This window comes from Lagenorhynchus albirostris, chromosome X (assembly GCF_949774975.1).
Source record: "Lagenorhynchus albirostris chromosome X, mLagAlb1.1, whole genome shotgun sequence".
NCBI classification, from domain to species: domain Eukaryota; kingdom Metazoa; phylum Chordata; class Mammalia; order Artiodactyla; family Delphinidae; genus Lagenorhynchus; species Lagenorhynchus albirostris.
Window position 1 is genome coordinate 96,081,020 of NC_083116.1, and position 72,089 is coordinate 96,153,108.

The window sequence follows — 72,089 nt, forward strand, 5'->3', positions numbered from 1 at the left end:
CTGACAACCTCCCATAAGTGGCCCCACCGCCCGCCCCCAGCATCTTCCTTTGTCTTTAGCTGGAGATGGGATTTAAGGTGATGGCTTGGGCCATTTTGGGGAGTAACCCAGTTTTCCTGAGTCTCTCTCATGTATACAAGAGGTATGCATGTTATTAAAGTTCATTTTTCTCCGGTCAATCTGTTTTTTTATTACGGGGGGTAGGGGGTGTCTTGTCCAAGAACCTAGAAGGGTAGAGGGAAAATTGTTTCCTCCCCTACAGAAGCTAAGATGACTGGAGAGTAGTGAGAGCAGGTGAAAGGAATGTGAGATGAAAGCAGAGGGGTGCAGAAGCTCTCAGTGCCCTGCACTCTGGGGCATGCTGGGGTAAGGGCTTTAGATTTCACTCATAGAGCAATGGGAACTCTTCCAAGGGCTTCAAGCCAGTAAATGACATGGCCTGACTGTAGGGTGGGCAAGAGCGGAGCCCTAGTCTCCGTAGATCAGTTAGTGTTACTGAACCAGGATCATTTTGCCCAGGTTTGCAGCGAAGAGAGGGTTTATTCTCAAGGCAGCCAAGCGAGGAGACGGGAGAACAAGGAACAAGGGCCTCAGGGTATTTATGGGATAAAGAATAAAGCAGCAGGGCATGGCTGAGGTGTGGGGAAAGGTGATTGGAAAAAGGTGCTGTAATCTTAGATCTGCGCCTGTGCAACTAAGCTACAGGCCTCTGCTTGTTCAAAAATGGAGTCTCTTAACATGATCTGGGGGTGGAGTTTTCGGCCCTCTGCTGTCAAAAGGTCACCGAGCGGGACATTTCTGCATGCCCAGTTGGAGGGTCTCAGTGGTCCTAATAAAGTCTTTTTTTATTTTTAACAGGAAGAAAATCCAGCAAACATTTAATAATAGATACATGGGAGGGACTCAGGAAAACTAAGTAACTCTGGCCCTGTTCGGTCTTAAGGAGCCCTGCTCAAACTAGACACAGCTGATTCCAAGTTCCTGGAAAACAACTCTGGCGAACACCTTATTGTTTAGCCTACTTGCTACTTGGAGGATTTGCAAGTCTTAAAACGACCTTAATTAGTGAAGGCAGGTGAAATGAATTTGACTAATGATTACCCAGGGGTTTCATTAGGAGGCTTTATAGGAGTCCAGGCAGGAGATGATGGCGGCAGCAAGGAGAGAGAAGGCGAGCTGCTGGACAGTTATTTGGAGGGTCAACAGAACTTGCTGATGAATTGTATGGGAGCGTGGTCTCCACCTACTGTAGTGCTGCTGCATCCTTGCAGCCCAGGCCTCCTAACCTGGGATCCGTGTGTCCCAGGAGATCCATGAATGCACTTCAGGAGTCCACAGCCCCTCTGAAAATGTACGAACGACTGTGTGAGCATTTTCTCGGCAGAGGTGGTGGCCCATGGTTTTCATCAGGTTCTCAAAGCTCATAGAAACACCGACAAATGTTAAAGGCAAGTGAAGCTGGGTGAGGGGCACCTCGGGGTTTGTCATGCTCTTTATTTTTGCGTTTGCTTGGAAATTTTCATAATAAACTGTTCAAAATATTGGTGTGCCGACTGTGCAGTAAAAGCAAAGAATGATTGTTGTGGCAGACCTCTTGAAAGCCACGTTGCTACCTTTTGTGCCTCGTGGTCGGTCTGTTGTCACTTAAGATCCTGAGGTGTTCTTGCCAGATTGGTACAGCACCTGCCCTCCCCTACGTGGCTTTAGTGGCCACTGTGTTTCTTCTCCAAGTGGACCGCCCTCCACTGAGTTTCATGTTCTGAATTTCACAAATACAGAGTATATTAAGGTCACTTGAAACAAAGAGCACAGGTGCTGGGGTCTGAGGGTCCTGCCTTGGAAACTCAGCTTCCTCAGTAACTGTGTGACCTTGCGAAACAACCTGAACTCTGAGCCTCGAATTCTTCTGTGTAAAAGAGGATTTGTATTTTCTCATCAGGTGACTGGTGTTTAAATAAGAAGATGTGTGTAAAACACATATCCCAGCCCTGCGGAAATAAACATGAGCCTGGCACTGCTCCCCTTTTCAAGTTGTGGGAAAATCAACACAAAATTGGCGAGCACGGTTTTCGCTTCCATCATCCAACTGGTTGAGGTAGGATTTTATTTTTTATTTTATCTTTAAAAAATTACTATTGAAATGTCGATTTACAATGTTGTGTTATTTTCAAGTGTATAGCAAAGTGATTCAGTTATATATACATCTATTCTTTTTCAGATTCTTTTCCATTATAGGTTATTATAAGATATTGAGTAGAGTTCCCTGTGCTCTACAGTAGGTGCTTGTTGGTTATCTGTTTTATATATAGTAGTGTGTATATTTTAATCCCAAACTTTTAATTTGTCCCTCCCCCACCTGTCCCCTTTAGTAAGCATAAGTTTGTTCTCCATGTCTGTGAGTCAAAGTAGGATTTTAATGTCAGCTTAATGAGAGGACTGTGGAAAGCCATTTGTTACATTGAATCTCTCTCACCCCCAACTGGCAATAAGCTCTTCCAAGGTCAAGCAGCTCTGTCGAGTTGGGCTGACACCCCGCATCCCCTGACTCTGCTAAAATAACTGCAGCGTGTCTTTGAGGTAATAGTTATCTCACTTATTCAGTTCTGCTTTTGACGAAATCAGAGGTGTTCCCCTCCTGGCCCCGTGGGCAGCTTGCAGAGTCCGCACCTTGGCTGGCCTCCCCACCTCCGCCCTCTTCCCTCTGGTGACATCACAGGCTACTCCTGGGGAATCCCCCTGCCTCTTCTCTGCTGCTCCAGACAGGTCAGCCTCCGATACCTGGTTCTTCCCTTGTTCTCCGCTTAGCTTCTCTTTCCTCTCCTGCAGCTGCTCCCCCACCAAAGCCAAAAGATTAACTAAATAAATAAATAAAATTTAAAAACCCAGAAACATTTCTCTCCACTATGCAAGTGAGATCAGGGTTTCTACAGTCTCCTCTCTCTCTCTCTCTTTAAAATAAATAAATTTATTTATTTATGGCTGCGTTGGGTCTGTTGCTGCGCACGGGCTTTTCTCTAGTTGCGGCGAGCGGGGCCTACTCTTCGTTGTGGTGCGTGGACTTCTCATTGCGGTGGCTTCTCTTGTTGCGGAGCACGGGCTCTAGGCGCACGGGTTTCAGTAGTTGCGGCTCGCGGGCTCTAGAACACAGGCTTAGTAGTTGTGGCGCTCGGGCTTAGTTGCTCGGCGGCATGTGGGATCTTCCCAGACCAGGGCTCGAACCCGTGTCCCCTGCACTGGCAGGCAGATTCTTAACCACTGTGCAACCAGGGCAGCCCACCACATTGGATTTTGATTTGGGTCAAGTCAGATGGGAAGTCATTAGAAAGCTTTGGATTGGAGTATGACTTTTGCTGGCTTAAATATTGAAGGGATATTAATGCAGAATAAATTATAGATGGGCAAGAGTGGAAACAGATCATGTATGATCTGTTGCAGTGGTCCATAAAGGAAGGAGGCTATCAGGAGACTGGGATCAGGGCAGGTTAGTGGTGGAGGTGAGAGGTAGTCAGAGCCAGCATACACTTTGAAGAAGGAGCTGACAGGATTTACTACCAGGTCAAATGTGAGGTGTTGATAGAAATACAAGGGTCAAGGGTGACTCCAGAGTTTTGGCCCGAGCAAGTGGATACATGGAGCTGCCATTTCCTGAGTTGGGGCTACCAGGTGAGGAACAAGTTTGGAAGTAATGCAAAATTGAGCTTTGCAAAGATTAAGTTTGAGATGCATATTAACCATCCAATGAGTTGGGCACATGGGTCTGGAGGTCAGGGCAGAAGACATAAATGTGAGCGTCATTAGTGTAGAGATGATACTTAAAGCCTTTAGAGTGGATGAGATCACCTAGGAGTATAAAGGTAGAAAGATAGGAAATAGGTCTAAAGTCTGGGTCCTGGGACACCTCAATGTTTAGAAGTCAGGAAGAGGACAGTGAACCAGTTATGGGGATGAGGAGTGACCACTGAGGATGGAAGAAGGCCAGGAGAATGTAGTGTCCTGGAAGCCAAATGAAGGAAATGTCTTGAGGAGGAAGTGGTTGCCTATGGTGTGGGAGGAATTCAATAATAAAGTAAAAAGCACTGGAAATTTTCAGGGCTACTGGAGTGAGGAGGTGAGGAGTTTAGGTACAGAGAAAGAGAAGACATGAAGTCAATGGAGACAGCTGAAGGTCCCAGGAACATGGCAGGACATCAAGGTCCATGAAGGAACATCATCAATGAGAAGTCCCATGTGGTGGAGAATGGCCAGCACCTTCCTAGGGACAGTAATATCTGGTGTAAATTTGAAGTTACTTCCTGCTGTGGTGTGATTGGCTTTCATTTCCTCTAAACATCAGTATAAGTCCGCTCTACGTGGCTGCCACGCATTAGTGGCACTTTGCACAGATGAAGGAACAGAGACAGTCATGTTGAAAGGCTGCAGCTGGCCAAGAAGATGAAATGCTTAGAGAGATAAACAGGAAAACAGAGTGAGAGGTGACCAAGAGAAATGGAACCTCCCTGAGGCCCCTTGGAGACCTTGGGGGGAGGCGCTGGACTTCCCTTCGTTTGTGGGATGGAGTCATTAGCATTCTACTTAGATATTAAAGGAAAAGATGAACTGTGCATGCTGGAGGACGTGGGGTCACCTGAGTAGCAAATATAAACTGAAAAGTGTGTAAGGGTATATGTGCGGGCATGTCCTTAGCAGCATTTTTTTGTACTAACAAAGATTGGGAGACAGCTTGGATGTCTGACAGTGAGAGACTGACTAAGTGGATTAATAATGCTTCTTTTTAATGCAGCCATTAGAAATGATGACAAGGGCACATATTTGTTGAATGAGAGAAGCAGGTTTCAAAATAGCATGTTTAGTGGGATCCTAGTTTTGTAGGTAATATGTGCATATCTATGTGTGTGCAAGGAGAAACGTTAAAACCATATTAATGGGTTTCCCTGGCGGCACAGTGGTTAAGAATCTGCCCGTCAATGCAGGGGACACGGGTTCGTGCCCCGGTCTGGGAAGATCCCATGTGCTGCGAAGCGGCTGGGCCCGTGAGCCATGGCCGCTGAGCCTGCGCGTCCGGAGCCTGTGCTCCGCAACGGGAGAGGCCACAACAGTGAGAGGCCCGCGTACCGCAAAAAAAAAAACAAAATAAAAACCATATTAACCAATATATTTGAAATGGTCCCTGAGTGGTGGAATTATGGGTGACTTTTTTTCTCCTTTGTACTTTTCTGTATTTTCTAAGATTTTTTTTTACAGTGAATATTACTTTTATGATTAGAGAAAGTAATAAACGTTTAAGGAAGAATTCATTGATTTATGACTTAGCTATTCATGAGCACTCTCCCTACTTCTCTTGATTATACATTAGTTAACAGCAAAGAGATTAAAAAAGCTTCTAGGGGGCTTCCCCAGTGGCGCAGTGGTTAAGAATCCATCTGCCAATGCAGGGGACACGGGTTCAAGCTGTGGTCTGGGAAGATCCCACATGCCACGGAGCAACTAAGCCCATGTGCCACAACTCCTGAGCCTGCGTGATACAACTACTGAGGCCCACGTGCCTAGAGCCCACGCTTCACAAGAGAAAACACTGCAATGAGAAGTCCGCGCACTGCAACTAGAGAAAGCCCACGCGCAGCAACGAAGACCCAATGCAGCCAAAAAACCCCAAAAATAAATAAAATAAATTAAAAGCTTCTAGGTTCAAAATTTACCTGTGGATAATACAGACATGTGTAACTGAGATGATTCTGGGACAGTTGGATGTGTTCCGAGCTCTTGTGGTAGATCTGTTCTAGGAGAAAAACTGATTGCCAAGGCAGAGATATTAGTCTCCAGGTTGCCATTTACTATTCTCTGGTCTCGATCTAAGATCAAAAGACTGTAGGAGACTTGCTGGCTTCACTATGGAGCTTGGAGAAGGCAGATGCACAGTCGTCTTGATGGTAGATGGCATGCTTCAGAGATGGACATTCCTGCTTCCTTCATCTCCTCACAGAGCCCAGCTGGACAGCTGTTTCCCTTTAGGTGCATATCATCAATCCTGATGTTTGTGCAAAGCAATCCTGACAAGCTGGTACAGCATGGTTCATTGCTCCAGGTGTACACAACGAAATCATCAATCATTAACATATAAAACCTACGTTCCCAGGTGCTGGGCAATGCTTGATCATGGTTTTAGGTTCCCTTGGAGACATGCAAGGAGTGAGCAACCAGACATACTGTGTTAATCCTTTTATTTAAAAATTTATTTATTTTTGGCTACGTTGGGTCTTCGTTGCTATGCGTAGGCTTCCTCTAGTTGTGGCGAGCAGGGGCTACTCTTCCTTGCGGTGCACGGGCTTCTCATTGCAGTGGCTTTTCTTGTTGTGGAGCATGGGCTCTAGGCATGCTGGCTTCAGTAGTTGTGGCACAGGGGCTCAGTAGTTGTGGCTTGCAGGCTCTAGAGTGCAGGCTCAGTAGTTGTGGTGCATGGGATTAGTTGCTCCACAGCATGTGGAATCTTCCTGGACCAGGACTCAAACCTGTGTCCCCTGCATTGGCAGGCAGATTCTTAACCACTGAGCCACCAGGGAAGTCCCTGTGTTACTCTTTCCTACCCTATTTTCCAGGTTTGCACCAGAGAAGGGCAGCAACTTAGTCTCTTAGATTCCCAAGTTCAGTACTCCCAGGGAAAGGCTCTGATTCATCCATCTTGTGTTGGGTGCTCACTTCTGGGCCAATCAAGTGATAGTATGTGTGCATGTGTGAATCTCTGAGGAGTTGAAATGAAAGCTGCCTGTTGGAGGTTGGCTCCAGGGAGCTGATTCTGAGATGGAGTTTAGTGTGTAGGATGTTAATTAAGAAGTGCTCTTGGCAATTAGGCAAGCAAAAGAAATAAAAGGTATCCAAAACAAAAAGGAAGATATAAAGTTGTCTTTGTGTGCAGATGATATTATCTTATATATAGAAAATCCTAAAGACTCCACAAAAACCTGCTGGCACTAATCAACAGATTCAGGAAAGTTGACACACAGAAAACAGTTGGGTTTTTATATACTAACAACAAAACATCTGAAAACGAAAAAAAAATCCTGTTCATAATAGCATCAAAAACTGTAAAATACTTAGGAATAAATTTAACCAAGGGGTTGAAATATCTGTATACTGAAATCTATAAGACTTTGATGAAAGAAATTGAAGAAGACACAAATAAATAGAAAGATTCTGTGCTCATGGATTGGAAGAATTACTATTGTTAAAATGTCCATACTACCCAAAGCAATCTATAGATTCAGAGCAATCTCTATCAAAATTCCAATGGCATTTTTCACAGAAATAGAAAAAACAATCCTGGGACTTCCCTGGCAGTCCAGTGGTGAAGACTGTATGCTTTCAATGCAGGGGGTGTGGGTTTGATCCCTGGTGGGGGAACTAAGATCGCACATGCCGTGTGGCATGGCCAAAAAAAAAAAAAAAAAAAAAAGTCCTAAAATTTGTATGAAAGATGGAGCCACAAAAGATCCCCAATAGCCAAAGCAATTCTGAGAGAGAAGAACAAAGTTGGAGGCATCGTATTCCCTGATTTCAAACTATACTATAAAGCTATAGTAATCAAAACAGTATTGTACTGCTGTAAAAATAGACACATAGACCAATGCAACAGAATTGAGAGCCTGGAAATAAACTCACACATGTATGGTCAACTAATACTTGACAAGGGAGCCAAGAGTACTCTATGGGGAAAGAATAGTTTTTCAACAAATGGTATTGGGAAAACTGGATAACCACATGTAGGAGAATGAAATTGGATCCCCGTCTTACACCACTAACAAAAATTAACTCAAAATGGACTAAAGACTTAAACGTAAGACCTAAAACTGTAAAACTCCTGGAGGAAAACGTAGGGAAAAAGCTCCTTGACATTGGTCTTGGCAGTGATTTCCTGGATATGATACCAAAAGCTCAAGCAACAAAATAAAAAGTAAACAAGTGGGACTACAGCAACCTAAAAAGCTTCTACACAGCCAAGAAACAATCAACAAAAGGAAAAGGCAACCTACGGAATGGAAGAAAATATTTGCAAATCATAGATCTGATAGGGGTTAATATCAAAAATATATAAAGAACTCACACAACTCAGTAGCAAAAACCAAAGAAGTCCAATTAAAAAATGGGCAGAGGGGCTCCCCTGGTGGCGCAGTGGTTGAGAGTCCGCCTGCCGATGCAGGGGACACGAGTTCCTGCCCCGGTCCGGGAAGATCCCACATGCCGCGGAGCGGCTGGGCCCGTGAGCCATGGCCGCTGAGGCTGCGTGTCCGGAGCCTGTGCTCCACAACAGGAGAGGCCACAACAGTGAGAGGCCCGCGTACCGCAAAGAAAAAAAAAAAAAATGGGCAAAGGACCTGAATAGACATTTTTTGAAAGAAGACATAAAAAAGGCCAACAGACATATGAAAAGGTGCTTGACATCATTAATTATCAGGGAAATGTAAATCAAAATCACAGTGAGATAATCCCCTCATACGCATTAGAATGGCTTTTATCAAGAAAACAAGAGATAATGGACACTTAGGTTGTTTCCATCTCCTGGCTATTGTAAATAGAGCTGCAGTGAACATTTTGGGAGATAAGAGTTGGTGGGAACGTAAATTGGTATAGCCATTTTGAAAAGCAGTATGGAGGTTCTTCAAAAAACTAAAAATAGAACTACCATATGAACCAGCAATCCTACTTCTGCGTATATCCCCTAAGGAGATGAAATCCGTATCTCAAAAAGATATCTGCACTCCTATGTTCATTGCAGCGTTATTCACATTAGCCAAGATATGGAAACAACCAAAGTATCCCTTAATGGATGAATGGATAAAGATGTGATACATGCACATATTCTTCAGCCATGAGAAAGAAGGAAATCCTGTCATTTGTGAAACTTGGATTAACCTTGAGGGCATTATGCTAAGTGAAATAAGTCAGACAGAGAAAGACAAATACTGTGTGATATCACTTATCTGTGGAATCTAAGAAAGCTGAAGAGACGCAAGAGGGAAGAGATGTGGGGACATATGTATATGTATAACTGATTCACTTTGTTATAAAGCAGAAACTAACACACCATTGTAAAGCAATTATACTCCAATAAAGATGTTTAAAAAAAAAAAAAAGCTGAACTCAGAGAGACAGAGAGTAGAATGGTGGTTACCAGGGGCTGAGGATGGGAGAAATGGGGAGGTGTTAGTCAAAGGGTATAAACTTCCAGTTATAAGATTAACAAGTTCTGGGGATCTAATGTATAGCATGATGATTAGAGCTAATAATACTGTATTATATATTTGAATGTTGCTAGGAGAGTAGATCTTAAATGTTTTCACCACAACAAAGAAGTAGTAATTATGTGATAGATTGGAGGTGTTGGCTAATGCTAAAATGCTAAAATATGCATTTTTCAATATTCAAATATATCAAGTCAACATATTGTACACCTTCAATTACACAATGTTGTATGTCAGTTATATCTCAGTAAAGCTGGGAAAAGTGCTCTTGAAATCAACACTTGTGGAGGGGAGGGGAAGAAAGCAGGACTGGGAAGAGGGAAAAGTTAAGCTTTGATGCAAGCCTGGTGACAGACTTGGCTGACCCTACAGGGAGTGCTGGAGTTAGAATAGCCCTGCAGAGTTGTCCAGAGCTGGGTGGATATGGCCAGATCTTTATACCCCTGCATTGATCAGTCATTGGATGTGGGCTGCCCTGGTGGTTCTCTGCAGCTGAGGCAGACCCTGGAGGGCTGATATATAAGGGCTGTCTGCTGACCACACTCTTGAAGTTGGACAAGAAGAAGAAAGATCTAGGTGGTGCATCACAGTATCCACCACGATGCCCACTTGGAGGGATAAATAAAAATAAAGTTCTAGGGCATTTGGAACATAATACCATATTGTACTCTAGAAAGGTAGTTATTATATTCAATGTCAACCCAGAATAAAGAACTCTTACAACTCAATTTTTTTAATAAGTTTATTTATTTACTTATTTATTTTTAGCTGCGTTGAGTCTTTGCTGCTGCGCGTGGGCTTGTCTAGTTGCAGTGAGCGGGGGCTACTCTTCGTTGTGGTGCGCGGGCTTCTCATTGTGGCGGCTTCTCTTGTTGTGGAGCACAGGCTCTAGGTGCGTGGGCTTCAGTAGTTGTGGCATGTGGGCTTAGTTGCTCCACAGCATGTGGGATCTTCCTGGACCAGGGCTCGAACCCATGTCCCCTGCATTGGCAGGCGGATTCTTAACCACTGCACCACCAGGGAAGCCCACAACTCAGTTTTAAAAAGACAAACAACCCAATTAAAAACGAGCAAAGGATTTGAATAGATATTTCACCAAAGACAATGTACAAATGGCTAATTAAGCACATGAAAAGATGCTTAACATCATTGTTATGACGGAAATGCGAATCAAAACCATGAGATACAATTTCACGCCCACTAGGATGGCTAGAATAAAAATGACAGATGGTAACAAATGCTAGCAAGAATGTGGTGGAGAAATAGGAACCCTACTGTGGGTAGGTAAGAAAAAATGGTACAATGACTTTGGAAAATTGTTTGGTAGTTTCTTAAAAAGTTAAATATAAATTTACCATATGACCCAGCCATTCCACTCTTAGGTATCTACACAAGAGAAATGAAAGCTTATGTCCACACAAAGACTTGCATGTAGATATTCACAGCAGTATTATTCATAATAGCTCAAAGGTGGAAACAACCCAAACGTCCATCCACTGATGAATAGATAAACAAAATGTGGTATATCCATACAGTAGAATATTATTCTGCTATAAAAAATAATGAAGTATCGATGCATGCTATAACATGTGTGAACCTTGACAGCGTCATGCTAAGTGAAAGAAGCCGGACTCAAAAGAACATATATTGTGTAATTCCATTTATATGAAAAGTCCAGAAAAGGGAAATCTGTAGAGGCAGTGGTTGCCTGGGGCTGGGATGATACAAATATTCTAAAACTGTAGGTAGATGGCTGCACAACTCAGTAAATTTACTACAGATCACTGCATTGCACATTTAAAAATAGGGTGAACTTTATGGTAGTAAGTTATGACTCAATAAAGTTATTTAAAAAATTTCAACTGGATCGAGAATACTTAATAAAATCCAATAAAACTACAATCAAAGGGAAATCTAAAATTAATTTAAAAGATAGGTAATTCAACCAAGTTCTACTTATTTTTTATATATACATGTAACATCTTTATTGGAGTATAATTGCTTTACAATGTTGTTAATTTCTGCCGTACAACAAAGTGAATCAGCTATATGTATACATATATCCCCATATCCCCTCCCTTTTGCGTCTCCCTCCCTCCCACCCTCCCTATCCCACCCCTCTAGGTGGTCACAGAGCACTGAGCTGATCTCCCTGTGCTATGTGGCCGCTTCCCACTAGCCATCCATTTTACATTCAACCAAGTTCTACTTTTAAAACATGTTAGACATTTCATACTCTAACTCAGAACGCTTTCTGAGCACAGGAGAGGTACACACAGTAGATAATTTTCTTTCAGGGCAATGAAGTAGGATCTAAAATTAATCAGTGTCAGTAGATAAAAATGGTGCTGAATTTAAAAATTCAGTAGGTAATATGCAGAAATGTTTGCTTTCATTAGCCATTTAATAATTCTTATGTGAAGAATTAATTTCCTGTTACCAACACAAAATTAATACAGTGCATCATTATACGGAGTGAGAACAGCTATGTGAATCCAGTCATTCTCAGATTTGTGAGCAAAATATTTTATTGGTTTTAGGTCACCATTTTTGGGTGGTTTGTTACACATCAATTGATAACCTGAACATGCCCCCAGCTCCTCAACCAGAGGAGCCCCCAGGGAGACAGTCATCTTCTCTCTCCCAATCGCTTCATTTCTCTCAGTGGCTTCACCATCCTCCTGGATGCCTAGGTTTAAAACTACAGAGTCATTCTCTGCATACTTTCCCTCATCCCCAGGACCGGTCACTTGCCAAGTCTTGTCAGTTCCATATTGCTTGCCTCTGTTTCTTCCCTTCAGGCTCACTGTCATTATCCTGTTTTCCCTCTTGCCTAAATGGTCACAGTAGTCTCCTAAGTTCTCTCTCTGCCTCTAGGCTCTCTCATTCCAGTCCTCTGGCCTCTAAACCTTTAGAAGTTCCCACAGCCTAAACTCTGGCAGTCAAGGTCTTTCCTCAGCTGGCCCATACCTTCCTGTGATGGTTCACTGTACATGTCAACTTGGCTGGTCCATGGGGTGCCAAGATCTTTGGTCAAACTATCCTGAGTGTTTCTGTAAGGATGTTTTTGGATAAGGTTAACATTTAAATTGGTAGACTTTGAGTAAAGCAGATTGCCCTCTCTAATTTGGTGGGCCTCATCTAATCACTAGAAGGCATGAATAGAACAACAAAACCAGCCTCCCCCAAGCAACAGGATTCTCTAGTAGACTGCTTTCAGACTTCACCTGCAACATTGGTCTTCCTGGCTCTACAGTAGCTGGTCTTGAGACTAGAACTGCACTACCAGCTCTCCTGGGTCTCTAGCCTACTGGCCTTTGGACTTGAACTGCAGCATCAGCTCTCCTGGGTCTCCAGCCTGCCAGCCCACCCTGTAGATTTTGGACTTGCCAGCCTCCATAATCATGTGAGCCAACTCCTTGTACCAAATCTCTTTCAATACATATACATATCCTATTGGTTCTGTTTCTCAGGAGAACCCTGGTTAATACACTTCCTAACCTTGTGTCCTTCTAAGCCCCTTTGTGCACCTGACCTCCATTCAAACTGAACTGCCCACTGCTCCCTGTGTTTGCTCTGAGTGTTTTATCTTCAGGCCTAGCTCACGTTGCTCTGCCTCTGCTCCCATCTTCACTGATCACATTAAAAAAATGTCACCTTTGCCAGGAAATCTCTCCTGACCATCTCTGAACCCCTCTAGTACGTCATCTGTAATCTTATGTAATATAATATCTCATATTACGGATTTTTTTGGAGCACGTGTCTTCTTGATTATATCGTGAACAGCTTGAGGGAAAAAATCTATTCTTTTTCTCATATATACAACTGCCTGCTTGACATTTCTTAGATATGGCAAAGTTGCTTCAAAGGGAACATGTCCAAATCTGAACTCATGACTCTTCCCCAGTACCCGAGCCTGCCTTGTTCTCTGTTTCAGGGAATGACAGTGTCACAGTTCGGGTACGGCAGGAAACAGACTTTTGAGACTATGATTCACATGCAGGTAACTTACTGGGAAGTTCTGTAGAAATCAATACCTTTGGAGAGTGAGTGAAGCCTGATTGGGCAGAGGGAAAAGTTGGGTTTGGATGTGGTTGTAACAAAGGCCTCAGTGGATCCCATGGGGAGCTGTGGAGTGGGGATAAGCCTATCGTGATGCCCTGAACTGGGGCAAGTGGGCTGGGTCTTTATACTCCCCACAAAGACTACTCACTGGATGTGGAGCTTACATTCTAGCGAGGGGACGAGGTAGTAAGCCAAAAATATAATAAGTAAATTCTAGAGTATTTTAGAAGGTAAAAGGTAAAATAGAAAAAGTGAGAAAGTATGGTACAAAGGATCAGGAGTTGAGGGTTGTGGATTGCAATTTATAATAGGGTGGTCAGGATAGGCCTTGCTGACTCGGTGACATTTGAACGAAGACTTAAAGGTGAGAAGTTAGTTTTGCAGATACATGGGGGAAGAGAGGCCCTGGCAGCACTGTTTGTGTTTTACAATGAGCGTTTATTGCTTTTGTTAATAACACCACATCCAAGAGGTAATCATTATTTTGACTTCTATCACAATCCCTTAGTTTTGCCTGTTCTTGAACCTCATATAGATGGAATCATACAGTATGTACTGTTTTGTGTCTGGCTTCTTTCATTCATCATGATATCTGTGATATTCACCCATGTTATTGTGTATCTTAGTCATTGTTCTTTTTCGTGGCTGTGTATTATTCTATTGTATGAATATACCACCAATGTATTTATCCATTCCCCTGTTGATGGACGTTTTCGTTGTTGCCAATGTTGACTAGTATGAATAGTGCTGCTATGAATGTTCTTATACATGTATTTTGGTGAACATATGCACTCATTTCTCTTGGGTATATACTCAGGAGTGGAATTGCTGGTAAGAATATGTTTAACTTTAGTACATATTGTAAGACTATTTTCCAGAGTGGTTGTATCAATTTATATTCCCACCAATTATATATATATAAATTTATTTATTGAGATATATTTGACATATAACATTGTGTAAGTTCAAGGTGTACAATATATAGATTGATATATTTATATTGTGGTATGATTGCCATTGTAGCATTAGTTAACACCTCTAACATGTCACATAAGTATCATTTCTTCTAGTGCTGGGAACAATTAAGATCTAGTCTCTTAGCAAGTTTAATGTTTATAATACAATTTTGGTATCTATAATCACTGTACTGTGTATAGTGTCCAGGACTTATTTATCTACTAGCTGCAAGTTTGTACCCTTAAACAACATCTCTCCCATTCCTCCACCCCCAGCTCCTGGTGAGCGCCATTCTACCCTCTACAAGTTTTTTTTTTTTCAGATTCCACATATAAGTGAAAATCAACTTTAGGACTAGTGTACTTTATATACTTTATGTATGCTATACCTCAATTTAAAAAGTTCAGAAAAGTGGGGTTCTGAATGTGAAGAAGCCTCAGGAATACCTTCAATTTATTTTGTAATATAATTTTCCTTTTTATGTATATCCAAAGTGATAGATGATAAAAACAAACATCTAAGTCCAAAAGAACTCTTTCAATATATTTGAAATAAAAATTCTCAGTGCTCAAAAACACATATTTGTGTCCACACATATTCAAATTCAGGGGGACTGCCCATGATCCTTCATTTCCCAATAAGACAGAAGAATGCCCAACCAACTCATTGAAATCCATCCCAGAGAGTATAATGCTGAAGCTTCATCTGTGGGGCCTTTAAGGCACTGCCCAGAGAGTGGCTGGCAGGTAGATGGCTGGGCCTATAAAGGCTGACCAAGGTCACTGACAAGTGTTTGGTGAAGGTCAGCGGTCAAGTTACCTTGCCAGTTCCTAACCTAGTTTATTTCTAGGCTTCAGGCTCCTGGCTCCACCCTGGAAGAGCTTCTGTTGTGACTTTATGACAATGTCCAGCTTGACCTTACCCCCTGCCAGTGCCCCACCCCCAGGATCTGGGGTAGCCCAGTGCTCTGTCTCACCTCACCACCAACCAAGACCAGCCCCCCGTATCTCTTTCTGCCGTGTTCTTTCTTCAAGAATCAGATACCTCAGCAAACTCTCAAAAACCCCTAAAGCATTGACCATATTGCACAAACTCAGGGCCCAGTGTGTAAAGTCACTATTTGGTCAGAATCTGATAAGGGAGTCTTACCTCAAAGTCTTACCCAGAGACAGGGCATTGGATGTGGAGTTCAATCACAGTTGGTGCCACAATCCTATGACTGGATTGTGGAGATTTAAGCTTAATTTGATCAGCCATTCTTTGTATGTTTAAAAAATCAAGAATAATATTCATTTAGTTTTACATAAGCACTAGGGGCCTTTCCTGAATTTTAATCCAATTCTCAGAACTGTCATTAGGATTTAAATTGGATTCACAGATACGATGTTTGGAGAATTTTTTTCTCCCTGAGATTTAGTATATTATTTATTCCTGACCCATGTGATTCCCAGGTATTTAAAATGTATAAATTATTTATGGTCCAGATGGTGATCTGATCCTGCTCTGCATCTCAAAATGTTCTGAGCTTTTGCTGCATGCACAGGCATTCCATTACAAAATTCAGGTTGGTCTTTAGGTACCAGTGTGATAGTCCAGGTCATTTTTGGTTACAAATAAATACTCCAGTTTTCAGCAACCTTTTTCCCCTTGGTTTTCATTGCTTAGAATTAAAAACTATTCTGTGGGAGCTACCAAGTTAAGGAAGAGAAAAGGGAGGAAAATTCCACTTTCGTCTCTTGTCAGAGAGGGAAATTTTTTTTAAGCCCAATTAAAAATTTCCAAGTTTCAGAATGGGAGACTGCTAATTTTTCCTTAATAGTCTTTTTGTCTTTTTTTTTTTTTTTGGTAGTAATGGCAACCTGACTTTAATAAGGTAAAATGGCTTCCCAGAATAGAGACTACATTACTTAGCTTCCTTTATAGCTAAGTATGGTCATGTGACTGCATTCTGGCCAACGATATGTGAGGAGAAGTGATATATGCAATTTGCGGGTCATGTCCTTAAAAGGGCAGAGTTTGCTACTCCCTATCTTTTCCCTCTTCTTTTTGGCCGGAAGACGGAAGAGGGATGTGCTAATGAGCCATCTTGGACCATGTGGAAAAGCTCCACTAGGGCATGGCAATTCCATAAGACAGAGGAGCCTGGGAAACACCATGGTACCGAGAGGGCACTCCTGGACCACATGTGCCCAGATGTTAACACGAAGGAGAAATGAACTGCTTTCTATTGTGTAAGACATTATTATTTTGGCTCTCCAAGACAACAGCTAAAACTATATTCTAATGAAAAACACTGACACAAACAAATTTGTAGAAAATTTTTATTAAAAGACTAGGAAAATGACCAACAAAAGTCTCTATTTTCCATTTGCAATTGAGGGTTGGAAAAAGTATTGATGAGTTTTTCTTGATATATGGTCATAGACATTTCTTGACTAGATGCTTAAAGAAAGGTTCTTTCAGGTCTGAGGCTAACGGTCTTTTTGCCTCTTCTTAAGACTGCACCAGGGATTGATTCAGCACTCAGGAAGGGTCTCAATATCATCAGAAAGAAAGGGCCTTAAAGATGTCAGGCAGGGGAGGAGATTCAAGATGTCGGAAGAGTAAGACGTGGAGATCACCTTCCTCCCCACAAATACATCAGAAATACATCTACATGTGGAACAACTCCTACAGAACACCTAGTGAATGCTGGCAGAAGACCTCAGACCTCCCAAAAGGCAAGAAACTCCCCACGTACCTGGGTAGGGCAAAAGAAAAAAGAAAAAAAACAGAGACAAAAGAATAGGGACGGGACCTGCACCAGTGGGAGGGAGCCGTGAAGGAGGAAAGGTTTCCACACACTAGGAAGCCCCTTCGCGGGCAGAGACTGTGGGTGGCGGAGGGGGGAAGCTTCGGAGCCGTGGAGGAGAGCGGAGGAGACCGCAGCCACAGGGGTGTGGAGGGCAAAGCAGAGAGATTCCCACACAGAGGGTCGGTGCAGACCAGCACTCCATCAGCCCGAGTGGCTTGTCTGCTCGCCCGCCGGGGTGGGCCGGGCTGGGAGCTGAGGCTCAGGCTTCAGTCGGATCCCAGGGAGAGGACTGGGGTTGGCGGCGTGAACACAGCCTGAAGAGGCTAGTGCGCCATGGCTAGCCAGGAGGGAGTCTGGGAAGAAGGCTGGAGCTGCTGAAGAGGCAAGAGACTATTGTTTCAGTGTGCACGAGGAGAGGGGACTCAGAGCACCGCCTAAATGAGCTCCAGAGATGGGTGCGAGCCACGGCTATCAGCTTGGACCCCAGAGACAGGCATGAAATGCTAATGCTGGGAGTTGGGAGCTGAGGCTCCAGCTTTGGTCGGATCGCAGGGAGAGGACTGGGGTTGGCTGCGTGAACACAGCCTTAAGGGGGCTAGTGCGCCACCACTAGCTGGGAGGGAGTCCGGGAAAAACTATGATAGTGGACTCATCTACTTCTCTTTGCAATTTTATTAGTTTTGGCCTTACATAGTTTGACACTCTGTTGTTAGGCACATACACATTTGGGATTGTTATGTCTTTTTGGAGAATTGACCCCTTTATCATTGTGTAATACCCTTCTTTATCCTCGATAATGTTCCTTGGTTTGAAGTTTGCTCTGTCTGAAATTAAAGTAATGATTCCTACTTTCTTTTGATTAGTGTTAGTATGGTATATTTTCTTCCATCCATTTACTTTTAATCTATATGTGTCTTTATAGTTAAAGTGGGTTTCATGTAGACAACATATAGTTGGGTCTTGGTTTTTGATCCACTCTGACATTCTTTGTCTTTTAATTGGTGCATTTAGACCATTGACATTCAAAGTGATTATTGATGTAGTTGGATTAACATCTACCATATTCATTACTATTTTCTATTTGTGGCTCTTGTTCTTTGTTCCTATTTTTGTCTTCCACTTTTTTCTTCCCTTTTCGGTTTTAATTGAGCATTTTTTATAATTTCATTTTCTTTCCTTTCACAACATATCAGTCACAATTCTTTTTAAACTTTTTTAGTGGTTGCCCTAGAGTTTGCAATATACAATTATAGTTAAACCAAGTCCTTTCAAATAGCACTGTACCATTTCATGGGTAGTGTGAGGTTATAGTAACAAAATAATAGTAATTCCTTCCTCCCATCCCTTGTATCATTGCTGTCATTCATTTCACTAATATCTAAGCATACATAAGCATATATCTATATATATGATATATACATTAAGCATATATAATCAAATACATTGGTATTATTTTGAACAAACTGTTGTCAGATCAATTAAGTATAAGAAAAAGAAAAGTTTTAATTTTACCTTCACTTATTCCTTCTTTGATATTTTTCCTTACTTTATGTAGATTGAGTTTCTGCCCTATATTATTTTCCTTCTCTCAAAAGAACATCCTTTAACATTTCTTGCAAGGCAGGTCTATGGGCAACAAATTCTCTCAATTTTTGTTTGTCTGAGAAAGTCTATTTCTCCTTCACCTTTCAAGGTTAATTTTGCAGGATACAGAATTCTAGGTTGATGTTTTTTTCCTCTCAACACTTTAAATGTTTCATTTCATTCTCTTCTTGTTTGCATGGTTTCTGAGGAGTAGTTAGATGTAATTCTTATCTTTGCTCCTCTATAGGTAAGGTGTTGTGGGTTTTTGTTGTTTTTCTTTGTTTTTTTTTAACCTCTGACTTCTTTCAGGTTTTTTCTTTATCTTTGATTTTCTGTAGTTTGAAAATGATACGCCTAGGTGTAGTTTTATTGTAATTTATCCTGCTTTGCATTCCCTGAGCTTCCTGTATCTCTGGTTTGGTGTTTGACATTGATTTGGGGGAAATTCTCAGTCATTATTGTTTGAAATATTTCTTCTATTCCTTTTTCTCTTTCTTCTCCTTATGGTGTTCTCATTATGCCTATGTTATACTTTTTTTTAGTTGCCCCACAGACCTTGGATATTCTTTTCTTTCTTTCTTTCTTTTTTTTTTTTTTTGGACTTTGTTCTCTTTGCTTTCAGTTTTTGAGGATTCTATTGATGTATCCTCTAGCTCAGAGATTCTTTACTCAGCCATGTCCAGTATGCTAATAAGCCCATCAAAGGCATTCTTCATTTCTGTTACAGTGTTTTTAATCTCTAGAATTTCTTCATGGCTCTTTCTTAGGATTCTTATCTCTGCTTACATTGCCCATCTGTTTTTACATGCTGTCTACTTTATCTATTGGTGCACTTAGTATTTTAATCATAGTTGTTTTCAATTCCTGGTCTGATAATTCCAACATTCCTTCCATGTCTGGTTCTGAGGCTTACTCTCACTTCAAAGTGTGTTTTTTGCCTTTTGATATGCCTTGTAATTTTTTCTTAATAGCCAGACATGGTGTACTGGGTAAAAGAAACTGCTGTAAACAGGCCTTAGTATTGTGGTGGTGAGGTGTCGGGGGAAGGGAAGCACTGTACTGTCCTGTGATTAGATCTCAGTCTTTTAGTGACACTGTGCCTCTGGACTGTGAACTTCATAAGAGTTTCTGGTTTTTTCTTCTCCCATAGTTGGGGCAGGATGGCTAGAATGGGCTGTAGTTTGTTATTTCCCTTCCCCCTAGGTCAGCTAGGCTCTGATAATACCATAGCAGGTTAGGCTCTGGTTAACTAGTTTCTCATGAGGGCAGACCTTGTTAAGAAGAATGGAGTGTGGTAGTGTATTTCAAAATGCTTCCTTTCCTCTCCCCCTCCCCACAAGCATGAAGGGATTTTTCTCTGATATTAACTGTGGGAAATTGATTGAGTCCTGGAGGTAAATCTCACAATATCTTGGAGGCCCCCTTAATTGGGTCCCCCTGGAGTTTTTAGCTTTCAGAGTTGCACACTGAGCCTCCAGCAATTTGTCAATTATAGTTCAGGTTTTTCTACCCTTGCAGTGGTTCCTATGGTTGTTTCCACTTGTGAGTCTCTGTTCAAGTAAGCTGTGACTCCCTGTGTTCACTTGTCTATCTCGTCAATCTCTGGGGCAGTGATTTGCTCTATGTTCTCCCCTCTTACAGATCCAAGAAGAGCTGTTGCTTTTTCAGTCTGTTCAGCTTTTCACTTGCTTTTAGGACAGAGTGGCAACGTCCAAACTTCTTACATGTAGAACCAGAAACCGAAAGTCTCAGTTATTGTATTTCCAACTCCAGAATTTGCATTTTACTATTTTTTAATATATAACTTCTATCTCTTTATTGCTATTCCCTACTTGATAAGACATGGTTATTCTCTTAGTTGATTAGGGCTGCTATAACAAAAATACCACAGACTGGGTGGCTTAAACAACAAACATTTATTTCTCACAGTTCTGGAGGCTGGGAAGTCCAAGATCAAGGTGGTGGCATATTTGGTAAGGGCCTGCTTCCTTGTTCATAGACAGCTATGTTTTCATTGTTTCCTCACAAGGCAGAAGGGGCAAGGGATCTGGGGTCTCTCTCTCTTTTTTTTTTTTTAAAAAAAAACATCTTTATTGGAGTATAATTGCTTTACAATCGTGTGTTAGTTTCTGCTTTATAACTGGGGTCTCTTTTATAAGGACAGTAATCCCATTCTTTTTTTTTTTTTTGCGGTACGCGGGCCTCTCACTGTTGTGGCCTCTCCCGTTGCGGAGCACAGGCTCCGGACACGCAGGCTCAGCGGCCATGGCTCACGGGCCCAGCCGCTCCGTGGCATGTGGGATCTTCCCGGACCGGGGCACGAACCCGTGTCCCCTGCATCGGCAGGCGGACTCTCAACCACTGCGCCACCAGGGAAGCCCACTAATCCCATTCTTAAGGGCTCCACCCTCATGATCTAATTATCTCCCAAAGGCTCTGCCTCCAAATACCATAACATCGGGGATTAGATTTCAATATATGATTTTTGAGGGGAACCAAACATTCAGTCTGTCACAGTCATCATACCTTCCTTTCCTTCTTTAAGCAAGATTTCCTTTAGTTCTTTGAATATATTTATAATGGCTACTTTGATGTCTTGGTTCTATTAAATCTGACATCTGATTGCTCTAACGGGCAGTTTCTGTTGCCTGATTTTTTCCCTGTGTATGAATCATACGTTCCTGTTTATTTTCATGTCTTGTAATTTTTTGTTGAAAACTGGACATTTTATATAATGTGTTATAGCAACTCTGGACACTGATTCCCTTGCCCCAGGGGCTAGTTATTGTTGTTTGTTTGTTTATTTGCTTAGTGAGTGGCTGGATTATTTTAGTGAAGTCGATTTCCCCTTCAGTGTTAAACCTCTGATATTGCTCCTCAGAGGGCAAAGTCTTGGGCATGAGCAATCAGCCTGGGATGAAAGTGGTTTTAGCGGGGCTCTCTTGACTCTCTTTCCCTGATCACACCCAGCTGTTAAACTCCACTAATTGCTGGCTGATTGCTCTATTGCTTTCAACAATGCCCTGGGGCATAAATTGCCCCACAGAATGAACTCTTTAAATTCAGACTACTTTGGAGGGGTAGTGTTTGAGGTCAGTGTTTGAGGGTTTTTCTGACCCTAAGAGGGCTATTCTAGCTGTCACGTTCCCTGGTTCTCCCTGTAAACTAGCTGGCCTGTGATTTCAGTTTATATCTCTAATGAAAGATCAGTCTCCTCCTAATTGCTTTCCATCTTTCCTCCATTGTTTTTGATAGTATCCTTAGGCTTGACCTTCCCTACATTATGTTGCAAATAAAGTTCCTTTGGAAAGAGCTCCAGAGCACTGTTTTATGCCCTGCCTCTCCCTTTGGGCAAAATTTCTAAGCCATGGCTCATAGCTGGGGCAGGAACAGTGGCAGCTGCCTTCTAAGTGATACACCTGCTTTAGGAGCTGGGCACTGAGGAGGGGGTGGTAGCCTCTGGTCTTCTCAGTTTGCCTCTTCCTTCATGAAACCTCTGCCCCATGAACAAGCTGGGAAAAGAGTGAACAATGCCCCAGTATTCTCAGTGTACTGCACCTGAAGTAGATCTTCCACCCAAGGAATGGGGACTGTGTGGAAGACAGGAGCCATGCTCACCTGGAACTTAGCCTCTGCAACAGGTACCTAGAGGGTGGAATGATAAATACTGAAGTTCTGTCCCTCCTGGGAAAATTCACAAGTATGTGGAAATTAAACAACACACTCTTGAACAACCAGTGAGTCAAAGAAGAAATCAAAAGGGAAATTTAAAAAAATCTTGAAACAAACAAAAATGGAAGCACAACATGCCAAATCTCATGGGATGCAACAAAAGAAATTCGAAGCGGGAAGTTTATAAAGACCTACATTAAGGAAACAGAAAGATCTCACATAAACAACCCAATTTTACACCTCAACTAGAAGAAGAAGAGCAAGCTAGCCCAAAGTTAGCAGAAGGAAGGAAAAAACAAAGACCAGAAAAGGAACAAGTGAAATAGAGACCAGAAAAAAAATAGAAAAGATCAACAAAACTAAGAGCTGTTTTTTAAAATTAATTATTTTTTTGGCTGCTTTGGGTCTTTGTTGCTTTCTCTAGTTGTGGAGAGCAGGGGCTACTCTTCATTGCGGTGTACGTGCTTCTCATTGTGATGGCTTCTCTTGTTGCGAAGCATGGGTTCTAGGTGCCCGGCCTTCAGTAGTTGTGGCACACAGGCCCAGTAGTTGTGGCTCGTGGGCTCTAGAGTGCAGGCTCAGTAGTTGTGGTACACGGGCTTAGTTTCTCCGTGGCATGTGGGATCTTCCCAGACCAGGGCATGAACCCGTGTCCCCTGCGTTGGCAGGCAGATTCTTAACCACTGCACCACCAGGGAAATCCCTAAGAGCTGGTTTTTTGAAAAGATAAACAAAATTGACAAACCTTTAGCTAGACTAACCAAGCAAAAATGAAGACTCAAATAAGTAAAGTCAGAAATAGAAGATTATACAACTAATATCACAAAAATACAAAGGAAAATAAGGACTATTATGAACAATTATACAGTAAAAAATTGGATGACCTAGAAGAAATGGAAAAATTCCTAGAAACATAGAACCTATCAAGACCGGGTAATGAAGAAATATAAAATATGAACAGACCAATAATGAGCAAGGAGATTGAATCAGTAATCAAAAACCACCCAACCTTGTGACCACCTGGAGGGGTGGGATAGGGAGGGTGGGAGGGAGAGAGACGCAAGAGGGAAGAGATATGGGAGCATATGTATATGTATAACTGATTCACTTTGTTATAAAGCAGAAACGAACACACCATTGTAAAGCAATTATACTCCAATAAAGATGTGAAAAAAAAACCCCACCCAACCAAGAAAAGCCCAGGACCAGATGGTTTCATTGGTGAATTCTATCAAATATTTAAAGAAGAATTGATACCAATCCTTCTTAAACTCTTCCAAAAAATTGAAGAGGAGCAAACATCTCCAAACTCATTTTATGAGGCCAGCATTACCCTCATACCAAGCCAGATAAGGATACTACAAGAAAAGAAAACTACAGGCAAATATCCGTGGTGAATATAGATGCAAAAGTTCTCAACAAAGTACTAGCAAACTGAATTCAGCAGCACAGGAAAATTATCATACATCATGGTCAAGTGGGATTTATCCCTGGGATGCAAGTATGGTTTAACGTACACAAATCAATTAATATGATATACCACGTTGATAGAATGAAGGATAAAAATCATATGAACATCTCAGTAGATGCAGAAAAAGCATTTGATAACAATTCAACATCCTTTCATGATAAAACTCTCAATAAATTATGTATAGAAGGAATGTACTTCAACATAATAAAGGACATACATGACAAGCCCACAGCTAACATCATAATCAGTGGTGAGAGGTTGAAAACTTTCCTTTTATGATCAGGAACAAGACAAGAGTGCCCACTCTTGCCACTTTTATTCAACATAGTATTGGAAATCCTAGCCACAGCAATTAGGCAGGAAGAAATAAAAGGCATCCAAATCAAAAAGGAAGAATTAAAACTGTTACTATTTGTAGGTGACAGGATACTATATATAGAAAAACCCTAAAGACTACCAAAAAACTGTTAGAACTAAGGAGTGAATTAAGCAAAGTCACAGGTTACAAAACATACAGAAATCTATGGCATTTCTATCAGAAAGAGGAATTAAGAAAACAATCACATTTACAATTGCAACAAAAAGAATAAAATACCTAGGGATATATTTACCAAGGTGAAAGACCGGTACACTGAAAACTATAAGACACTGATGAAAGAAATTGAAGAAGACAGAAATAAATGGAAATATATTCTGTGCTCATGTATTGGAAGAATGACTATCATTAAAAGGTCAGTATTACCCAAAACAATCTACAGATTTAGTGCAATCCCTATCAAAATTCCAGTGGCATATTTCACAGAACTAGAACAAATAATTCTAAAATTTGTATGGAATCACGAAAGATTGTGAATAGCTAAAACAACCGTGAGAAAGAAGAACGAAGCTGGAGGTATCATGGCCCCTGATTTCAAACTATACTATAAAGCTATAGTAATCAAAACAGTATGGTACTGGCACAAAAGCAGACACACAGATCAATGGAACAGAATTGAAAGCCCAGAAATAAACCCACACATGTATGGACAATTAGTTTATGTCAAAAGAGCAAAGAACATATGGTGGAGAAAGGAAAGTCTCTTCAATAAATGGTGCTGGGGGACTTCCCTGGTGGTGCAGTGGATAGGACTCTGTGCTCCCAATGCAGGGGGCCCAGGTTTGATCCCTGGTCAGGGAACTAGATCCCACATGCATGCCACAACTAAGAGTTTGCGTTCGCATGCTGCAACTAAGGAGCCCACATGCTGCAACTGTGGGGCTGGTGAGCCACAACTAAGGAGCCCACCTGCCGCAACTAAGACCTGGCACAAACAAATAAATATTTTTTAAAAAATGGTGCTGGGAAAACTGAACAGCCACATGTAAAAGAATGAATCTAGCCCACTTTCCTACACAATACACAAATGTGAACACAAAGTGGATTAAAGACATGCATGTAGGACCTGAAACCATAAAATTCCTAGAAGAAAACATAGGCAATAACCTCACTGACATTGGTCTTAGTGATGTTTTTGTGGATTTGACTCCAAAGGCAAAGGAAACAAATACAAAAATAAACAAATGGGACTATGTCAAACTACAAACCTTTTGCACAGTGAAGGAAACTATTATCAAAACAAAAAGGCAACCTACTGAATGGGAGACGATATTTGCAAATCCAATAAGGGGTTACTAGCAATATATAAATAACTCAAACAACTGAACAGCAAAAAATAATTCAATTAAAAAATGGGCAGATATATGAATAGACATTTTTCTATAGAAGATATACAGATGGCCAACAGGCACATGAAAAGATGTTCAGCATCACTAATTAGTAGGGAAATGCACATCAAAACCACAATAAGATATCACCCCTCACCTATTAGAATGGTTATTATCAATAAGACAAGAAATAACAAGTGTTGGAGAGCATGTGGAGAAAAGGGAACCCTTGTACACTGTTGAGGGGGGATTGTAACTTGGTGCAGCCAATATGGAAAACTGTGTGGAGAGTTTTCAAAAAATTAAGAATAGAACTATGGAACTACCATATGATCCAGCTATTCCACTTCTGGGTACTTATCTCAAGAATATGAAAACACTAATTTGAAAAGATATAGGCACCCCTGTGTTCATTGCAGCATTATTTACAATAGCCAAGATATGGAAACAACATAAGTGTCCATTGACAGAAGAATGGATAAAGAAGATGGGGTGTGTATATACAATAGAATACTACTCAGCCATAAAAAAGAATATGTTGCCATTTGTGACAACATGGATGGACCTTGATGGTATTATGCTAAGTGAAATAAGTCAGAAGGAAAAAGACCAATACATATGATTTCACTTATATGTGGAATCTAAACAAAACAAAACAAAGGCAAGCTCACAGATACAGAGAACAGGTTGGTGGTTACCACAAAGGAAGGATGTTGGGGGTGGGTGAAAAGGTTGAAGGGAGTCAATTACATGGGGATGGATAGTTACTAGACTTTTGGGGTTGATCACTTTGTAGTGTATATTATAATATACACCTGAAACTTACATATAAACAAAAAGAAATAAAATTGTTTTTGTTTGCAGATGATATGATCTTATACGTAGAAAATCCTAAAGACTCCACCAAAAAACTGCTGGAACTAATCAATAGATTCAGAAAACTTGTAGTATACAAAATCAACATACAAAAATCAGTTGCGTTTCTATACGCTAACAATGAAATATCTGAAAAAGAAAACAATCCCATTAATAATAGCATTAAAAATAATAGAAAAAATTAGGCAGAATTTTAGCCAAGGAAGTGAAAGATGTGTATAGTGAAAATTATAGGACTTTGATGAAAGAAATTGAAAAGACACAAATAAGTGGAAAGATATCCTGTGTTCATGGATTGGAAGAATTAATATTATTAAAATGTCCACACTACCCAAAGCCATCTATATATTCAGTGCAATCCCTATCAAAATTCCAATGGCATTTTTCACAGAAATAGGAAAACAATCCTATAATTCATGTGGAAGTACAAAAGGCTGTGAATAGCCAAAGCACTTTTGAGAAAGAAGCACAAAGCTGGAGGCATCACACTTCCTGATTTCAAAGTATATTACAAAGCTATAGTTATAAAAACAGTATACTAGTGGCATCAAAACAGACACACAGACCAATGGAACAGAACTGAGAGCCCAGAAATAAAACCATGCACATACTGTCAACTAATATTTGTCAAGGGGGCCAAGAATACTCAATGGGGAAAGGATAGTTTTTTCAATAAATAGTATTGGGAAAACTGGATATTCACATGTGAGATAATGGAATGGATCCCTATGTTACATCACTCACAAAAATTAACTTGAAATTGATTAAAGACTTAAATATAAGACCTGAACCTGTAAAATCCCCAGAGGAAAACATAGGGGAAAAACTCCTTAACATTAGTGTTGGCAATGATTTTTTTATATAACACCAAAAGCACACACCACAAAAGCAAAAATAAATGAGTGGGACTACAGCAACTAAAAAGCTTCTACACAGCAAAAGAAACAATAAACAAAATGAAAAGACAACCTATGGAATGAGAGAAAATATTTGCAGACCTTATATCTGATGATAGGCTAATATCCAAAATATATAAGGTACTCATACAACTCAATACCAAAAAGTCCCCCAAATATTCCAATTAAAAATGGTTAAAGGGCCTGAAAAGGCATTTTCCCAAAGAAGACATACAAATGGCCAACAGGTCATGAAAAGGTGCTCAATATCACTAATCATCAGGGAAATGCAGATCAAAACCACAGTGAGCTATCACCTCATACTTGTTAGAGTGGCCATAATTAAAGAGATAAGCAATAACAAGTGTTGGGACTTCCCTGGTGGTGCAGTGGATAAGGCTCTGTGCTCCCAATGCAGGGGGCCCTGGGTTGATCCCTGGTCAGGGAACTAGATCCCATGCATGCCGCAACTAAGAGTTCACATGCCGCAACTAAGGAGCCTGTGTGCTGCAACAAAGGAGCCCATGAGCCACAACTAAGGAGCCCATGTGCTGCAGCTAAGGAGCCCACCTGCTGCAATTAAGACCCCATGCAACCAAATAAAAATAAATAAATATTTTTTTAAAAAGAGATAAGTGTTGGCAAGGATGTAGAAAAAAGAGCACTGTTACATTGTTTGGGATGTAAATTGGTACAGCCATTTGGAAAACAAAAAATTAAAAATTTTAAGTAAAATCAAAAAATTAAAAATAGAATTATCATATGATCTAGCAATCCCATTTCTGAGTATATATCCAAAGGAAATGAAATCAGGATCTGAAATAGATATCTGCATCTCCATGTTCAATGCAACATTATTAACAACAGCCAATACATGGAAATAACCTAAATGCCCATTGGCTGATGAATGGGTGAAGAAAATGTGATGCATACACACACACACAGGAATATTATTCAGCCATAAAAAGGCAGGAAATCCTCCCATTTGTGACAACCTGGATGGACCTTGAGGGCATTATGCTAAGTGAAATAAGTCAAATAAAGACAAATGCTGAATGATCTCACTTATATATGGACTCTAACAAGGCTGAACTCATAGAAACAGAGTAGAATGGTGGTTGCCAGGGGCTGCTGTGGAGGGGATGGTGATGGTGTTGGAAGAAATGGGATATGTTGGTCAAAGGGTATAAGCGTACAAGTTATAAGATGAATAAGTTCTGGGGATCTAATGTATAGCATGGTGAGTATGTTTAAGAACAGTTTACTATATACTTGAAAGTTGCTGTGAGAGTAAGTCTTGAATGTTCTCACCACACACCGAGAAAACGTAATTATGTCAGGTAATGGAGGTGTTAACTAACCTTATTGTGGTAATCATTTCACAATATACATGTGTATCAAATAATCACATAGTACACCTTAAAGTTACACAATGTTATATGTCAAGTATATCTCAATAAAGCTGGAGAAAAATAAAACCATGTATAATCTTAAAAAAAAAACCACATCAGGAAAGGTCTCCATGTCTTCATGTCTCAAACATGTTCTTAAAGGTCTTAAAAAGTCAGAACAGGTCTTAAATACATCAAGAATTATCTCAAAATTGAAGGTCATCAGGAAGAGAGTTTTTTGTTTTTGTAACAGAGTTTCTTGTTGATATATAATTCACATACAGTAAAATTCACCATGTTGAAGTATATAATTTAGTGGCTTTTAGTGTGTATACAAGGTTGTGCAACCATCACCACTGTCTAATTCCAGAATTTTCATCACTCTAAAAACAAACCCTATACCCATTAGCAGTCCCTCACTGTTCCTCCCTACCCCCAGCCGGTGACAATGACAAATCTACTTTCTGTCTCTATGTATTTTCCTATTTTGACATTTCATATAAATGGAATCATATAACATGTGACCTTTTTTTCTGTTTTCTTTCCCTTAGTGTAATATTTTCAAGATCCGTCTGTGCTGTAGTATGTATCAGTACTTCATTCCCTTTTATGGCTGAATAATATTCCACTGTATGGATATATCACATTTTATTTATTCATCAGTTGATAGATATTTGGGTTGTTTCTCCTTTTTGGCTATTATGAATAATGATCCTATGAACATTTGAGTACAAGTTTTGTATGAACATCAGTTCTTATTCTGCAGGGAATGTATACCTAGGAGTGGAATTGCTGGGTCATATGGTAAGGAAGAGTTTTAATTGCCTCAGGAAGGGTCATAGACAAGAGAAGAAGGGTCTCAATCATATAGGAACAGTTTAAATACATCAGGAAGTGCGGCAAATGTATCATAAATGCTCTCAGAGAGAGAGGAGGTGTCTCAAATACATCAGAAATCATCTCAAACAAGTCAGTAATGGTCTCAACGTAGTCAGGAAGATTTCAAAATATGTCAGTAAGGGCTTCAAACTGAGACAAACATCTTAAATACATCACAAAAGGTCTCAAACCCGAAGGAAAGGTGTCATATAATCAAGAAAGGTATCAAATCTGTTAAGAAGGTTCTCAAAAAGTGAGTAAGGATCTTAAGATTTTATGAGAAAGGTCTCAAGTAGTTAGGAAAGGTAACAATAAGTTAGGGAGGATCTCAAATATATCAGGAGTCATCTTACCCAGGCAGGAAGAGACTCAAATAGTCAAGAGGAATATCTAACACAGTAGTCAACTCAAACAAGTCAGGAAGGGTCTGACACTGGTAAGGAAGGGTCTCAAATTTGTCAGGCAGAGTGTAAAATATGTCTCTAATGGTCCTAAACAGGCCAGCAAATTAGGAAGTGTCTCAAATCTGTCAGGAAGAGTCTCAAACACGTCAGAAAGGGTCACATTAGAGAGACAATCTCTCAACCATTACAAATCATCTCAAACAAGTAAAGAACACTTTCAAAGTCATTAGGAAGAGTTTCAGTAAGTGTCTCAAACTGAGAGCAACAGTCTCCAATAGTTGGGAAAGGTCACAGTATGTCAAGAAGTCTCAAACTTGTCAGGAAGAGTCTCAAATAAATAAATATAGGTCTCAAACATGTCGTGAAGAGTCTCAGGAAAGTCAGGAAGAGTCTCGGGAAAGTCAGAAAGAGTCTCAAACAGTCAGGAAGAGCCTCAACTTTGTAAGGGTTTCAAACATAGCAGGCACATCTCAAATGGTCAGGAAGAGTCTCATCATATCAAGATGTGTTTCAAACATGACAAGAAGTGTCACAAAGAGAGGAAGGATCTGAAATATATCACAAATCCTCTTAAACCAGACTGGAAGCTTCTCCAAGTAGTAAGGAAGTGTTATGAATAAGTCAGTAAGAGTCTCAAACAGAAATGGAGTGTCTCTGATACAACCCAGAGAATCAACATATCAGGAAGTGTCTCAAATGAATTAGGAAGAATCTCAAATACATCAGGAAGAGTAGCACACATGTCAGGAAGTTTCTCAAACATATTAGGAGTGTCGCAAGCAGAGAGGAAAGGTCTCACATGCATCAGGAATCTTCTCAAACAAGTCAAACAAGTAAATAAAGGTCTCAGACAGAGAGAAAGATCTAAATACCTCCAGAAGGGTCTCAAACTTGTCAGGAAAGGTTTCAAGCAAGTAGAAAAAATGTTCCTAATAAATCAGGAAGAGTCTCGAAGAAATCATGGATGCTCTAAAACATGTCAGGAAGGGATTTAAATATGTCAGGAAGGTTTTCAAATATGTGAGGAAGAGCCTCACACATGACAGGAAGAGTCTTAAACTTCTCAGAAACAGTCCAGAACAGAGAGGAAAAGTCTCAAATACATAAGGAAACATCTCAAATAAGTGAGGAGTGTTCTCAAGGTGGTAAGGATGGACTGTAAATAAGCCAGTAATGTTTACTGAACCGAAGGAAGTGTCTCAAATTCATTTGTGAGTCTTAAGCATGTCAGGAAGATTCTCAAACAAGTTGGGAAGAGTCTCAAGCAAGATAGAAAAGATTTCATAAATGTCAGGAAGAGTTTCAAAAATGTTATGAAGAATCTCAAATACATCAGGAAGAATCTCAAATAGGGAAGGAACGTTCTCAGATCTGTCAGCAATGATTACAAAAGGACAGGAAGAGTCTCAAATATGTCATGAATGGTCTCAAACAGTCAGGAAATGTCTCAAAGACAGCAAGAAGATTTTCAAATATATCAGAAAGAATAGCAAGTGTGTCAGGAACAGTCTCCAACATATGAGGAAGAGTCTCAAACAAGTCCGGAAATCTCAGACATCTCAGGAAGCATCTCCAACAAGCCAGGATGTGTCTCAGAGAGGAAGAGTCTCAAATACTTCACATACCTGTTAGGAAGGGAGGGTCCCAAGTACATGAAAAGGAGTCATGCATGTCAGAAAGGGTTTCAAATACATCAGGGGGCGGGGGACGCTCACTATCATCAGGAAGAGTCTCAAACATGACAAGATGTGTCTCGAACATGACAGGAAGTGTCAAGAGAGAGGAAGGAGCTGAAATGCATCCTGAATCCTCTCAAACCAGACTGGAAGGATCTCAAAGTAGTCGTGAAGAACATTACATTTGTCAGTGAGCGTCAATAAGTGTCTTGAATACTTCTGGAAGGGTCTTAAACATTTCACTAAGGGATTCTGAGTTGGGAAGCATGTCAACCAAGTCATACATGTAAGGAAGAGTCTCACACACATTATGAAGGGTCTTAAACATGGGAGAAAGAGTCTTAAATAAGTACAGAAGATTCTCAAATCCATTAGGAATGGTCTCAAAGAGACAAGAAGAATCTCAAAGATGTCAAAAACAGTCTCAAATTCAAGGAATGTCTCAAATACATCAGAAAGAGGAGTAAATATGTCAGGAGTGGTCTCAAACATGTCAGGAAAGGTCTCAGAGAGTCAGGAAGAGTTGCAAGCAAGTCAGAGAAGGCTTTAAATATTTCAGGATGTGTCAAAAATCAGGAAGGGTCTCATATAAGTCAGGGAGAGTCTCAACCGTGTCAGGAAGGGTCTCAAATTCATTAGGAGGGGCGTCAAATATGTCAGGAAGTGTCTCAAACAAGTCAGGAGGGGTCACAGACAGAGAGGAAATGTCTCAAACACATCAAGAATCATCTTAAGTTAGAAACAGTTTCAAAGTAATCTCACACATGGCGGGAAGTGTCTTCAAGTCAAAATGGGTCTCAAACAGACAGGAAACGTCTCAAATACTCTACAAATAGCTTCATACGTGTCAGAAAGGGTCTCAAACAATTCAACAGAGTCATTTGCAGATCAGAAAGCGTTTCACATACATCAGGTAGGGCCTCAAAATCATCAGGAGGAATATCAAAAACCTTTGGAAGAGTTTCAAACATGTCGGAAAAAAATCACAGGAAGAATCTCAAATACCAGGAAGTGTCTCAAACACGATGGGAAGTGTTGCAGAGAGAGAGAGAGGAAGCATTTGAAATACGTTGCAAATCCTCTCGAACCTGTCTGGAAGGATCACAAAGCTGTCAAGAAGAGCTTTTGTTAGTAAGGGTCTCAAACAGAGAGAAGACTCTCAAATAAACCTGGAAGGGTCTCAAACATTTCAGAAAGAGACTCAAACAATTTGAGAAGCATCTCAAGCATGTCAGAAAAGGTCTCAAATATACCAGAGTCTCAAGCCATGAAGGCTCCCAAACACGTCTAGAAGAGTCTTACATACATGAGAAATGTTCTCAGATATGGCAAGGAAGGTCTGGAACACATGAGAAGCCGTCTCAAACATGTCAGGAAGGGCTTTAAATATGTCAAGAAGTTTCTAGAACAGAGAGGAAGATTCTCAGATACATGCGGAAGCATCTTAAACAAGTCAGAAACATTCTAAAAGTAGTTAAGAAGAGTTATAGATAAGTCAGTAAGGGTCTCAAACAGAAAGGAAGTGTCTCAGATACAACTGAGAGGGTGAAGAATGTCAAGTATATCAGGAGGAATCTAATCATCAGGTAGAGTAGCAAGCATGTCAGGAAGTGTTGCAAACAGAGGGAAAGAGTCTCAAATAATACATCAGGAATCTACTCAAGTCTGGAAGGTTCTCAAAGTAGTCAAGAAGAACTTGTAAAACAAGTCAGTAAACATCTCAAACTGAGAGAAAGAGAAAGAAACCCAAATACCTCCAGAAGGATCGCAAACATGTCAGGTAAAATTTCAAATAAATTGAGAAGGGTCTTAAGCAAGGTGTCTAATATGTCATGGAGAATCTTAAACAAGTCTTGAAGGCTCTCAAGTATGTCAGGAAATCTTAAATACATGAGGGTAGGTTCTCAAATATAGCAAGAAGTGTCTCAAATAGTCCAGGAAGACTCTCAAACTTGTCAGGAAGTAGCCAGAACAGAGAAGAAGTGTCTCAGGTACATCAGGAAGCATCTCAAATAAGTCAGGAAGGTTCTCAAAATAGCAAGGACAAACTAGAAATAAGTCAGTAAGGTGTTTCAAAGAGCAGGAAGTGTCTCAAATACATCTCACATGTTTTGAACATGTCAGGAAAGGTCTCAACCAAGTTGAGAAGGGACTGAAGAACGTCAGAAAAAATCTCATATACATCTGGAAGAGTCTCAAAAAATTCAGGAAGTCTTCTCAAACATGTCAGAAAGAGTGTTAAATAGGTAGGAAGCTTCTTAAATCCATCAGGAATACTCTCAAAGAGACAGAAGACTCAAATATGCCAGGTACACTCTCAGGAAATATCTCAAATAAATTGGGAAGATTCACAAATATGTCAACAAGAGTAGTAGATATGGCAGGAACAATCTCAGACATGTTAGGAAGAGTCTCAAACAGGAAGACTTTCAAGCAAGTTAGAAAGGGCTTCAAATACATTAGAAAAATTCTCAAAAAATCAGGAAGCATCTCAAACAAGTCAGGAAGTGTCTCAAATTCATCCGACAGTTTGCAATATGTCTTGAAGGGTCTCAAACAGTTGGGAAGAATCTCAGATATGTTAGTAGGTGCACCTGTGTTGAATGATGCACCACCCCCACCCCATTCATGTACACCTGGAACCTCAGGATGTGACCTTATTTGGAAATAGAGTCTTTGCAGATGTAATTAGTTAAGACGAGGCCATACTGGATTAGGATGAGCCCTAAATTCAATAATTGCTGTCCTTATAGGAAGGCCATGTGAAGACACATAGGAAAGTGAATGCCATATGAAGGCGGAGGCAGAGATTGGAGTGATATGTCCACAAGCCAAGGAATGCCAAGAAATACCAACAACCACCAGAAGCTAGGAGAGAGGCATAGGACAGATTCTCCCTCAGAACCTCCAGAAGGAATCAATCCTGCTGATACCTTGATTTCAGACCTCTGGCCTGAACCGTGAGGGAATTACTTTCTGTTATTTTAAGACACCCAGTTTGTGGCGGGGGGGGGGTTTGCCTTTTTTTTTTACAGCAGCCCTAGGAAACTAAATACAGTAGAGATATCAAATACATCAGGACGAGTCTCAAGGTTTTTAGGATGTGTCTCAGACAAGACAGGAAGTGTTGCCAAGAAAGAGGAAAAGTCTGAAACACATCAGTTCTCTCAAATTGGACCACAAGTATTCAAAGTAGTGAGGAAGAGCTTTAATCTTGTCAGAAAGGGTCTCAGACAAAAAGGAAGGGTCTCAAGCACATCCAGAAGGGCTCAAAGATTTCAATAAGGGTCTCAATAGGAGAAGTGTCTCAAGCACGTCAGAGAAATTCTCAAATATGTCATGAAGAATCTTAAACAAGTCATGGTGACTCTCAAACTTTTCAGGAGGAGTCTTAAATACACAAGGAAGGGTCTTTTTTTAATTTATAAATTTATTTATTTTTGGCTGTGTTGGATCTTCGCTGTGGCGAGCGGGGGCTACTCTTTGTTGTGTGTGGGCTTCTTATTGTAGTGGCTTCTCGTTGTGAAGCACGGGCTCTAGGCATGCGGGCTTCAGTAGTTGTGGCATGCAGGCTCAGTAGTTGTGGCATGTGGGCTTAGTTGCTCCACGGCATGTGGGATCTTCCTGGACCAGGGCTCGAACCCATGTCCCCTGCATTGGCAGGTGGATTCTTAACCACTATGCCACCAGGGAAGCCCAAGGAAGGTTCTTAAATATAGCATGAAGGGTCTCAAACACATATGAAGGAGTCTTAAACTTGTCAGGAAGTATTTGAAGCAGAGAGGAAGAGTCTCAAGTACATGACAAAATATCTCAAACCAGTCAAGATGTAGTTAAGGAGAGTTATTAATAATCCAGTAAAGGTTGCAAACAGAAAAGAAGTGTGTCAGATACAAGCAAGTGTCACGGTGTTAAGAACGGTCTCAAAAGTCAAGAAGGGCCTCAGATACATCAGGAAGAATCCCAACTACATCAGGAGGAGTAAGAAACATATTAAGAAGGGACTCAAACATGTCAGGAAGTGTCACAAACAGAAAAAAAGTCTCAAATACATCAGGAATCTTCTCAAACAATTCTGGAAGCATCTCAAAGTCATTAGGAAGAGGTTTAAAGACATCAATGAGGGTTTCAACAGAGATAAAGGGTCTCAAAAACAACAATAAGGGTCTCAAACATGTCTGTACATTTCTCAAGCAAGTCATGAAGTGCCTCAGACATTTCAGCAAGAGTTTTAAGTAGGTCAGAAAGGTTCTTAAGTGTGTCAGGACTGGTCTCAAACAGAGAGAAGAGTCTAAAATACACCAGGAAGCTCTGACGCAGCTCAGTAAGGGTCTTGAATATATTAGGAAGTATCTTACCCTGAGAAGAAGAATCTCAAATACAAGGAGAATCTCTAACACCTCAGGAAGAGTCTCCAGCAGGTGGGGAGGGGTCTCAAACATGACAGGTAACATCTTAAGCTAGTCACAAAGGATCACACTGTCTGGAAAAGTCTTAAATATGTAAGGAATTTTCTCAGGAAACATCTCAACTATATCAGAAGGGTCTCAATCTGTCAGAAATGCTGTCGAAAAAATCAAGAGAGGTCTCATCCGGTCAAGAAGGCTCATGTAGTAAGGTAGAGTCTCAAACTTGTGAGAGAGTGTCTTTTTTAAAATAACACTTTAAAATTTATTTATTTATTTATTTATTTATTTATTTATTTATGGCTGTGGCGGGTCTTAGTTGTGGCACGTGGGCTCTTCGTTGCAGTGCGTAGGCTTCTCTCTAGTTGTGGCACGTGGGCTCCAGAGTGTGTGGGCTCAAGAGCACATGGGCTCAGTAGTTGCGGCGTGCAGGCTTAGTAGCCCCGTGGCATGTGGGATCTTAGTTCCTGGACCAGGGATCGAACCCATGTCCCCTGCATTGGAAGGTGGATTCTTAACCACTGGACCAACAGGGAAGTCGCCGTGAGTGTCTTAAACAGACAAGAAGAGTCTATCTGAAGGTAGTTAGGAAGAGTTTTACATTCACCAGGAAGGGTCTCAGAGACAGGAAGAATCTCAAATACTTCAGGAATGGTCTCAAACGATTAAGAAAGGATTTTAAAATGGTCAGGAAGGGGAATTCCCTGGCAGTCCAGTGGTTAGGACTCGGTGGTTTCGCTGCCGGGGCCCGGGTCCAATACCTGGCTGGGGAACTAAGATCCCACAAGCCACGAAGCATGGCCAAAAGAAAAAAGACAAAAAAACTTGTCAGGAAGGGTCTCAAATGAATCAGGATGAATTTCAAGTATCTCAGGAAGGGTTTAAAATACATCAAGATGTTTCTCAGTACTTTGAGAAGAGTCTCAAATATGTTAGGAAGGATTTTTTTTTTCATTATTGTTTTTTTTGGCCATGCCACACAGCTTGTGGGATCTTAGTTCCCTGACCAGGGATTGAACCCTGGCCCCTGGCAATGGACGCTTGGAGTCCTAATCACTGGACCACCAGGGAATCCCCAGGAAGGATTGTAAATAAGGCTGGAAATGCCTCCAATATCTCTGCAAGGGTCTCCACCATACAAGAATGGTTCAAATACATCACTAAAGAGCTCAAACACTCAGGAAGATTTTAAAACATGTTTCAAAGCCATTAGGAAGGGTCTCAAATACATCAGGCTCAAACAAGTCTGGACAGTGTTAAATAGACAGCATCTCAAACTCAGAGGGAGTCTCAAATATATCAGGAAAAGTCTCACACAGGTTAGTAATAGTCTTAAATATGTCAGGAAAATTCTCATATACCTCAGCAAGGATCGCAACTAGTCAGGAAGGGTCTCAAACATGTCTGGGAGGCTTTCCAAGGGTCAGAAAGGCTGTGAGACAAGCGAAGAAGGGTGCCAAAGTCATCAGAAAGAGTCTCCAACAGTCCAAAAGGGTCTCAGAAATGTCAAGCAGGGCCTCATACTTGTAAGGGTGTTTCTCAAACAGGCAGGCAGGGTCTCAAATATGTTGGAAAGTTGTTTCCCCAAAAGTCAGTATCTGATTGCAATCAGGAAGAGTTTTAAGTACATTAGTAAGGATCTCAGAACCAGGAAGAGTCTCAGGTACTTCGGGAATGGTCTCAAACAGCTCAGCAAGAGTTTCAAACAAGTCAGAAATGTTTTCAAATATATCAGGAAGAGTCTCAGAAAAATAGGGAAGGGTCTTAAACTGGTTAGAAAGGGTCTCAGATTCCTCAGGTAGAGTTTAAAATACATACAAAATGGTCTCCAATAGACAGTCTCAAAAATGTCGAAAAGAATTTCAAACAAGTTAGGATGAGTCTCAAATGTGTCAGGAAGGGTTTCAAATAAATCAAGGAGTCTTTCAAGACATCAGGAAAAGTCTCAAGTAGGTTAGGAAGTGTCTCACGTATGTCATAAAAGGTCTCAACCATGCAGGAATTGTTCACATACATCAGCAAGGGTCTCAAGCATGACAGGAAGTGGCTCAAACAGTCAAGAAGAGTTTCAAACATGTTAGGAAGGGGCTCAAATATGTCAGGAAGTAGCTGAAAACAAGTCAGGAACAGTCTTAAAGTAGTCAGGAAGGGTCTCAAACACACCAGGAGAAGTTGGAAACATTTCAGGAATAGTCCTAAATACATCTGGAAGCATCTCAAAAGGCAGAGTCTCAAATAGAAAAGTTCTCAAACCTCTTAGGAAGCATCTCATTAAGTCAGGTAGGGTCTCAAACATGTCGGAAATGGTCTCAAATAAGTCAAGAAGGGTCTCAAATATGTCAGGAAGGATCTCATACTCAGTAGGCATTGACAGTAAGTCATGAAGAGTCTCAAATAGACAAGAAGAATCTAATACACATCAGAAAGAAACTAAAACAACTTAGGAATGCTGCCACATAGTCGTAAAGACTGTCAAAACAAGTCAGGAAGGGTCTCAAATACTTCAGGTACAATCTCAAACAAGTTATCTCTGACACCTCAAGAAGTGTCTCAAAAATGTCAAGAAGAGATTCAAACAGTCAGAAACGGTTTCAAGCAAGCCAGGAAGGGGTCAGATATATGCAAGGGTCTCAAATGTGTCATGAATGTTCTCAAACAAGCCAGGAAGAGTCTCAAACATGGCAGGAAGATCTCAGGAAGCGTTTTCATTACCTCAGGAAGGGTCTCAGTCAGGAAGAGTCTCAACAAGTCAAGAAGTGTCTCAGGGTTTCCCTGGTGGCACAGTGGTTGAGAGTCTGCTTGCTGATGCAGGGGACACGGGTTCGTGCCCCGGTCCGCGAAGATCCCACATGCCGCGGTGCAGCTGGGCCTGTGAGCCATGGCCGCTGAGCCTGTGCGTCCGGAGCCTGTGCTCCGCAATGGGAGAGGCCACAGCAGTGAGAGGCCCGCGTACCGCAAAAAAAAAAGTGTCTCAAATATTTTTGGAAGGGTCACAAACAGAAAGAGAGAGTTTCAAATAATCAACCTAGTTCTCTAAAATGTCAGGAAGCCTCCAACAAGTAGCGAAGGATCTGAAACATGTCCGGAAGAGGATGAAATACATGAGGAATTTTCTCAAATCAGTCAGGGGCTCAGACATCTTAGGAAGAGTCTCAAGCATGTCAAGAAGTTTCTCACATAGTGACAAAGGCTGTCAAACAAGTCATGAAGGGTCACAAACACGTCAGTAGGGTCTGAAATATGTCAGATGGGGTCTCCAACATGGCAGGTATCATCTCAAACAAGTTAGGAAGCATCTAAAATTGTCCAGAAGAGTTTTAAATATGTGAGTCTAAAACAGAGAGGAAGAATCTCAACACATCAGGAATGGTCTTAAACGCACCAGGAAAGTTCTCGAACAAGTCTGGAAGAGTCTCAAATCAGCATGGGTCTCCAAGTTGTCAAAGTTTTAGATATATTGGGAAGGATCTCAGACAGACAGGAAGAGTCTTAAATATGTTGGGGATTGTCTCAAATGTATCAGGAAGCATGTCAGAGTCCTCAGGACTAGTCTCAAATACATCAGGATGGGTCTCAAGTCCATCAGGAGGTATCCCAATCAAATCAGGAACGATCTCAAATATGTCAGAAAGCTCTGACATGAAAAGATAGGTCTGAAACAAGTTAGGGATGGTCTCAAACATGTCGGGAAGAGTCTTGAACAAGTTAGGAAGGGTCCCATACAAATCAGGAAGGGTATCTAATTCATCAGACAGAGTCTGAAACAAGTCAGGAAGGGCTTAAATAAGTCAGAAAGAGTCTTAAAAAGTCAGACATCTTCTCAGATATGTCAGCAAGGGTCTTAGCTTAGACAAGGACAGTTCATTTCTAAGGAAATGATTTCACCCACTTGTGTATCATCACGATGATTCTGAGCCTCTAGCTGTATGCTCTGATGTGCTCAGAACTTCAGATAGGGCCAGAAACATGTGGCCATTCCATCCTCTCCATCCCCTCCCTCCCATATTTGCTTTATGGCCAGTTGATACAATGCCAGACTCTTCTGACATAACTTCCAGGTCATGGTCTAAGAGCCAGTATTTATTTCCTTCTCCATACATTTATATCACAGCTGTCAGCTGGGATCTTTTCAACAGCAAAATGACTCCAAGCTTAGGAGCACCTAAGGGTTTTTTTTTTTTTTTAAGGCCTTTTGGTTTGTTTGTTTGGTCATTTGTTTTTTGATAAGCTATGCTAAAATTAATAGCACTTAACAATTCTGCACAAAGAAATTTAGTGAGCAAAACTGCCATCAGTTTTTTGCTTTATAGGAAGCCAGGAAGGGGTCTTGTATAGAAATTAAACGGTGGCGTGCTTGTGATTGCAGTTTACATCCTCTTCCAGTGGAAAATAAACACAGTGTTCAGCATGGCTGGATTCCCTGCTTCCTTGTTTATAGAGGTGACTGGGTGTCTTTATCAATCATTTGTTTACTGTAAGTGTTCCAATTAGAAGCAAAGCTCTTTAGGTAAAATTCACATTGCCCAAGCTTGCCCCTAACTTTGCATTTATTAGCTCTAGGAAATATTTCTTACCCAAACTTTGTGTTTGTATAATGTGCAGTAAATGAAAACAAACAATCACCTCTCCTGGACAGTGTTTTAGCTAATATCAGAGAATACATGAGAGTCAGCAATTGTTGGTCAAAGGATAAGAGAAGAAATATGTGGAAAGCTGTTATGCCTTGGAACTAAAGAATTAAGGAAAGAATACCTTGGAAGGGAATGCTAATATTTCCTCAAGTCTCCAGAATTATTGCCTGGGAGAACAGTATTGAATTACAATTTGTCAAATTAATAACCATAAAAATGAAAAATAGATGACCTAATTTGGTCTCATAAATTATTTTTGAGAACCACTGACTCATGCCAAGGTGTTTCTGCAGTGAAGACTTGGTCCTGCCCTGGTTTCTCCTCTCCGTGGTGAGGGGCTAGCGGCTGCCTAGCCCCTCCGATTCCCCAGGCCCTGTCTTAGTCTGCAGAGAAGCAAGGAAAGTATCAGCCAGTGTGGTCCAATTACCTTCTAGAGACATACATGAGTTCTTTTTTTGGTGTGATTCTTGGAATCGATATTTTTATCTATGGACCAAGTACTGAGGAAACAGGAACACTTGGTGGTGGATTAAAGAGGGCTGCAAGTTCTTTGCCCCTGTCCGCATTAAGAGGTAGAGTTTATTTCCCCTACCATTGTGTCTGAACAGGGCTTGCCACTCCTTAACCAACAGAATGTGGCAGAAGTGACCCTGTGCCAGTTGCACGCCCTGAGAACTGGCAGCTTCCTCTTCGCTCTTGGGCACTTCCTCCACCATCAAGTGAGAAGCCCGAGTGACATGGAGAGGCCATGCGTAGATGCTGTGGACAACAGCCCTAGCTGAGCTGTCAGCCAACAGCTGACATCAACTGCCGGCCATCTGTGTGAGTCGTCTTGGTTGTTCCAGCCCAGTTCAACCACCAGATGACTGTAGTCCCAGCTGACAGCAGACAGAGTAGAAGAAGCTCCCAGCTGATCCAAGTGAACCCACAATAGATAACTGAAACAATTAAGCATTAGCTGCCTCTGATATCTATGGAGCACGGCCAGCCACTGTGCCAAGTGCTTTGTATTCTCTATCTTATTTAATCCCCCAAGCGACCCCAGGTGAGAGCTATTATTATGATGCCTGCTTGACCAGTGAAGAAATTGAGCTTTGAGCTTCAGAAATGTTAAGTATCTGACAAAGTTAGTGAATACTGGTGCTAGAACTCAAACTCAGGCTTGCAATAAACCATAATGGAAAAGAATACGAAAATGAATATGTACACACACACACACACACACACACACACACACCCCGAATCGCTTTGCTGTATACCAGAAACACAACACAACATTGTAAATCAACTATACTTCAATTAAAAAAAACAAACAAACCGCAGACCCAGTTTCAAAGCGTGCCTCTCTGCCGTCCAAATGATCTGCTTTAGTCAGATTAGGCAAAAAGGAATTCCCATAAACTTTACTAGGCAAAAAACATACTGATTTATATGGAAAAAACATACTCAGGCCTCAACTCAGTGCTCCAAAGAACACTTAAAAAACCCCTTTTTACTCTGGAACATTTCCAAACATATATACTAGTAGGACAGTGTATGAACCACCATGTACCCATCACGTGGCTTCAACAATTACGAACAGATGACCAATCTTGTTTCATCTACATTCCCAACTACGTTTTTCACCCCACCATGACATTATCTTAAAGCAAATCCCAGACATTATGTCTTCTCATCTGTAAATATTTAAGTATATATCTCTAAAAGATAAAAACTTTTTCCCCCAAGCATAACCCTTATCACAGCTAAAAAATATCGACAGTTTAAAAATATCATTTATATCCAGTCAGTGTTCAAAATCTTCCACATTATCTCATAGTTATTTGTTTTAATAGTTGGTTTCTTCAAACGAGGAACCAGACAGGGTCCCTCATTGCATGTGGTTAATGTTTCTCAAGTCTTTTTGATAGGTTACTCCTTCCTCTTATATTGTTGCTATTTGTTTGCAGAAAAAAATGGACACATCTGCTCTGGCAAATTTCCCACAGTCAGTATTTGGCTGATTGTATCCATGTCTCCAGTGTCATTTAATATGTTCCTTTAAACCCTGTGTTTCCTATAATGTGGCAGTTAGGTTTACAGGCTTGATCAAATTCAGGTTTGATTTTACTGGCAAGAATACTTCATAGTATCCAGTCTTACATTTAGGTCTTTAATCCATTTTGAGTTTATTTTTTTGTATGGTGTTAGAGAATGTTCTAATAAATGAACTTATATACAAAACAGAAATAGACCCACAGACATAGGAAACAAACTTATGGTTACCAAAGGGGAAAGGGTGAGGGAGGGATAAATTAGGAGTTTGGGATTAGCATATGCACACTACTATGTATAAAATAGGTAACCAAAAAGGACTTACTGTACAGCACAGGAAACTACACTCAATATTTTGTAATAACCTATAAGGAGAACAAATCTGGAAAAAAAATATATGTGAATCACTTTGCTGTACTCCTGAAACACACAACATTGTAAATCAACTATATTTCAATTAAAAAATATATTTTGTAAGTAGTACTGTGTACTTCCTTTTGCACCATATCAGGAGGCCTGTAACGTCTGGCTGTCCCATTTTTAGCGATGCTAAGATTAATCATCAGATTCTGGTGCTGTTAGTCCCTCTTTTAAAGTTTCCATCAGCCTTTCACCTGATGGAAAACATTGCCTTGATCCATTATTTCATTAGGGCTTACAAATTTGTGAGCTTTTAATTGTCATTTCTTCTGCCTTTATTCGTGGGAATTTTTCTGTAATAAAGAACTTTCTTTTATCAACTGTTTGGATACCCTGAAGTACAGTTCATATAAGAAAGGCAGAATAATTCGTTATTCGTTACCTTCATTCACCAATATTGTCTAAAGATGACCAAAGAGCTTTTTAGAAAAATCATTACGAGCCGATGGATTTTTAGCACATGTCATGTATTTCAATTCATTACATTCATTTTTTAATTCCTCACTTTTAACCATTTCATTGAGATTATAATTCACATACCATACAATTCACCCATTTAAAATGCACAATTCAATGGTTTTTAGTGTATTCACAGAGTTGTGCAATCATTACCATAATATAATTTTAGAACATTTTCATTCGGCCAAAAAAGAAACCCTATACCCGTTAGCAGTTGCTCCCCAGCCTGCCCAAGGCTGCAACAACCCTACGCAACCACTGATCTACTTTCTGTTTCTATTGATTTGCCTATTCTCGACATTTCCTTTAAATGGAATTGCACCACATGTAGCCTTTGGCTTCTTTCCCTGAGTATAATGTTTTCAAGGTTAATCCATGCTGTCGCATGTGTCAGTACATTTTAGCACCAAAATATATTCCATTGTATGGATGAACCACATTTGTTTACTCATCATCAGTTGATGGACCTTTGGGTTTGTAGAGGGTTGAATGGTGGCCTCCAAAAAGATATGGCCATCTCTTAACCCCTGAAACCTGTGAACATGACCTTATTTGGAAAAAGCTTCTTTGCAGATGTAATTAAGTTAGGGATCTCAAGATGAGATCATCCTAGTGTGCCCTAAATCCAGTGACAAATATCCTTATAAGAGACACATAGAGGAGAGAGAGAGAGAGAGAGAGAGAAGGAGGAGACATGTAAAGATCAAGGCAGAGATTGGATTGATGGGGTCACAATAAGCCAAGGAACCACTGGAGACACCAACAGCTGAAAGAGGCAAGGAAGGATTCTGCCCTAGAAACTTCAGAGGGAGCACAGCCCTACCAGCACTTTGATTTCAGACTTCTGGCTTCCAGAACTGTGAGAGAATAAATTTCTGTTGTTTTTAGCCGCCCTGCAGCCTTAGGAAACAAATACAAGGTTATTTTCACTTTTTGGCTATTATGAATAATGTTGCAATGAACATTCACATACAAGTTTTTGTGCAGACGTATGTTTTCATTTCTCTTGGGTATATACCTAGGAGTGGAATTGCTGGATCATATGGTAACTGTATGTTTAACATTTTGAGCAACTACCAAATTGTTTTCCAAAGCAGCTGCACCATTTTACATTCCCACCAACAACATATAAGGGTCTCAATTTCTCCACATCGTCACCAACACTTATTATCATGTGTATTTTTGATTATAGCTAGCCTGTTGGGTGGAAAGTGGTATCTCATTGTGGTTTTGATTTGCATTTTTCTAATGACTAATGATATTGAGCATCTTTTCACGTTCTTCCCCCACCCCAGTTTTGAGGTATCTTTTCACATTTTTATTGGCGTGTACATCTTCTTTTGAGAAATGTCTACTCAGATCCTCTAGAGTTTGGACATTTCTGGCCACCACTGGCTTCGATATGGCTGCCCCCAGGGAAAGGCGAGGCTAGTGTGAAAGTGCAGACCCTAACTCCCTCCTTGCACGGATAGTAGTGCAGCGTTCAAGAGATGGAAGGTGCAAGTGTCTGAGCAAAGTGGGCCTCAGCTGGAAAGGCAGTGTGGACGAGGATGTGGTAGAGCTTGTGCAGCCCTTGACTGGGCGAGAACAGTTTTTCACTGCCAGTTCCTGCGCTGGCTGCATCATCCTCCTAGACGGGGGTATAAATGGTTTTGAGGTTCAGAAACAAAACCGTTGCTGGCTACTGGTTACACACAAACTGTACATGAAAGATGACGTGATTGTAGCCCTAAAGAAAGCGAATGGTGGTGCCGTTTTGAAATTTGAACCACTTGTTCTTCATGTGCAGCGTCAACAGTTGCAGGATGCACAGATTCTGGTAAAATTTTGTGATTGTACTTGAATTTATAGCATTCAGTGGCAATAGATTCTGCTTTCAGGAACTCTGGCATAATAGTGGGAAAGAGAGGAAAGACTGTGTTGGCTGTCCAGAGCACACATGGCTTAGAAGTTCCATTAAGCCATAAAGGAAAACTGATGGTGACAGAGGAATATACTGACTTCCTGTTAAAGATAAGCAAATCAAAAAATGGAGGAAAGCAAGAAGAGAATTGAAAGGTTTTCTGCCTATAACATGCTTTGTAAAAAGAAACTATTTCTACTACCTCACATCCCAAAGAGAAAATCAAAGAGAAAAATAACTCATCATATACTCATAAGAAAAAAAGAAACCCAGAAAAAGCACATGGCAAATGTATTACTGAAGGAAGTGATAAATAACTTGAAAATGATGAGCACGATGATCCAGGAATCAGGGTGTAACTGTCTTCCCTGAAGACTGCTGAGATTTGGTTCCAAAGTGTCTTGGTAGAATAATGTTTCTAATAGATTTTATAAAGTTGCTCTATATAAGAGTATTTTAGTCTGTTGAGTGTATCAGCCTGTCAGAAAAGCAAGATTTAATTTTTTCCTATATTTTAGAGAAACCCTTAGCTTTAAAAAATACCTGTGTATAATATTTGCTCTTAAATACCATCTTTTTTAGTCACATAGTCATTGAAAACATAAAATTATGATTTTTAATGCCAAAAAAAAGATCCTCTGCTCATTTTTAGGTTGGGTTGTCTTTTTATTATTGAGTTTTAAGAGTTTCTTTTTTTAAAAAACATATTCTGGATATAAGTCCCTTCTTAAGGATATATTTGCAAAATTTCCTTCTGTCCTTTGTCTTCTCACTTTCTTGATAGTATTGTTTGCAGCACAAAAGATTTTAGTTTTGGTATTGTTTAATTTCTCTCTTCTGTTGTTGTTGCTTGTGCTTTTGGTGTTGTATCTAAGAATCCATTGCCTAACCCTAGGTCATGAAGATTTACTCCTATATTTTCTTCTAAGAGTTTTACAGATTAAACTCTTACATTTAGGTCTTTAATCCATTTTCAATTAATTTTTGGCGTATGTTGTGAGGTAAGTGTCCAACTTCATCCTTTTGCAAGTGGATATCTAGATGTCCCAGCACCGCTTCTTTTTAAAAAATTTTTATTGAAGTATAGTTGATTTACAATGTTTCAGGTGCACAGCAAAGTGATTCAGATATATATATTCTTTTTCAGATTCTTTTCCATTATAGGTTATTATAAGATATTGAATGTAGTTCCCTGTTGTTTCCAGATATTGAGTACAGTTCCCTGCTGTTTATCTATTTTATATATCTGTAAATCCCAAATTCAAAATTTATCCCTCCCCCCTTTCCTCATTGGTAACCATAAGTTTGTTTTCTATGTCTATGAGTCTATTTCTGTTTTGTAAATAAGTTCATTAGTATCATTTTTTAACATTCCACATATAAGTGATTTCATATGGTATTTGTCTTTGACTTACTTCACTTGGTATGATAACCTCTAGGGCCATCCATGTTGCAGCAAATGGCATTATTTCATTCTTTTTTGTAGCTGAGTAATATTCCACTCTATATATGTATCACATCTTCTTTATCCATTCTTCTGTCAATGGACATTTAGGTTGCTTCCATGTCTTTGCTATTGTAAATAGTACTGCTATGAACATGGGGGCCAGCACCATTTCTTGAAAAGACTCTTCATTTCCCATTAAATAGTCTTGGCATGCTTGTTGAAAATTGTTTGACTGTAAGTGAATGGGTTTATTTCTGGATTCTCAGTTCTATTGCATTGATCTATATGTCTGTCTTTATTCCAGTGTCACACTGTCTTGATTATAAGTTTTGTAGTAAGTTTTGAAATCAGGAAATGTGAGTCTTCCAACTTTGTTCTTCTTTTTCAAGGTTTTGGCTATTGTGGGTCTCTTGCATTTCCATATGAATTTTAGGATTAGCTTGTCAATTACTGCAAAAAAGCAAGCTGGGATTTTGATAGGTATCGCACTGGATCTGTAGATCACTTTGGGAAGTATTACTACCTTAACCATAAACATGTGATAAGTTTTCATTTATTTAAATCTTTAATCTTTCAACAATGTTGTGTAATTTTCAGTGTATAAGTTTTACACTTCTTTTGTTAAATTTATTCCTAAGTATTATTTGATGCTGTCATAAATGGAATTGTTTATTTTCAGAGTGTTTATTGCTAGTGTATAGACGTACAGTTGGTTTTTGTTTATTGATCTTGTATCCTGCAATCTTGCTGAACTATTAGTTCTAATAGTTTTTTAGGGGATTTCTGAGGATTTTCTATTTACGAGATCATGTCATGTGCAAATAGAGATATTTTTACTTTTTCCTTTCCTGGCTCTTATTTCTTTTTCTTGCCAAATTGTCCTGGATAGAACCTCCAGTACAATGTTGAATGGAAGTGTTAGGAGCAGACCTTCTTATCTTATTCCTGACTTTAGGATCATTGTTCTTTTTAATGTTCAAATTGTTCCATCTTTAGCAAGTAGAACCCCTTAAAATTGATTACTGTGCCCTTTTGACATCAATAATATTTGATAGCTTCCATGTTTTCTGTTTTAATAGCTTATCTTGTATATATCCTGGTCCAGGGAGTCCTAGTTATTTTTACTGGGTAAAGTATATATATCATACACACTAATAGTTTCAAAAAAGCAATAGTAGAATCATCACTAAAGGTTTAAGATTTTCTAAAATTTCTTTTGTCTGGAGGATATATCCCACAAGAGATGTACAGTCAACACTATATATTTTAAATTATTTGACATAATTTAAAAAATTTAATTGAGGTATAATTGACATATAACATTATATATGTTTCAGATGTACAGATTTGATATTTGTATGTATTGTGAAATGACCATCACAATAAGTCTCGTTAACATCTGCCACCATACATAGTTACAAACATTTTTTTTCTTGTGATGAGGACTTCTAAGATCTGCTCTCTTGGCAACTTTCAAACATGCTATACAGTATTATTAACTGTAGTCACCATGTTTTACGTTACATCCCCATGATTTAATTATTTTATAGCTGGAAGTTTGTACCTTTTGACACCCTTCACGCACTTCTCTCACCCCTAGCCTCCATCCCCCACCTCTGGCAATCACCAATCTCTTATCTGTATTTATGAGCTTGGTTTGTTGTTGTGTTGTTTCTAAATTCCACATGTAAGTGAGATCATACGGTGTTCGGCTTTCTCTGTCTGATTTATTTCACTTAGTATAATGCCCTCTAGGTCCATCCATATTGTTGCAAATAGCAGGATTTCGTTCTCTTTTTATGGCTAAATAGTATTCCATTGTGTGTGTGTGTGTGTGTGTGTGTGTGTGTGTGTGTGTGTGTGTGATCAACACACATACAACATTAACTTCTGATCAACTGGCTATTCATCAGAGATTCCCATGACCCGCTCCTTAGGCTTGATTAATTTGTTAGAACAGCTCACAGAACTCAGGAAACCTGTTCACTCACTAGATTACAGGTTTACTACAAAGGATATTAAAGGATATGAATCAACAGTCAGATAAAGAAATACACAGGACGAGGTCCTGACCAAGGGAGCTTCTGTCCTCGTGGAGTTTGGGGCCCAGCGTGGGGCACATGGAAGCATTCTGGTTGCCCAACCTGGAAGCTCTCCAAACCCCCTCCTTTTGGGGTTTTTTTGGAAGCTTCATTAGATACGCATGATTGATTAACGCATTGGCTATTGGCAGTTGAGTCAGCATCCAGCCCCTCTCCCCTGCCCGGAAATCAGGTGGTGGGACTGAAAGTTCCACCCCCTCTATTCTTGGTTGGCTTCCCTAGGAGCCCCCATCTTTAGGTGCTCTCCAAAGTCACCTCATTAACATGAACCCAGTTGTGGTAGAAAGGGGCTTGTTGTGAATAACAAGACACCCATTGCACCTTAATGTCTCTGAAGGAAACTGAGGGCAAGAGAACGAATATTTTAATGAAAGATGTTCCTATTGTTCTTATTGCTCAGGAAATTCCAAGGGTTTGGGTAACTATGAGCGAGGAACTGTGGATGAAGACCAAATGTATGTGAGAAATGTATTTTGGTCATCTGAATGACCAAATTGCTATATTTCTTCTAAATCATAGTATTGTAGAAACCAACATCAAGTCTAAACTCTTCAAGATGGTCTGTGTGCTCCCTCACCAAAGCCATAGCATAGCAAAGGTACAGCAGCACATAACCCAGCACCACAAATTTGCTCACGCGGACTTTTCCTTTGTCAAAAAATACAACGATTGGGGCTTCCGTGGTGGTGCAGTGGTTGAGAGTCCACCTGCTGATGCAGGGGACGCGGGTTCGTGTCCTGGTCTGGGAGGATCCCACATGCTGCGGAGCGGCTGGGCTCATGAGCCATGGCCACTGGACCTGCGCGTCCCAAGCCTGTGCTCCTCAACGGGAGAGGCCACAACAGTGAGAGGCCCGCGTACCGCAAAAAAGAAAAAATACAAAACAAAACAAAAACAAACAAAAACTACCACGATTGGCTGAATTAAAGTTCCTCTTTTCCTTATATATCGGTCAATGATTTCAGATTTAAGTGGCTTAATCATTACCTTAGGAAACCTAACATTTCTGGCATTTTTCTTTAGGATAATTCATACGTAAAATTTAAACTTTCCCTTCCTTGGTCAATGTATCAGTTAGGATTAGATTCCACAGCATGTAATAGAAACCCAGAGTACAGTGGCTTAAACATGATAGGGGTTTATTTTTTTTTCTCCCATGAAGGGAGTTCCGGAGTAGGCATCCAGGGCTGGTATGGCAGCTCTACACACATCTAGGACCCAGGACCCTTCTTTCTGCTCCCCTATATTTGGTGCATGGCTCCCAACATCAAGATTGCTTCACAGTCCCTGATGGCTGTTGCAACTCAGCCATTATATATACACATTCAAGGCCATGGGCAGGAGGAAAGGGCAAGGGCAAAAGGTTAAATCACTTGCATTAGTCAGTTTTCTTTACAAAGCTTTCTCAGAAGTCTCACGCAATGACTTTTGCTTTCACCCTATCAGCCATCAATATCTGCAGGGAAAGCTGGAAAAGTATTGTTTTAAAGCTAAGCGCATTGCCACCCCCAATAATATAGGGTTTCTGTTCATAACAAAGAAAGGGAGAATGAACAGTGGATAGGTAACTAGCAATCTGTGTCACAGTCTTTCAACCTCAAGAATTGTAATTTTGTGAATTGCTTGTAGCACATTCTGAACACTGCCACTTTAAGACAACAGGACCCTTCCATAGGGTCCCATCACAGGGGAGGACTTTCCACAGCACTTTGTCCAAAGCCATCCTGGTTGCATCCTATTTTCTGCTACCTTGCTTCTTGCCAGCGCTGTGACCCTACTGCCTCTTCTCTTGCTTGGATTTGGTGACTCACACACTGATGCCACTCTGGGCTCCTGCTTGTGCCACTCAGCCTGCTGACCCTCCCCTCATTTCTGATCTTAACTCCTATCCCATTTCCAATTTTACCATTCCCAGGTGGTCCCTGACCCCTTCAAACATCCAGCCTTTCATAAGGAATAAGTTCCAGTCCTAATGGCTGACAGTTACCATATCCATCTATGTGTTTATCTATGAAATCGTAGCCCCCAAATGTTGTGGAATTTTTAATAACTAAGGGTAAATTGCTTCGTGGAAAGAGCACCAAACTAGCAGGCAGGAAACTTGGGTTCTACACCTTCATTCTTAATTCTTCAACCAATAGTTTTTTGAGCAATTACTTTGTGTGAGTCACTGACCCAGCTCTGCTACTAATTCAGTGTGAGGGCTGGGGGATGTCACTTCACCTCTTTTTTTCTTTCCTGGACTAAATGAACTTGAAGGCTCTTTTAGCTTGTGCTCTTCTAGAAGCGGACCCTGAGACGAGGATTTAGAGGAGTTGTGGTCAGATGTTTTGTAGCACGTCCTCCAATGGGGATGTGTTTGGTGTTTTTTCTCATGATTAGACTGGAGTTACAGGTTTTGGGGAGAAAGACCATAGAGGTAAAGTGCAGTTCTCATTACATCATATCACGTGTACAAACTATCAACATGACATCACTATTAGTGTTGACCTTGACCACCAGGCTGATATAGTGTTTGTCAGATTTCTCTACCATAAAGCTGCTCCTTCCTCCCGCCCTGCCCTGCCTTTCCATACTCTTCTCTTTGTAAGGACATTACTATATACCGCCGACACTTAAGGAGTTGGGAGATACACTCTACCTCCTAAAGGGCGGAGTATCTACATAAATTACTTGGAATTCTTCTGCACAGGGACATTTGTCTCTTCTTCCCCACTTACCTATTTATCTATTCAATCATTTATATCATGAGTATGAACTCATGAATATATGGGTTATAATCCAATAGTACTTTATTTTGTTACTCGAATTGTTCTAGCTTTGGCTACTGGGAGCTCTTTCAGTTCTTAGTTCCTTGACCAGGGATCGAACCTGTGCCCCTGCAGTGGAAGCACAGTCTTAACCGCTGGACTGCCAGGGAAGTCCCTGACTCCTTGTCCTTTAGCCATACCCCTTGTGTGTGTGTGTGTGTGTGTGTGTGTGTGTTCAGCGCTACCTTACCTTCTGGCACTACAAGATGCTCTAGGCTTATTTTGTATATTCCCTGCCCCAGCTCTAGAATCAGCCATTTCTGCAAAGAGCCTGGGTGCCTTCTTTTTTTTTTAAATTAGAAAATGGTATTAGAAACCAATATCTAGGCACTAGGTGTGTTCATTGTTACTAGTTCATCATTGCTTCTTAGCATTCTCAGCTGATGGAGTAAGGAAACGTGTGTATACTAACCAATGTATATCTACATATCTATAAATAGTTCTATATGTATTCATCTATATCGATATTAAGCTAAACATATCTCCATACTGATGTCTCCAAGTTTAATCCAGTACCAAAAGGATTATTCTAGCCTTCTTCTCTTGCTTGTCTGGAACCTTCCCCTCTAACGGCGAGAAACCTGGCTTCCAGGATCTACCATCTATTTGCTTAATTGCTCATGTCCAGGATACACGTACAGCAGCATTAGAATTGTTAACCTCTACCCTCCATGGGAAAACACTTTATCAACCAGAATGTGCTGCTTATACACAGTTTCTTTTGTTTTTAGTCTTATAGTATCTACTCCTTTCCAAAGTTACTTAGGAACTTACCTTTTTTCCCACCCCCCTCAGTGCAGTTATTTCATACATTTGTAATGTAGTTAGATTCTTTTGTCACAGTCTGTATTCCATCTAGGGATCCCTAGACCTCCTAAATGACTTTTTTTTTTTTTTACATCTTTATTGGAGTATAATTGCTTTACAATGGTGTGTCAGTTTCTGCTTTATAAAAAAGTGAATCAGTTATACATATATATATGTTCCCATATTTCTTCCCTCTTGTGTCTCCCTCCCTCCCACCCCTCCAGGCGGTCACAAAGCACTGAGCTGATCTCCCTGTGCTATGCGGCTGCTTCCCACTAGCTATCTACTTTACGTTTGGTAGTGTATAGATGTCCATGCCTCTCTCGCGCTTTGTCACAGCTTACCCTTCCCCCTCCCCATATCCTCAAGTCCATGCTCTAGTAGGTCTGTGTCTTTATTCCTGTCTTACCCCTAGGTTCTTCATGACATTTTTTTCCCTTAAATTCCATATATATGTGTTAGCATACGGTATTTGTCTTTCTCTTTCTGACTTACTTCACTCTGTATGACAGACTCTAGGTCTATCCACCTCATTACAAATAGCTCAATTTCGTTTCTTTTTATGGCTGAGTAATATTCCATTGTATATATGTGCCACATCTTCTTTATCCATTCATCCGATGATGGACACTTAGGTTGTTTCCGTCTCCGGGCTATTGTAAATAGAGCTGCAATGAACATTTTGGTACATGACTCTTTTGGAATTATGGTTTTCTCAGGGTATATGCCCAGTAGTGGGATTGCTGGGTCATATGGTAGTTCTATTTGTAGTTTTTTAAGGAACTTCCATACTGTTCTCCATAGTGGCTGTACCAATTTACATTCCCACCAACAGTGCAAGAGGGTTCCCTTTTCTCCACACCCTCTCCAGCATTTATTGTTTCTAGATTTTTTGATGGCCATTCTGACAGGTGTGAGATGATATCTCATTGTAGTTTTGATTTGCATTTCTCTAATGATTAATGAAGTTGACCATTCTTTCATGTGTTTGTTGGCAGTCTGTATATCTTCTTTGGAGAAATGTCTGTTTAGGTCTTCTGCCCATTTTGGGATTGGGTTGTTTGTTTTTCTGTTATTGAGCTGCTTATAAATTTTGGAGATTAATCCTTTGTCACTTGCTTCATTTGCAAATATTTTCTCCCATTCTGAGGGTTGTCTTTTCGTCTTGTTTATGGTTTCCTTTGCTGTGCAAAAGCTTTGAAGTTTCATTAGGTCTCATTTGTTTATTTTTGTTTTTATTTCCATTTCTCTAGGAGGTGGATCAAAAAGGATCTTGCTGTGATTTATGTCATAGAGTGTTCTGCCTATGTTTTCCTCTAAGAGATTGATAGTTTCTGGCTTTACATTTAGGTCTTTAATCCATTTTGAGTTTATTTTTGTGTATGCTGTTAGGGAGTGATCTAATCTCATACTTTTACATGTACCTGTCCAGTTTTCTCAGCACCACTTATTGAAGAGGCTGTCCTTTCTCCCCTGTACATTCCTGCCTCCTTTATCAAAGATAAGGTGACCATATGTGCGTGGGTTTATCTCTGGGCTTTCTATCCTGTTCCATTGATCTATCTTTCTGTTTTTGTGCCAGTACCGTACTGTCTTGATTACTGTAGCTTTGTAGTATAGTCTGAAGTCAGGGAGCCTGATTCCTCCAGCTCCGTTTTTCGTTCTCAAGATTGCTTTGGCTATTCGGGGTCTTTTGTGTTTCCATACAAATTGTGAAATATTTTGTTCTAGTTCTGTGAAAAATGCCAGTGGTAGTTTGATAGGGATTGCATTGAATCTGTAGATTGCTTTGGGTAGTAGAGTCATTTTCACAATGTTGATTCTTCTAATCCAAGAACATGGTATATCTCTCCATCTATTTGTATCATCTTTAATTTCTTTCATCAGTGTCTTATAATTTTCTGCATACAGGTCTTTTGTCTCCTTAGGTAGGTTTATTCCTAGGTATTTTATTCTTTTTGTTGCAATGTAAATGGGAGTGTTTTCTTGACTTCACTTTCAGATTTTTCATCATTAGTGTATAGGAATGCCAGAGATTTCTGTGCATTAATTTTGTATCCTGCTACTTTACCAAATTCATTGATTAGCTCTAGTAGTTTTCTGGTAGCATCTTTAGGATTCTCTATGTATAGTATCATGTCATTTGCAAACAGTGACAGCTTTACTTCTTCTTTTCCGATTTGGATTCCTTTTATTTCCTTTTCTTCTCTGATTGCTGTGGCTAAAACTTCCAAAACTATGTCGAATAAGAGTGGTGAGAGTGGGCAGCCTTGTCTTGTTCTGATCTTAGTGGAAATGGTTTCACTTTTTCACCATTGAGGATGATGTTGGCTGTGGGTTTGTCATATATGGCCTTTATTATGTTGAGGAAAGTTCCCCCTATGCCTCCTTTCTGCAGGGTATTTATCATAAATTGGTGTTGAATTTTTTCGAAAGCTTTCTCTGCATCTATTGAGATAAGCTCCCTCTGTAAGCTGTAAAGTTCTATGGGTTTTTTTTTTTTTTGAGAATTTGTCATAAGATTTATTTACCCAGATGGGAAATGTTTTTACAGAGGTATTCATCATAATCTTGTTTGTAAGAGCAAAACATTGTTGAAAAAAATATCCAGTAATAGCAAAACAGATTTTGATGCATTTATGTAATGGAAAATTATGCAGATAAATATATGGAACGCTTTACAAATTTGCGTGTCATTCTTGCACAGGGGCCATGATAATCTTCTCTGTATCGTTCCAATTTTAGTATATGTGCTGCCGAAGCAAGCACAGTTCTATTGGTTTTGACAAATGCATAGCACCATGTATCTGCCAGTATACTATCACACAGAATAGTTTCACTGACGTAAAAATCCCCTGTACTTCACTTGTTCAACCCTCCCCCTTCCTCAAACCCCTGGCAACTGCTGATCTACTTACTATCTCTACAGTTTTGCCTTCTCCAGAATGTTATATAAATGGAACCATACAGTATGTAGCCTTTTCAGACTGGGTACTTGAACTTAGCAATATGCATTTAAGATTCATCCATATTTTTTGCGTGGTTTGATAGCACATTCCTTTTTATCACTGAAGGACCTCTTGGTTGCCCCACTTTTTGGTGATTATAAATAAAGCTGCTATTAACATTCGCATGCAGGTTTTTGTGGGGTTTTTTGCGGTACGCGGGCCTCTCACTGTTGTGGCCTCTCCCGTTGCGGAGCACAGGCTCCGGACGCGCAGGCTCAGTGGCCATGGCTCACGGGCCCAGCTGCTCCGCGGCATGTGGGATCTTCCCGGACCCGGGCACGAACCCGCGTCCCCTGCATCGGCAGGCAGACTCTCAACCACTGCACCACCAGGGAAGCCCCGCATGCAGGTTTTTATGTGGACGTAACTTTTAAATCAGTTGGGTAAATACCTAGAAGCACAATTGCTGTATTGTGTGGTAAGACTACGTTTAGCTCTATAAGAAATTGCCCCATAGTCTTCCAAAGTGGCTAGAATTTCTGTTGTTCCACATCCTTGCCAGCAATTGATGTTGACATGTTTGTGGATTTTAGGATTCTGATAGGTGTTTATTGGTATCCTACTTTTAAATATAATCTTTGGTAGATTCTTTGGCATTATTTCTCCTACTCTGACATTTTATATTACCTTCCCCTTGGGGACTTACATCTGGGCTTTTTGGTATCGTTTATGTCATAAGCTCCTCACTTTCTCCACATTTCTCGGTAGAAAAAGAGCTAGCTGCAGCCTTGGAGACAGCTTTAAGTGCATTGCTGATACGGATGCTGTATCATTGCTCGGTAATGAATTGAGGTGTCTAAAACTAGTACTTCCTCACTCACATCCTTCAGACAGCACAGTTCTGAAGGTGTAATTCCAAGTTTTTGCTGGTAATTGACTGGCCTGAGCTATGATGACCAGAGAACAGAATTGCTCCAGGAACTAAAATACGGTTGGCGTAAAACAACTTCTGAGCCCTTTCCTCTTCATTTCTGCCAGGAATTGAAAACTCTGTCTTGACCCAAATTCATGATACAAGTCAATAGCCCCCTGCCCACATGTAGCTGGGCAAACGCTTGGTGCGTAGGCGAACTCTGAGGCCTCACCACTTCTCCTGTCGTCTTTCTTTCTGACCAGCTGTCCACATCCACATGGCAGTCTGGGTACCACTTAGTTATATTTTTATTTTAAGATAAAACACAGAAATGCACACAAAACCAATGTATAGATTAGTGACTTATTATAAGGTCACACCTTCATAACTACCATCCAGGTGAAGAAGTAGTACTTTGCCAGCCGCTCCATGCCCACGATCCTGATTTTTATAGTAATACTTTCCTCACGCTTCTTTATGGCTTCATTATGCAAGTGTGCATCCTTAGACATTCTAGTTTAGATTTGCTCATTAAAAAATTATTGATTCATCTTTTAAACCTCTTTTAATCTACAGGTCCCTTCTTCATCGCTTTCTTTTCCTTATATGTTACCTATTGAAGAACACGGACAATTTGACCTATAGAGTTTCCCACAATTTGAATTTTGTTGATGACACATTCATGGTGCATTTCAACATGTATCCTGTCCCCAACTTTTCTTAAAAATAGTCCTGGATTCAGAGGTTTGACCAGACTTAAACTGGATTTCTTTTGCAAGACTATAAGCAGTGCTGAGGTCTTTCATCAGGAGATACACAGCTTCTGATCGTGTCTCTTTTTGCAACATTAGCACCTGTTGATTCTCATTGTCTGAATCAGTTCCTTCATTGAGAGTTGCAAAATAGTGATAATCTAATTCTGTCATTCTATTTGCATTTATTAGTTGGTTGGAATAACTTTACAAAGAAATGCTTCCATGATGTACTATTTGGTTACCTAGTGGTACAGTTTCTATAGGAAAAGCAGGATATACATTTGATTCTTTCCCTTTATTTTTCAGATGATTTTTAAATTTCATTTTTAGTTTCCAGATGGTGAATTTGTTCCCTGATATCCTCCAAAGAGGCTAGTTTTAAAATATCACTATAAATTAAAATATTTAAACATACTTTATGGGTTTTAATCCATTACATTAAAAAAATTGTGGTCAAGTACACATAACATAAAATTTACCATTTTAGCCATGGTTAAGTGTACAGTTCTGTGACATTAAGTCTCCATTGCATTCTTCTACTTATTGAAGCTCAAACTGTCTCATCTGTTTCATTAAAAAAAAAAAAAACAACTTTATTTCTTAGTCCAGAGGCTTTTTTTTTCACACAGAGCCTTTTGAATGAAATTAGGAGAACCCTATTCTCAAATTTGCTTTCCTCTTACGTCCCTACTTTCCAATCAGCCCAAGCAAACATGAGCTAAAGTGAGAAGTGAAACACCCCACTGCACAGATGCTGTCTGCAGTGTCACAAGTTATGACTCACGTTTAGCCTGGAGATTGTCACCAGAGTCAGCAGGAGGAGACAGGCTAAGTGTGCCAAGGTTGAGGTTTTAAAATTAATGCAGTTTAAATATTGATGATGTTTAAATCTGAGCTGAATCTCCCCTATCCTGCATATATGCTTTATTAAAATTCATCACTGGATTTTTAACGTATGAAAGTGTTTGAGTTGCAAATACTTGAACATTTTTTTAAATTGGAAAATATGTGCACATAGAGCTTTCCCTTTTGAACTTTAACCCAGACTTCAGCAGCTGAACAGACAGCTGCAGAAAACTTGCACAATACGGTTGAATGGACAAGTTGTCCTAACCTTTATCCATTTCTCCCCTTTTGAGTCAATTGATTTCCTATTTTTATTTCCCCCTATTTTCCTTCTGGGTTTGCCCACTCGGTTGGACAAATAGTTGGGAATCCAACCTATAAGTGTACAGGGAAGCATTACGAGTTTCTTTTCTAAAGTCTACAGGAAGAATTTCCATAAAGAAATCAGAGCTCATAATGAAATGAATTTCAGAAAAATAAGAGCCCTTGTATAACTGTGCTGGGTATAAGGAAACACTGCATCAGGCACCATCCCAAAATGCTTTAAAAATTACAATACACCCAAATACCCCGATGCTGTGAAACCACTGTCTTAAGAAGTACTGGGCAATGACAGGAGATTGATGACCATGTCAAGTAAAATGGTATTTCCAAGACTATTTATTAAAAACAAAGGAAAAATAAAAATGAATAATTCATTCATTTGACAAGTATTTCTGAAGTGCCAATTAAATAAAAGCCCTGTGCCCAGCACTGGGAATATGACTGTGAAAGATCCTCATGGATCCAATGGTTGCAAGGCAGAAGCTACTGATGTCAAGAATTGTGAAGGTTCTAAAATGAATAAAGCAAATGTGGTGTATATATATATATATACACACACACACACACACACACACACACACACACATACACACACACACATACATACACAAGGGGATACTATTCAGCCATAAAAAGGAAGGAAATCTCGCCATTTGTGACAACATGGATGGACCTTGAGGGCATTATGCTAAGTGAAATAAGTCAGAGAAAGACAAATAATGTATGATATCACTTACATGTAGAATCTAAACAATAACAACAACGACAGCAACAACAAACCCCACAAAAAAACCCCAAACTCATAGAAAAAGAGATCAGATTTTGGTTGCCAGAGACATGGGTGGGGGCAGGGGGAATTAGATGAAAGTGGTCAAAAGGTACAAACTTCCAGTTATAAGATAAATAAGTACTAGGGATGTAATGTACAACATGATGACTACAGTTAACACTGCTGTACGGTATATTTCTAAGTTGCTAAGAGAGTAGATCTTAAATGTTCTCATCACAAAGGAAAATTTGTTTCTGTAATTATGTAAGGTGATAGATGATAACTAAACTTATTGTGGTAATCATTTCACAGTATATGCAAGTCATTATGCTGTACACTGTAAACTTACATAGCACTGTATGTCAATTACATCTCAATAAAACTGAAAAAGAATAAACACTTTTATTTTTAAAATAAACTGAAGGATCTTGAGATTCTACCCCATTAACTTGCCACAGTTTCCTGGTTGCTGGCAAGAGACATGTGACTTCTGGGTCAAAGGTAAAGGATTTCATTACTCATGGTGCAGCAAGCAGACTTGCTCCCCAAGTCTGATGAAGCTGATGTGGATGGGCTCAGATGGATGCCTGCACACACAGTGGACGGCGGTTACAGGAGAATAACTCTAAGGTTAGGGAACGTGAATCTTTTATAATAGATGGTAAGTAAACATGCTTGCCCTTTGCTGTGGAGGGAGATACCATCTCTATCTTCCAAGCCTCTTAGCTATACAAACATCCATGAAAAGACAGTCCGGAACAAGCCAAGGCCAGTCTAGATCAGCCAACAGGCAATTACTCACAGACGTGTGGATGAGCCTTGCCAAGACCTGCAGGATTGCCTAGCTGGCCTCTGGCTGACCCCAGACATGTGAGCAATGAACACTCTTGTATATCACTGAGGTTCTGTGGTTCCTTGTTAAACAGCATTATTGTAGCAATAAACAACTGATACCATCACCAATGGCTTCTTATTTCCAAAATCTAATTAATGTTTCCCACTGTAGCCAGAGCTCTCCTTCTAAAATACAGATCTTATTAGAGCACTTTCCTGTCGAAAAGCTTTCAACTACCAACTGCAACCCAGATATGGAATCCAAAGTCCTTGCTTGTCTGGTTCCCATTTTCATTTCCAATTTCATCCTTCACCTCTCTTCCCCCTGCCATCCTCCTTCTTGCTTTTGGCTTTCCACTCACATAGACCACAAAATGTCTCTGCACTTAAAAAAAAGTTCTTTAGAGTACTTTTTAAGATTATAAAAGTTAGTTACTCATTTTAGTAAACCTGAGAAGTACAGAAAAGTACAAAGAGCAACCTTCCCCCCAGGACTTTTTGCATACATGGTGTATGCTAATATCAGACAATTTAACAAAATTGTCACTAGGCGCGAAGGTATTTTGTATTTAGAAAATTTAGAGAAATTAAAAAAAAAAGAAAACACTGCCACCAGCATTAATAATATTAAAAGACAAATGAAACTTAAGTAATTACAGTATCTCTGATAGGCAATGGGTTAATATATTTACCACATAAATAATTCAAACAAATCAATTAGAAAGTGTATATACATTAATAAAAAAGGTAAAGAACAGGAGCAGGCAATTCCTGAATAACTACGAATGGCCAAAACCCAAACCAAAACAAAAGAAAAACATGTTCAACTTTAAAAGGTACAAATTAAAACAACAATGATCCACAATTTTTTGCTTATAAGTTTAGCCAAGTTAAAAATAATCTGATTGGGCTTCCCTGGTGGCGCAGTGGTTGAGAATCCGCCTGCCAATGCAGGGGACACGGGTTCGTGCCCTGGCCCGGGAAAGTCCCACATGCTGCAGAGCGGCTGGGCCCGTGAGCCATGGCCGCTGGGCCTGTGCATCCGGAGCCTGTGCTCCGCAGCGGGGGAGGCCACAGCGGTGAGGGGCCTGCGTACTGCAAAAAAAAAAAAAGAAAAAAATCTGATTGCTAGCAAGTATATAACTCTCATATACTGCTGGTGTATGTGTAAATTGTTATAATCTTTCTAGAGGGCAATATAGCACTGTTTCACCAAAGACTATAAGATTCTGACTCTTTGATCCTACAATTCTACTTCTAGGAATTTATCTTAAAGAACTAATCAGATATGTGTGTGTAGAAGTATGGTCACTTCCAGGCTGTGTAATAGAAAGCAAGTAGAAACAGTATGGTATTGGCATAAAAACAGACGCATAGACCAATGGAACAGAATCAAGAGCCCAGAAATGAACCCAAGCATATACGGACAACTAATTTTTGACAAGGGTGCCAAGAATATACAATGAGAAAGGATAGTCTCTTCAATAAATGGTGTTGGGAAAACTGAATATCTACATGCAAAATAATGAAATTGGACCCCTATCTTACAACATACGCAATAATCAACTCAAAATGGATTAAAAACTTAAACATAAGACTTGAAACTGTAAAACTTCTAGAAGAAAACGTAGGGAGAAAGCTCCTTGATATTGGCCTTGGCAGTGATTTTTTGGATATGACGTTAAAAGTTCAGGCAACAAAAGCAAAAGTAAACAAGTGGGACTACATCAAACTAAAAATCTTCCTCACAGCAAAGGAAATAACCAACCAAATGGAAAGGCAACCTACAGATTGGAAGAGAATACTCACCAACCATATATCTGCTAATGAGTTAATATCCAAAAAAAAAAAAAAAGAACTCATACAATTCAACTGCAAAAAACCAATCTGATTAAAAAATGAGCAAAGGACCTGAATAGACATTTTCCCAAAGAAGACATACAAATGGCCAACAAGTACGTGAAAAGGTGCTTACCATCATTAATCATCAGGGAAATGCAAATCAAAACCATAATGAGCTATATCACCTCACACCTGTTAGGTTGGCTATTATCAAAAAGATAAGGGAGGGCTTCCCTGGTGGCGCAGTGGTTGGGAGTCCGCCTGCCGATGCAGGGGACATGGGTTCGTGCCCCGGTCTGGAGGGTCCAGCGTGCCGCGGAGCGGCTGGGCCCGTGAGCCGTGGCTGCTGAGCCTGCGCGTCCGGAGCCTGTGCTCCGCAACGGCAGAGGCCACGGCAGTGGGAGGCCCGTGTACCGCAAAAAAAAAAAGAGGTAACAAGTGTTGGCGAGGATGTGGAGAAAAAAGAACACTTACCTGCACACTGTTGGTGGGAATGTAAACTGGTACAGCCACCATAAAAACAGTATGCAGGTTCCTCAAAATATTAAAAAGAGAACTACCATACAATCCAGTAATCCCATTACTGGGTATATAGCCAAAGGCAATGAAATCAGTATCTTATAGAGATATCTGCACTCTCATGTTCATTGCAGCATTATTCACAATAGCCAACATATGGAAACAACATAAGTGTCCACTGATTGATGAATGGATAAAGAAGATGTAGTATATATATTGATATATATATACAATGGATTATCATTCAGCCTTCAAAAAGGAGATCCTGCCATTTTGAAAACAAGGGTGAACCTGGAAAACATAATGCTAAGTGAAATAAACCAGACACAGAACAAAAAATACTGCATGATCTCACTTATATGTGGAATCTAAAAAAAGTTGAATTCATAGAAGGAGATAATACAATGGTGGTTACCAGGGGCAGAAAGTTGAGGGAAATGGGGAGATGTTGGTCAAAGGGTACCAAGTAGCAGTTATGTAGGATGAATAAGTTCTAGAGATCTACTGTACAGCAATGGGGACTGTAGTTAATGATACTGTATTGTATAGTGGAAATTTGCTAAGAGAGTAGATATCAGGTGCTTTCTCCACACACACCACATATAACACACACACATAACATGCACACACAAATGGAAATTATGTGAGGAGATAGATATGTTAATTCGTTTGGCTGTGGTAATCATTTCACTATTTATATGTGTATCAAACATCATGTTGTAGATCTTAATATGTACAATTTTTATTAAAAAACAAAGCAACTAGAAATGACAAAATTCCAAATAATAGGAAATTGACTAAATTATGGTATATTCAAGGAATGGGTTGCTATATGACAATTAAAATAGTAAAGTACAGCTATATTTATTTATTGACATGGAAAGATGTATAGATATGTTGTTAAATGAGAAAAGTAGGATACAGAATTGAATGTTTCATATGGTCACCTGTATATATCCAGGTGAATACAATATTTCTTTATTGTATATTATAATTTATTATATATATCATTAATATGTATAATTTCTTTAAAGAATACACCAAGATATTATGAGTGGTTATCTCTGGGTGGTGGGATTTTGTTAATTTTTTTCTTTTTAAAACTTTTTACTTTTTAATTTATCTAAAATGAAATATGGATTACTTGTATATTTAATTAGGAAATAATAGAGGATTGAGTAGTGTTTTCTTTTAGTTACTTTAAATTATATTTTCTTACATTTATTGTATATACTTGTAGCCAACACAGTAGGAAATAAGTTCAAAATGCTGTTGGTTGTGCTTTTCATGGGCTCCATACATCAGGCCACTTCATAATTACTCTCAGGTTGAAAATCTTTAGCCCTTCCTTCACTGGGTCCTTGGATGGCAGCCTGGTCAGGGAGCCCTGGATCTCTATGAGGGGCTTTCAAGGCTCCCAGGTATGGCGCCTTTTCAGAGATTCTTAATTTGACTTGGATCAAGCATAGTTCATTTGACAATATTTTAGAATGACGAGTTTGCTTGTTGGGGGGGAGGATTTCAACATAAAATGGCATGGATGCCAAAGGCTTAAATAAACAGGATTTGCCATGGGAAAATTCTTTTTTTTCAGTTTCTTTTCTTTAATTTTAATTTTATTGGCGTATAGTTGATTTACAATGTTGTGTTAGTTTCAGGTGTACAGCAAAGTTATACATGTACATATACTCATTCTTTTTCAGATTCTTTTCCCATATAGGTTATTACAGAGCACTGAGTATAGTTCCCTGTGCTATACAGTAGGTCCTTGTTGGTTATCTATTTTATATATAGTAGTGCGTGTATGTTAATCCCAACCTCCTGATTTATCACCCCCCACCCCCATGTTTCCCCTTTGGTGACCATAAGTTTGTTTTTGATATCTGTAAGACTGTTTCTGTTTTGTAAGTAAGTTCATTTGTATCATTTTTAAAATTAGATTCCACATATAAGTGATATCATATGATATTTGTCTTTCTCTAACTCACTTCACCTAGTATGATAATCTCTAAGTCCATCCATGTTGCTGCAAATGGCATTATTTCATTCCTTTTTATGGCTGAGTAATATTCCATTGTATGTATGTACCACCTCTTCTTTATCCATTCCTCTGTCGATGGACATTTAGGTTGCTTCTATGTTTTGGCTATTGTAAATAGTGCTGCAGTGAACACTGGGGTGCAGGTATCTTTTTGGATTATGGTTTTCTCAGGATATATGCCCAGGAGTGGGATTGCTGGATCATATGGTAGTTCTATTTTTAGTTTTTTAAGGAACCTCCATACTGTTCTCCATAGTGTTTGTACCAGTTTATATTCCCACCAACAGTGTAGGAGTTCACCATGGTCCTTCTTAGAAACCATACTCTTTACCTTCTTATAGTTCCTGTATTATTTTATCTATTACTACATAACAAATTATTCTAAAACGTAGTGGCTTAAAACAACAATAATTATTTATCATCTCTTATGGTTTTTGTGGGTCAGGGATTCAGACAGGGGACAGCAGAGACACTTTGTCTCTGCTTCACAATGTGTAGGCCTCAGCTGGGAAGACTCCATGACTGGGAGCTGGAAACATCTGAAGGCTCACTTACTCACTCACATATCTAGTGGCTGATGATGGCTGCCAGCCAAAATACCTACACTTCGCCTCCTCAGATGGCTCACATAGCATGGTGGCTGGATTCCAAGAGCGAGTATCCAGAAAGAGAGAGAGTGCAGAGCCAAAGCTGTATCCTTTTTATGACCTAGGCTTGGAAGTCACATTAGCATCATTTCCACCATATTCCATTGGTTGGATCGGTCATGAACCATCACCTAGATTCCAGAGGAGGGAACAGAGACCCCACTTCTTGGTGGGAGGGGTGTCAAAGTCACATTGAAAAAAGAGCATGTGGGATGGGATACATCAATTGATGCAGCCATATTGGCCACATGCAATCTGTCACACTTCCCAAATTTCTACAGGAACTCTCTTGGACCTACATTTGTAAAAAAGAAATCCAAACCTCAGAGGACTTTCTTTTCTCTCTTCTTTCCCTTCCATTCTCCCTCCCTCCCTCCCTTTTGTCCTTCCATCCTCTCAGTTATAAACAGCACAACCATCAGTGAGTTATTGTTTCACAGTATGATATCTTGCCAGCAGGGTCATTTTGATGGTCTGTCTGGCGCTCCCTAAAGAACTGTATTTTTGCTATGTTTACATTTTATTTTCCACATTGCCAGAAGAAGGCTGTCTTTCCAGTCTTTTGATATATCTTATCCAATTATTTTTCAAGAAAGACTGTATAACATTAAGACCATTAGAATTGGATCAGTTTTTATTTACCAAGTATTTTAACATACTCACTATGTGTCAGGCACTGTTCCAAGCAGGCCCTTTACAATATTACCTTGCTTAATCCTCATAACATGATTCTCAACTTGTAGATAAGAAAACTGAGGCACAGAGAAGTTAAGTAACTTGCCACAAAGCTAAACGTGGCAGGGCTTCCCTGGTGGCACAGTGGTTAACAGTCCACCTGCCGATGCAGGGGACACGGGTTCGTGCCCCGGTCCAGGAAGATCCCACATGCCGCGGAGGAGCTGGGCCCGTGAGCCACGGCCGCTGAGCCTGCGCGTCCGGAGCCTGTGCTCTGCAACGGGAGAGGCCACAACAGTGAGAGGTCCGCGTACCGCAAAAAAAAAAAAAAAAAAAAAAAATGCTAAACATGGCAGAGCCAGGTGTCGAAACCAGGGCACCTGCCTTCCAAATCTATATTCTTTTTTTAAAAATTTTTTATTGAAGTATAGTTGATTTACAATGTTGTGTTAATTTCTGCTGTACAGCAAAGTTATACGGTTATACATATATTTACATCTTTTAAAAAAATATTATTTTCCATTATGGTTTATCATAGGATATTGAAATAGTTCTCTGTGCTATACAGTAGGACCTTGTTGTTTTTCCATTCTATATATAATAGTTTGAATCTGCTAACCTCCCACTCCATCCTTCTGCGAACCGCCAACCCCTGGGCAACCACATGTCTGTTCTCTATGTCCGTGCAAATCTATATTCTCAACCACCGTGTTATACTGCCTCTCCATCATCATTTTACTCCATCGGCCCTTGTTAACTTGAACCATAAGGAATAGATAGTCTCAAGAAAAAAAATATGAACTCTCAGATGTACGAAATACTGGAAAGCTAAGGAAATATGCCTGGAACGGTATACCCCACAGGCTACCCCCTGGCTAGCCTTACCACCCTGAACAGTTCTCTGCCTCAGAGTGCCTGACCGGGACAAAGAAAAGTAGTTTGCTAGATCTGCTGTGGTGAAATATACAAGAAGTGCAAAGCATTGTTTAGAGGGACTTCCTCACATCTCACAGTCAAAGGACTTCTGAGAAGTGAACAAAATTCTGCAGACATCAGGCCTCTGACTTTTACCGTTGCAAAGTAATCTCCCCCGAACAGCCTCTCCCAACAATATCAGGTTTCCTCAGCTGAGTATTTAGGAGGCTGCCGGCAAGTCTAATCACCTGGGACATCTTAACAACTGAAGTCACATTTGATGGAAAAACTCATGAAGAAGCTGTGGGTGACGGAGGGCATCTTGTCAGAAGTCTGGCTCCAAATACGCGTGATGCCACATGTTTGGAATTCTGCGAGGAGAATGCAGAAATAGTTCAAGAAAAGTAGCAGAGAGGTTTATCTGGTTCTTTGAATACAATGTTTTCAAAGGAGAAACAAGTTCTCCATGAGCTGAAAAGCACCATCTATTCAACATAGTAAGTGAAGTATTTGTTATTGGTATAAACAAAGATATAAAATAGACTCTCTGGCAGATGTTCAGGGGAAAAACCAGGGGCAAAAGGGAGCAAAGAAAAAAGAACCGAAAGAGAGAGAAAGCTTAGACAAATAAGCAGTTTTGTCTTGAACATTGGCCAGGGAAAGCTGGGTAATGAAGGATTAAAAACAAAACAAAAAGGGAACCGGATAAGAAAAGTACTACGAGGAATAAATGGCTGGTGACGTGGTCCATAGAAATGAAAAGATCCACATCTTGTTGGGGGTGGTGTTGGGGGTGGTGTTGGGGTCATGGCATGGGGACAGCCGGCCGGGGTCAAACTCGGGGTTAAAAAAAAAAAATTGCAAGTAAATGAGTCGAAGGGAAAAGATGAATAAGGAGCAAGAATAGAAAGAGGAAAGGAAGCACATTTAACAGGAAACCAACCGAAATAGACAAGTACAGACAGTGTCACCGGAAGGGCGAGGGGGACAAGGGGCCATTAGCACTAGGCAAGCAGAAAATTCGGGGAGAGACGGGTTTTAAATATTCAAAAATGCAGGCCTTTCAAATTACCTGCCAATTCTATCTCTGTGAATTACAGAGGAAGGAAGCTCTGGATGTCGTCACAGGAATGATTAGCTCCTATGATTTTCCATCCCAGAAGTCAGCTGTTTTTCAAGGCCACTGGGCAGGATCATGATGCCCAGTTTTTTAAGTGCTCCAAAAGCTTAGGGTGGCAGGGAGAGGAGGGGATATGCGAGGCCCTGAGGAAGGTATTGGGAAGGATGGCTGGGCTCCTTGCCAAGAACCGCTGACCACCTGGCTACAAATATCACAGTAGGGGGCCAAGTCTTGCCTGGTCTCAGCGAACTTCCTCCCCTACTGCTAGGGCTGCTCGATGACCATCTGTTTGTGCAGCCTTCCCAAAGCTTGAGGACAAATTCTGGCCTTAGCCTGGGCTATCTCAGGAGCCCTGGCCCCACGTGCTGGGACCCAGAAACAGGGCAGCCTTGCTGTTAATGTCATCTGGATCTTTTTGTCTCCCTAACTGGAAGCCACAGTTCTACTCTCTCCTGGTCTTGGATTTGTGCTCTGTATTTAAGGCCGTGCCTTGGACACCCGTCTGGTTCCTAAAAGCCTTTCAGGCTGGGGGCCTTGCTGTAGCCTTGATTGGCTAATCACAGAATCCAGAGTAGTGCCCAAATCACTTCCCGGGGACCGGCCCCAGTGGAGGCAGCTGATGACTGTCACCCGCTGCCCGTCTGTCCTCTTGGCTCTCTAAGCATCACCTATGCCTGATTCCCATCACTTGCTCTGAGCACCTTCAGGGACATTTTGTTCACCCAGGTGTGTCCTTCCTAATGCTGCCAAGATCACAGTCAGCTGTGCTTTGCCATGGCCGTCAGAGGCCACGGGCTTTCTGCTATATTGGACTGTTCTCCTCCTAGAAGCTGGGTCGTGGCCCATGTCCCTGCAGCTGAGACTGTCCCCACTGGCCTCTGTGCCATTCCAGGGAGGGAGGGGGTAGTTTGAGATGTCAGTCCTTCCCAGCCTTCCCTCATCTTACTGCAGCCAACCTGGTCATTCCCAGACGGCTTCTTAAAAAACAAAAAGAGAAAAAAAATATATTAGAATATACATAGTAAATAAATAAATAAATAGTTCATTTCAGCATCCTCAAAAATATTTTACTAATAGGGTTTTTAAAATAAATAAATTTATTTTTTTATTTTTGGCTGCGTTGGGTCTTCGTTGCTGCACGCGGGCTTTCTCTAGTTGCGGCGAGCGGGGGCTGCTCTTCGTTGTGGTGCGCGGGCTTCTCATTGCGGTGGCTTCTTTTGTTGCAGAGCACAGGCTCTAGGCGCGTGGGCTTCAGTAGTTGTGGCACGCCGGCTCAGTAGTTGTGGCTCATGGGCTTAGTTGCTCTGCGGCATGTGGGATCTTCCTGGACCAGGGATCGAACCCGTGTCCCTTGCATTGGCAGGTGGATTCTTAACCACTGCACTACCAGGGAAGTCCCACTAATAGGGTTTTACATTTACCTACACGAGAGCCAAGAAGAGACTAGGAAAAGCACATTTATTTATTTCAATCAATATTTTTAATTGAAGTATAATTGATTTACAATGTTGTGTTAATTTCTGCTATACAGCAAAGTGATTCAGTTATATATATATATGTGTATATATATATATATATATACACACACACACACACACACACACACACGCATTCTTTTTAAAATATTCTTTTCCATCATGGTTTATCATAAGATATTGAATATAGTTCCCTGTGCCATACAGTAGGATCTTGTTGTTTATCCTTTCTATATGTAAGAGCTTACGTCTACTAACCCCAGACTCCCAGTCCATCCCTCCCTCACGCCTCCTCCCCCTTGGCAACCATAGGTTTGTTCTCTATGTCTGTGAGTCTATTTCTGTTTTGTAGGTAGGTTCATTTGTGTCATAGTTTAGATTCCACATGTAAGTGATATCATATGGTATTTGTCTTTCTCTTCCAGACTGACTTCACTTAGTATGATAATCTCTAGTTGCATCCATGTTGCTGCAAATGGCATTTTTTCGGAAAAACATGCTTAGAATCCAGGGATGTGGCGGATGCTGTCAGTGCCCTATTCACAGCCCCTTGGCGCTCACTTTTCCAGTATGAGACTCAGGCTCCCTCCAGCGAGCACCTGTGACTCAGCCTGTGCATGTTCTCTCAGCCTTGGGCAGGGCAGGGCAGGGCAGGCAGGAAATGCCAGAGCGTTAACACCCCTGCGAGCAGCCCTCAGCCAGAGATGGAGTTGAGGATAAATACTCTGGCTTCTTTTCTTCATTGTATGGAGGTAACTAGACACCCCCAAAGTGTGTCCTGCGCTGTCTTCCCAGAGTTCCCCAGCGGGATGGAGGCTCAGTTGCCCATAACTGTAACCCGCTCACCAACTCACACTTTTTGTCTCCCTTCTCTTCCCCAAGTTACTTTCTCACTCTCCTACTGATGTTTCCTGAGATCACCTTCCCCCTGCTCCCCAAATTTGTGCTCAAATTCTTGTCTTGGGGTCCGCTTCTGGGGGAGCCCAAACTAAGGCAAGAGATTGCATATTCAAGGTTAAAGATTTAAGTGTTTTCCTGAGAAGGCATACCTGATTTGAACACTAGCATAATAATGTATAATAATATACTTTCTATAATGTATTAGTAGAGGAAAAAATACCAAAGTCCCCTGTGCACAGCACTTCTTCCTACCTGGGTTGCATGAACTCTGCTGGACTTTGAGAGGCTAATAGGTGTTATGAGATTCGGGGGTCAAATATGCTTGGGTTAAACAAAATTAAGTAAGCTTCTTCACTTCAGTACTCTTGTAGTCTTTAGGAAATTAATGGGCTTTGTCAACTTCCAAATGTGCAGGCTATAGGCTTTCCAAATTCAATTGACCTTAGAATCCCTTTTCCTCAAGAAGCCCTGTTAACACCTTGCAGGAGGCTGGCATGGCATCTCAGGGAATACAGTTTAGGAAAGGCCTTGGTGCTTAGCTACACAATTAAAACATAATATTGAGAAATACACGAGGCAAGTTTTTCTGGTGGTAGAATGCTGCATTTCAGAGCACCTGTGTTTTCTTTCATGTCTCAGCCAACTAGAAGGACAGTCATCTATGGACTGAGATCAGATGTCAATATTTCTTTTGCACAGAAAACGAATTATTTAATTTTTTTTGATTTGAAAATTCACTGAGAGGCAGAGAAACTTGTTCCTCAAAGTGTGGTCTGTAGACCAGCAGCATCAGCATAACCTAGAAGCTGGTTACGAATTAAATCCCAAGTTTCATAACATAGGTTTCAACAGAAAATTATTCATCATACCAAGAGCCATGGAGATCTTATATGGGTGTAAATGTATGTAAAGGAAATATTTAAGACAATTATATTATAAATTGGGGAGGGTAAAGGGTTACAAAAGGAGATAAAGTTTCTAGACTTCACTAAAACTGGTAAAATGGTGACACTGGTAGACAGGAATAATATGTATGTGTTCATATACATTAGTATAAGTATTACCTAGAAGAACCAATAAGAAAGCTATACAAGGAGATATACTCAAAAACACTACACATAAAACACAATTCTAAAAAATATTCTAGAAACCCAGAGGAAGGCAGAAAAAGAAATGAAAAGCAGAGAATAACCAGAAAACAAAAAATAAAAAGGCAGACGTAAGATTTTACATATAAATAATTACATTTAAATGGCCTAAATATACCAATTATAAGACAGAGTGGCAGAATGGATTTTAAAAATGACTCAGTTATATTCTGTCTATAAAAAATACACTTCAAATATGATATGGGTTGATTGAAAGTAGAAATATGGGAGAGCTATATAATTCAAACATTAATCAAAATAAAGCAGGAGTGGCTATATCAATAGAAAATAAAGTAGACTACAGAAAAAAGAAAATTACCAGGAACAGAGAATGATACGACATAATGATAAAAGAGTAAATACACCAAGAAGACATAGCATTCCCAAATGTGTATGCACCAAACCACAGAACAGCTAAATATGTGAATCAAAAACTGATAGAACTGGGCTTCCCTGGTGGCGCAGTAGTTGAGAGTCTGCCTGCCGATGCAGGGGACACGGGTTTGTGCCCCGGTCCGGGAGGATCCCACATGCCATGGAGCGGCTGGGCCCGTGAGCCATGGACGCTGAGCCTGCGCGTCCGGAGCCTGTGCTCCGCAACGGGAGAGGCCACAACAGTGAGAGGCCCACATACCGCAAAAAAAACAACAAAAAAAACAAAAACAAAAACTGATAGAACTGAAAGGAGAAATAGACAAATCCACAATTATAGTTGGAGACTTCAACATTCCTCTCTCAACAATTAACAGCTGGACAGAAAATTGGAAAAGATATAGAAGAACGCAACACTACCATCA

General features: G+C 40.3%; 1 non-coding gene and 1 pseudogene across 1 annotated transcript; one reads left to right on the forward strand and one right to left on the reverse strand.

Moving 5' to 3' along the window:
• The first annotated feature begins 13,107 nt into the window (after positions 1–13,107).
• On the forward strand, positions 13,108–45,756 carry LOC132513183 (tRNA wybutosine-synthesizing protein 3 homolog; annotated as a pseudogene).
• Positions 45,757–55,283: 9,527 nt separating this feature from the next.
• LOC132514201 (U6 spliceosomal RNA) lies at positions 55,284–55,390 on the reverse strand. Its single transcript, XR_009538688.1, has one exon. It is a non-coding gene; the product is annotated as a U6 spliceosomal RNA (small nuclear RNA).
• Between the last annotated feature and the right edge of the window lie 16,699 nt (positions 55,391–72,089).